The 72,089-nt window shown below is 42.0% G+C and overlaps 1 protein-coding gene across 1 annotated transcript; it reads right to left on the minus strand.

Moving 5' to 3' along the window:
- Window positions 1–17,414: 17,414 nt before the first annotated feature.
- Window positions 17,415–45,724, minus strand: UBXN2B (UBX domain protein 2B). Its single transcript, XM_073331094.2, has 9 exons — window positions 45,516–45,724; window positions 42,932–43,035; window positions 39,638–39,709; window positions 37,232–37,397; window positions 36,791–36,877; window positions 32,918–33,027; window positions 28,959–29,096; window positions 23,974–24,135; window positions 17,415–19,129 (listed from the first exon to the last, which is right to left on the minus strand). The coding sequence occupies exons 1-9, from the start codon at window positions 45,627–45,629 to the stop codon at window positions 18,967–18,969; spliced, it is 1,116 nt and encodes a 371-aa protein (XP_073187195.1). The 5' UTR covers window positions 45,630–45,724; the 3' UTR covers window positions 17,415–18,966.
- Between the last annotated feature and the right edge of the window lie 26,365 nt (window positions 45,725–72,089).

Below are 72,089 nucleotides of genomic sequence, written 5' to 3' on the forward strand. Positions count from 1 at the left end.
CCAGGACCTCCCCCGATTTCCATGAGTTTTCAGAGATAATGGCCAATGGCTCTGAAATCACATCAGCCAACTCCTTTGGCACTCTCGGATGCAGTGCATCTGGCCCCATGGACTTGTGCTCGTCCAGCTTTTCTAAATAGTCCTGAACCACTTCTTTCTCCACAGAGGGCTGGTCACCTCTGCCCCATACTGTGCTGCCCAGTGCAGTAGTCTGGGAGCTGACCTTGTTCGTGAAGACAGAGGCAAAAATAGCATTGAGTACATTAGCTTTTTCCCCCACATCCTCTGTCACTAGGTTGCCTCCCTCATTCAGTAAGGGGCCTACTCTTTCCTTGACCACCTTCTTGTTGCTAACATACCTGAAGAAACCCTTCTTGTTACTCTTAACATCTCTTGCTAGCTGCAACTCCAAGTGTGGTTTGGCCTTCCTGATTTTGCTCCTGCATGCCCAAGCAATATTTTTATACTCCTCCCTGATCATTTGTCCAATCTTCCACTTCTTTTAAGCTTCTTTTTTGTGTTTAAGATCAGCAAGGATTTCACTGTTAAGCCAAGCTGGTCGCCTGCCATATTTACTATTCTTTCTACACATCGGAATGCTTTGTTTCTGCAACCTCAATAAGGATTCTTTAAAATACAGCCAGCTCTCCTGGACTCCTTTCCCCTTCATGTTATTCTCCCAGGAGATCCCGCCCATCAGTTCCCGGAGGGAGTCAAAGTCTGCTTTTCTGAAGTCCAGGTCTATATTCTGCTGCTCTCCTTTCTTCCTTGTGTCAGGATCCTGAACTCCACCATCTCATGGTCACTGCCTCCCAGGTTCCCATCCACTTTTGCTTCCCCCTACTAATTCTTCCCGGTTTGTGAGCAGCAGGTCAAGAAGAGCTCTGCCCCGAGTTGGTTCCTCCAGCACTTGCACCAGGAAATTGTCCCCTACACTTTCCAAAAACTTCCTGGATTGTCTGTGCACTGCTGTATTGCTCTCCGAGCAGATATCAGGGTGATTGAAGTCGCCCATGAGAACTAGGGCTTGCAACCTAGTAACTTCTGTGAGTTGCCGGAAGAAAGCCTCGTCCACCTCATCCCTCTGGGCTGGTGGTCTACAGCAGACTCCCACAACGACATCACCCTTGTTGCTCACACTTCTAAACTTAATCCAGAGACTCTCAGGTTTTTCTGCAGTTTCATATTTGAGCTGTGAGCAGTCATACTGCTCCCTTACATACAATGCAACTCCCCCACCTTTTCTCCCCTGCCTGTCCTTCCTGAACAGTTTATATCCATCCATGACAGTACTCCAGTCATGTGAGTTATCCCACCAAGTCTCTGTTATTCCAACCACATCATAGTTCCTTGACTGTGCCAGGACTTCCAGTTCTCCCTGCTTGTTTCCCAGGCTTCTTGCATTTGTGTATAGGCACTTGAGATAACTCGCTGATCGTCCCTCTTTCTCAGTATGAGGCAGGAATCCTCCTCTCTTGCTCTCTCCTGCTCATACTTCCTCCTGGTATCCCACTTACCTCAGGGCTTTGGTCTCCTTCCCCGGTGAACCTAGTTTAAAGACCTCCTCACTAGGTTAGCCTGCCTGCTTGCGAAGATGCTCTTCTTCCCTCCTGCAGCACAAGGGGTTCTTCACCCCCATCTTCCCTTTCCCGGTCGTGCTGGGGCAGGGAGGAGAGAACAGTCTGACCCATTGTTCGCAGAAGGGGAGGGAGGAGGAAGGGGCAGAGCTTCCTGAAATGCTGGGCTCTTTCTGCTCTGTGAGAATAGTGTTGGCTGCTCCTTCTCCCCTCCCTGACACCTCCTCTCCACTCCTGAGGGGGGGATGACAGCTCTGCTTGATTCATGCCTTCCCCACCTCCCAGGCAAGAGCAGCCAATCAGAGGAGGTTTTGCCCAGGCAGGGCTGAAATACAACAAGCTGGAGCATTTTACATCACTGGGATATGTTGGCACCAGTGAGGGCCAAAACTCCATTACTCACAATGAAATTGTGCAGACTGGTACTACTGGAAGAGAGATCCCTCCCCTTAGGCTGAAGGTTTCTTGTACCCTTCCAAACCAAAATGATAATGAAGGAGTGAGGCCCCTCAAGGATTCAGATGGTTGGGGAAACTCAAATGGCAGAAAATCACTGGTTGTGAGGTTCTGTGGGGACAGGACTGGAACCTGGATCTGTGAGGTGCGGGATGGCTAATACCTGCACACCACTATCCAGCAGCCATGGTAAACCTGCACGTGTTACCACATAGATCCTGTGCAGATAAATACCACAGGAAGTACTACCTTGAAAGGCTGGATTGACAGCCCTGATTGGTCCAGGCATCCTATTTAAGCCCAGGAGGAGTTTTAGGAAGTGTCTGTGTAACAAGGCAAACTCCCTTGTCAGCTCTAGCAACAGGGCAGGCCTTACCATGAGGTGAACAGAGGCGGCCACCTCAGGTGCCAGACTGTGGGGGTGGGGGGCGCCTCTAGGACCCAGAGTGTAGAAAATTGTCTGCTGCTGGTGCATATGTATTCTCTCTGCTCTAGATGCACAGAGACGGTGGAGTGCTGTGCTGGAGGAAGGAGGGCCCAAGGACATAACAGGCAGGCAGGAGGAAAGGTGAGAGGGAATAACAGAAAGTAGCAGGAGCTGCAGGGAGAGAGAGGAGCAGGAGCCTCTTATGGACCTCTCTAGCACCCCCAGGAGCCTGGACTGATTAACACCAGCTTCTCAGGGAGCTTCCTGTTTCGTGCTGCTTCCCTGAACCAACTTGAGGAGAACAGGCAGTCAACTGAAGTAGTAGGAGCCAGTTAGGCCCTTAAGACGCTGATATCTTTCCTCACTCAGGCCCGGCTACAAGCCTGCTTATTTGTCCCCTTCAATTGAGTGTTGAGAGTCACTATAGCTGGCACAAAACAGCAGTCATGCGTGAAAGAAGAAAACGCCCCTCTGGGGCGGCATTCAGAGAAAGCAAGCAAGCAAAGGAAGCTTTTCTATCTAAGCAGGAAGGAGCTCTCCTGAGATACATAGACACAAATGTTCTGGCCCCAGTGAGGATGTGAGTGGTGAGGAGATGCCTGATCTTCCAGTTAGTCAGAGTGCAGGTGACCTGGCAGCTACTGCAACATCCATATCTCCATCTCAAAGGGATGTAACCATGCACATTCCTGAAGAAAAAAGTGTAGATCAGAGAAGAGTCTGGTGGAGGCGCAAGAAACAGCTGCTGCTGAGTTTAGTTCCTTAAGTCTAGATGATCCAGGACTGTGGACCCACTTGAGCAGTAGCCTGAGGGACTTCCTTGTACTGCATGGGCCACAGCAAGTGAAAAACTTCATGTTACCCAAAGACAATGAAAATAGAAGTTTCCATCCAACACATTACTGGTGTGAAATCCCCAATGGTGACAAAGTGGAGAGGCCATGGTTTATGTACTCAAAAACCACAGAATGCTGCATACTGTTTTTGTTGCAAACTCTTCCAGTCTAATGTTCCAGCCACATTGGGTTCTACAGGAACAAAGGACTGGAAAAATCTGGCTAGAAATCTGGCATGCCATGAGAACATTCCATAGGTGGAAAGAGCTTGAGATGAGACTAAGGTTAAAGGCCACTAGAGATGATCAGCATCAAGAGAAGATTGCATCAGAGTCTCTCTACTGGCAAAATGTTCGGAAAAGGCTCATTGGCACTGTGAGAATGCTTGCTACCCAAAACCTAGCACTGCATGGCACTTCAGATCAGCTGTGTGTGCCAAACAATGGAAATGTCCTTAAAACTGTGGAGCTGATGATGGAGTTTGATGCTGTACTCCAGAAGCATCTAAGAAGAGAGTCACCACCCAAGAAAAGTGCACACCCCACTACCTTGGAAAAACAATTCAAAATGAGATCATGCAGTTACTGGCAATAAAAGTCAAACAGAAGATTGTGGCAGATCTGAAGTCAGCAAGATATTACTCTGTTATTCTGGACTGCACACTGGACATCAGCCATACAGAACAAAATGACTTTAATGGTGCGTTTTGGAACAGAACCTAGTGAAAATGTCCCTGGAATGGTGACTGTCAGAGAGCATTTTCTAGACTTTAGTGACATTGATGATACTACGTGAGCTGGTATAACAAATGTGCTTCTTAAAAAGCTGGAAGATACGGGAATTGCGATAGCTGACATGAGAGGTCAGAGGTACGATAATGGTGCCAACATGAGAGGAAAGAACAAAGGAGTGCAGACACGGATCCGAGAGTTAAACCCTCGAACTCTTTTTGTCCCATGCAGTTCTCATTCATTGAACTTGGTGGTCAGTAATGTAGCATCAGCTTTTTGTGAGGCTGCTGAATTTTTTCACGTAATTCAAAGCATCTATGTATTTTTCTCTGCATCAACAAATTGATGGCAGATTTTGAAGCAACATCTGGTAACATCCTCTCTGACACTGAAACCACTGAGAACCACAGGATGGGAAAGTCGAGTGGAGGCGATAAAGCCTAACACACACACACACACACACACCCCAAATTGGGAAGATAGATGATGCCATAGTTGTCATTATGGAGGATAATGTTATGACAGGAACTGTTCATGGGAGAACAGTGGTAGAGGGAAATGGAATCACCAGAAACATACATAACTTCACATTTCTGTGTGGCTTAGTGTTGTGGCATGACATACTGTTTGAAATAAATGTTGTAAGCAAGAGACTCCAAGGTATTGACCTTGATAAATCTGGAGCAATGGAACAACTGGACAAAGCAAAGTCATACCTACAGTCTTACCGGTCAGATGAGGGATTTCAAAACGTTCTGAAGAGTGCACAGAAGTTGTCAGAGGAACTTCACACTGAAGCTATTTTCCCATCCATTCAGGAATACAAGAGTCACCCAAGAAGACGACATTTTGATTACGAGGCACAGGATAATCCCATAAGAGACCCCAAACAACAATTCAAAGTTGAATTCTTTAACCAGGTGCTAGCTTGTGCAATACAGTCAGTTGAAGAACGTTTCATGCAGCTCAAGGAACACAGCAGTATATTTGGGATGTTGTAGGATATTCCCAAACTCCTTCACTATACCTGAAGACGACCTACACCAGCAATGCAGGGCACTAGAGACAGTGCTGACACATGATGACATGCGCGATTTTGATGCGACTGATTTAGAAGATACATTTCAGCAGGATCAACTCCAAAGGCTGTTCTGGGGGAATATATGTGCACAGATAAGATGACCACCCTCTTTCCAAATGCTTTTGTTGCTCCACACATACTTCTAACACTTCCTGTAACAGTTGCCAGTGGAGAACGCAGCTTCTCCAAGCTGAAGTTAATAAAAACACATCTGCGCTCCACAATGACACAGGAGAGGCTGGTTGGCCTTGCAACCATCTCAATAGAGCATGAGCTGGCCCAGACTGTGGACCTTCAGCAGGAAGCAGTTCAAATCTTTGCAACCAAGAATGCATAGAAAGCACCACTTTGATATTCAAGCAGATAAAAATGCCAGTGTTTACTATGCAGACAAGAAAAGTTAACTTTCAAACGCCTAAACAGCAAATGTAAGTGTTACTTAAAATTTTTGAACAATGCATTTTTAGTTGTTAGTTCTCCTTTATTGGGGTAGGTAGCAGAGCAGTACCACGAGACGAGTAGAACAGGAAGAAGGCAGAATTGAGACCTTTTAAAGTTTTGGCCCAAGTGAAGGGACATGGGGGCGTCATTTGAGCTCCCCACCTCAGGTGCCAAAATGTTGTGGGCTGGCCCTGTGTAGCAATGGTCCTGCCTCTTGAATCACTCTTAGACTCCTGACCCCTTGTGCTGACTCCAGCTCTGATTCTTGGTTCCTGACTCCAGCTCTAATGCCTGGTTCCTGACTCCAGGTCTGACACTTGATTCTAACACCTGCTTCCCGACTTCAGATCTGTTTCCGGTTTCTTACTGCTACCACTCTGATCACTAGGTCTGACCTCCCAAGCTCCAGTAGTGACAGTGTGGATAGACCCACACCTAACCTCCCACACAGAAATGGCCCCAATTGGGGGAATGAAAGCAACAGGCTTCCCACTAACCAGGGTATTCCAAAGGGCAACAGAACTACAGGAGTGGGTTGCCCACCTCCAGGCTGAAAACCGTGCGCTGCAGGCTCAGGTGGCACAACTGTGGCTGAGAATCAGGGCCTTCGAAACAAGTGGCCTGCTTACACAAAGAAAACACTTCACTCTAGGCATGGATCATGATCCCATCTTCTGAAGAAGCAGCATACTCACCATGTTAGAACCATCCTAGAGAGATTGCAACAATGCAACCTGAATGTGAAGTTGGAGAAGTGCGTTTTTGACCAAACCTCCAAAGAATTCCTAGGGTTTATCCTACCTCCACAGAAAGTATTGAGATGGATCAGAAAAAGGTGGAGGCCATTCACAACTGGGCAATGCTGTAGTGCACCTGAGACCTCCAACACTTCTTTGGCTTCATCAATTTCTATCAGTGTTTTATCACAGACTTTGGGCAAATAGCACCTATGACCACCTTCCTCCATAAAAATGGAAGATTTATCGAGCCCCTGAAGCAAAACATTTTGCACAACTCAAACTTACCTTCATCACTGCCCTAGTACATCCACATGTGTGAGTTGATGCATCCAACATGGCAATTGAGGCAGTGCTCTCTCAGAGGCACGGTCCCCAACAGTTACTACACCCGTGCACCTACTACTCCAGGAGACTCACTGCCACAGAGCAAGATTATGAGATCTTGGATGCAGAACTCCAGGCAATAAAAGACGCTTTTGAAGAGTGGTGTCACTACCTCAAAGGAACCCCATGTCCAGAACAGGTCTATACTGACCACAAAAACCTTGACATCTACGCAAGGCCAAAGTACTGAACCAGAGACAACTCAGGTGGGTTACATTCTTCTCACACTTCAACTTTATCATTACCTATCTCCTGGGGGACAAAATGGTAAGGCCGAGGCACTATCCCAAAAGGGGGAATATCACGTAGGCCCAGAAAAAGCCTAGCCAGAAGCTGCCCTACATTGTCAATCCCCAATATTTCCTGAATACCATCATTCAGCAAGATCTAATCACCTTAAACTGTCTGGCCTCAAGGAAGGGGATATCTCCTGAAGAGCTAAGAGCAGGGGGAAAGGGACAACACTCTATGCAGGATAGGATAATATATGTGACTGGATGCATATATGTCCCATTGGGACTTCCCCGGACAGTGGTGATGCGTCTGTACCATGACACTCCAAGTGGAGCATTTTTGGTCATCTTAAAACCTATTGCTTAGCCTTCCATTTCTTCTGGTGGCCTCACATGCAAGCCACAAGCCATAATACAGACTTACATTGACTCCTGTGACTTGTGCATCCACTCCAAGACACAATACCACAAACTGCTTGGCCTTCTCCTGCCCCTAGAGACCCTGCCAAGGCCCTGGATGTCATCATTCATTGTCAAACTCCCTGAAACCAGTGGCCTCACAGTAATCCTGACTGTTGTGGACCAACTTACCAAGATGGCACACTTCATCCCCTGCATCCACCTACCTTTCTCTGAAGAAACAGCTCAGCATCCAGAGAAACATGTGATCTGCCTTCATGGGCTCCTGGACCATGTTACTTAGGACTGAGACCCACAGTTCATCTTATGCTTTCGGCATGAAACTTTCCTGCTCTTTGGAGTCTGCGTTTCCACCTCTTCAGCATACCACCCACAGACAGATGGCCAGGGTAAGCCAAATATTACAACAAATACCTACAATGCTTCATCATTTACCACCAGATCAACTGGTCTGTACTCCTGCCCTACATGGAATGCACATATAACACTGACCATAACTCCACTGGGCCAATATATATATATTTGGTGGCCAATTATGGGTTCCACCCAGCATTATGTGCTACTTCCCCAAACTTAGCAGCCACTGACTGGATTCAACAGATTTACCATGCCTCTTTGAGGAAGCAAACACAGCCTGCAAGTGATATGCAGACTGTTGCTGAAGGGAGAGACCAACACTTTCAGTAGTCCAAAGGTGTGCCTTGCCACAACACCTGTGCACAGATAGGCCATCCCGTAAACAAAACCACCAGTTCCTTGGGCCATGCTATCTGTCAACAGAAGGAAGAAGCTGTTCTAGATTTGATTTTCACAAATAGAGAGGAACTAGTTGAGAATTGGAAGGCAGCTTGGGTGAAAGTGATTTAAGGATGATTCTATGGAATGGTAGAAGGGAAAAGAGCAGAATAAAGATAATGGATTTCAAGAGGGCAGACTTCAGCAAACACAGGGACTTGGTAGGTAAGATTTTATGGGAAGCAAGTTTAAGAGGAAAAACAGTTTGAGAGAGCTGGAAGTTTTTCAAAGAGACATTATTAAGGGCACAAGAGCAAACTATCCCACTGCGTAGGAAAGCTAGGAAGTGTGGCAAGAGACCACTCTAGTGTAACCAAGAGATATTCAATGATCTGGAGTACTTTTCTTTTTGCGAATACAGACTAACACGGCTGTTACTCTGAAACCATTCAATGATCTGAAACTCAAAAAAAGAGCCCTACAAAAAAGTAGAAACTAGATCAAATTATAAAGGATGAATATAAACACCACAAGCATGTAGGGACAAAATTAGATAGGCCAAGGCACAAAAGAAGCTAAACTAGTTATAGACATATAGGGTAGCAAGCAAACATTCTACAAATACATTAGAAGCAAAAGGAAGACCAAGGTCAGGGTAGGCCCATTACTCAATGAGGAGGGAAAGACAATAACAGAAGTACTAAATGACGTTTTTGTTTCAGTTTTCACCAAAAAGGTTAGTGGTAATTGGATGTCTAACATAGTTAACGCCAGTGAAAATGAGGTGGATCAGGGCCAGATTTCCAGGTACAGTAGGCACGTGCCTAGGGATGCCAGTGTTCTAGGAGCACCTAAAAGTTAAAAGTGGGTTAAAAGTTTAATTTTTTATGGAAAACATGAAGATCAGCTATAGGCAGGAAGGGTGCTGAAGATGCTGTGCTTAGGGGCGCAAAAGGCATAAATACGCTCCTTGGTAGGATCTGAGGATAAAATAGGGAAAGAACAAGTTAAAAATTACTTAGACAAGTTAGATGTCTTCAAGTCGGCAGGACCTGGTGAAATACATCCTAGAATACTCAAGGAGCTGACTGAGGAGATATCGGAGCCATTAGTGATTATCTTCGAAAACTCATAGAAGATGGGAGAGATTCCAGAAGACTGAAAGAGAGACAATATATGCCCAGCTATAAAAAGGGGAATAAGGACAACCCAGGGAATTACAGACCAGTCAACTTAACTTCAGTACCCAGAAAGATAATGGAGCAAATAATCAAGCAATCCATTTTGCAAACACCTAGAAGATAATAAGGTGATAAGTAACAGTCAGCATGAATTTGTCAGGTTTGACATGATTTGTTCTTGACTAATTCATGCTGCCTGTTACTTATCACCTTATTATCTTCTAGGTGTTTACCCTGATAAGGCCTCAGCTGGAGTATTGTGTCCAGTTCTGGGCACAACATTTCAGGAAAGATGTGGACAAATTGGAAAAAGTCCAGAGGAGAGCAAAACAAATTATTAAAGTTCTAGAAAACATGACCTCTGAGGGAAGATTGAAAAAATTGGGTTTGTTTAGTCTGGAGAAGAAAAGACCAAGTGGGGACATAACAGTTTTCAAGGACATAACAGGTTGTTACAAGGAGGAGGGAGCAAAATTGTTCTTCTTAACCTCTGACGATAGGACAAGAAACAATGGACTTAAATTGCAGCAAGGGAGCTTTAGGTTGGACATTAGGAAAACCTCCTGTCATGGTAGTTAAGCACTGGAACAAATTGCCTAGAGAGATTGTGGAATTTCTGTCACTGGAGCTTTTTAAGAACAGGTTAGACAAACACCTGTCAGGAATCGCCTAGTTATTATGTAGTCCTACCTTGAGTGCAGGGGACTGGACTAGATAACCTATTGAGGTTCTTTCCAGTCCTACACGTCTCTGATTCTATGGTATCTCATTGACTGGTGAGGTTACAGCCCTGAAGAATGGTCCTGGGAACCAGCTGCCCATATCCAAACATCTGACCTTGTGGATGCCTTTCATAAAAACGACTCATACAAGCCTGGTTCAGCAGGGCTTTAGGGGTGCCCCTGAAAGGGGGAAGGGTGATGTGAGGTTCTAGAGGGAGAACCAGGGTCTGCGGGATGGCTCACCCCTCCATGTCGCTATCCAGTGGCCAAGGTAGGGTTGCATGCATTACCACATAGACCCTGTGGAGATAAACACCACAGGATGGACTGCCTCAGAAGGCTGGACTGACAGCTTCCCTTGTGGTCTCTCTTAGGTCCAGGCACTCTACTTAAGCCCAGGAGGAGTTCCAGGAATTGTCTGTACAACAAGGTGGACTCCCTGCCAAGCATAGCAATGGACCTGCCTCTTGGCTTGCTCTCAGACTCCTTGTTCCTGATTCCAGCTCGGAACAGATGCTGTTCCTGAGTTCTTACTGCCACTGCTCCAACCACTAGCCATGACTGCCCAAGCTCCACTTGTGTCAGTGCAGGGGGTGGGCTCACAGCTCTGATCCATTATGGGAAGGCCTGATTGCCAACTGCTTCTATGCTAACTCATGTCTCCCTTTTGGGTCTGTAAAAGCCCCCTCCTTATCTCTAATACCCACTGTAGCCTTTTGCAACCCACTTCACTTGGAGATGCCATTGGTTTTCATGCTGTTTGGACCAAGAATGAGTGAAGTGAGAGGGTTAGGTTCCAGGCACATCTTTTACTTTCTCTACCTCCCCTTAGTGGTTAAAAGACTTTGCTCTCTCTGGGGATGGATTATGTGAAACACCCACACAACAGTCACTTGTTTAAAAAGATTTATTAGATAAAGAGAAGCAGATCAAAATAAAAGAAATTATTCACATAATATACCACATCCCTTAGCTTCATTAAAAGAGAAGAAAGGAAAATAGAACATGAAAGCAGGTCCTATCTGTGACCCAACCCTGGTCAAAACTGAAAGCCTTGCATAGCTGATTCTGGAGAGAGAATCCCCCCCTAACCTAGACCAGTTTTCTCCAGCTAGATACACAGAATATAGGAGTTGGTGAGCAGTTGCATTGTCTAGGGGATGTGCCACTGAGGATCAGAGGACACTTTAATGGTGCTAATGGCGGTCTTTCAAATGCTTAACCACCAAACTCAAGTACAGCCTTGCGCAGTTCATTTGGTCTGGCTGTCTCCAGTTTATCCAGGCTCCATCACTTTTCCCTTGCTGTGAAGTATAAATTATTGATAGAACCCAGACGCTCCATCACACAGATGAACTCAAAGCAAAGCAAAATCAGCCTAAACAGCCAAATTTTGACTGTTTTTGAACCAAAGCCATAAATCAGCCCCAATGTGCATGACAACTAGCCAAACTTCAACAACACATGCACAAGCCTTGGCAAATCCTGCCCTACTTTAGAAACAAAACTCTAATCCAGTTTTATTTTGCCTGGTTGAGAGTTTTATTACAAAACCAGCATACTGTTTTGTTTGCCTTAAACAGAAATACAACATACATTCATACAGAATGCAGTACAAGAAACAGTATTACTGAATGGAATGTCATGTTATTATATGGGAAAGGTTATCTGTAAATACTCTGCATAAAAATAGATTTCAGTACTCGTAAAATACAATCTACTTCTCTATGATAGAGTTAGACCTCTATCGCAGCAACATTTAATGAGGGTTTAATTACTGTACTTTTCAGAGACTATTCAGTTAGAGTATCTGAGTTTGCAGCAGATGGGGCTTTAAGAACTCTACTCCATATGCCACAGTTCTAGGAAAAGTCCTAAAATGAAACTTGTTTGTAATTGGCCTTGGCCACTACTGAAGGTCATTTGGAAATCACTTACACCAGGTCACCTCTACCTGCTCTGCTTGCGCAGTAGATTGGGTAATAGCTGCCTGTATAGGCTTTAAGGCAAACAGACCTTGCCAGGTTGGCATTTTCTGAATTTTTATGGGCTGAGCTAAATGATCACTTCAGAAAAGAGTAAAAAAAAAAAAACAAATGAATAAGGCAAATGAACAAACATTCGGGTTTATTGGAGAGCATCACAGAGATAGCTCTTGGAGTATAATATACACTGTTGTTGGCTAATTTTGCTTGCCCATTAACAGCTACAGATGGAGAAACTAAATAAAAAATTTAGCAAACTGTATTGTTTAATAATTATATTTTATTAGCATCCAGAGGTCCCAATTAGAACAGCAGAGCCACTGTGCTAGCTAGTGTACAAACACATACAAAGACCTGTAGAAAGGACCAGGTCTTCAAGGATATCAATGGGAGTTAAGCACCTAAATAACTTTGAGGTGCTGGGCCATACAGGTGACAATCCAAGCTCCAAGTCCTGCAAACATGCCTGATTTATGCATGGAAGTGGTCCCATCCATTTTAATGGAACTACTCATGTATGTCAACTTTTGTGTGTGCATAAGTGTTTGCAGGATCAACATCTATGGAGACAGCATGAATATTGAGCCTGTTCAGCAAGTCAGGTATAGCTGAATATCCACCAGAAAATATTTGGCTGTATAACAAAAGAAATAGTCAGTGTGGAATGGAGAAAAGATTTGGAAAGTAAAACTTCTCTTGAAATATCTTATCTGTATTGTGTTCAAAATCCTCTCAAATTTGTTTCCTGACAAATGTGGCCACACCCATATTTTATATATGTATAAATAAAATATACAGATCTGACCAGCTATTTACTTACCTTTTTAATGTAGTCTACAAAGTTTTACAAGAAGGGATAAAACCAAGCAGAGCTTTCCTCATCACCTCTAAGGCTCAGATCTCAGAACAGGGTTTGCTTAGATCTGCAACAACGGAAATATAAGCACTATATCAGTAATATTAGTACTATATCAACAAAGCTCTTGCCCTGCTTACACACCAGTGGGGATCAAAGTCCAGATTTACCGGATTAACTAAAACAAAATTAAGTATCAGCTGTCAAGTGAGCTGTAACAGGGTGTAAAACCAGCACTGGATAGTCTGGAGTACAAAATGTATCTAACAGGGTATATTGCCATCCAACAATGCCAAAAATGCTTTTTAAATTAAATTTGAAAAATGTTTTGGGCAGCCATCCTTTAAAATAACTCAAAGGAGCTTCTTTCAGCCAAGGTTTTCCCTCGCGTATGTAGAGGGTCTGGTTGCTATAACAGGCAAGGTTGAGAAAGTGAGATTCTGCAGATGGGACCTAATCCTTGATAAAATTAAGATTGACTTTAGTTGGCATTATGTCAGACTCATAAAACAGGAGGAAAACTCCTGTTTACTTTTGTGGAAGTTGGATTGGGGCTGTAAACCCCTTTACCAGCAGAAGCTACATGACAAGATCATTTAACATTTTCAGCCCTTAAAAATTTAGCTTAATCGCCTTCCCATCATGAAGTTTCAGAATTTTGCTGAAAGCTACAGAAATACAGTTTTGTAAAACCTTTGGCACTGAGCAAATAAACTACTAAGTTATTGCTGTATTTCAAAGAGCTTTATGGTATATTTTAATTAGCCTGTCAACCTACTCCTCTGCTGTTCAGTTACTCATGTCTGGCTAAGGAACAGTATGCTTTTGTTGGGGACTGGCATGCTTAACTAGCCAATGGGAACAGGGTGGGAGTCTGCTGGACAGACTATATGGTCTGTAAAACTACGCAAATCGGACATCGTGGTGGCTCCAGCTAACTGAAGTGTTTATACGTCAGCTTCCTAGATTCATGAATAAGAGCTACATAAGCAATTACATTGACAAAACTCCCATTCTGCCCATCACCTGTATGTATACAACTGCTGCTGTAACATCCTTGCACTTGGCTGCCTCCTGTCCCCACCCTTTGTAAGCTGCTGTGACAGACCCAGACCAGTGGGGTACAAGAGTCTGGTAGAAGGCAAATATACTGGCCACTGAATGAATAATTTTCTCTAGTGCAGCCCGTTCTGGTCACTCAGGGAACAGAAATCAGGAACCTGCTAGAACCAATTAAGACAGGCAAGCTAATTAAGACACCTGGAGCCAATTAAGAAAATACTAGAATCAATTATGGCAGGCAGACTAATTTAACCTGGTTTAAAAAGGACCTCACATGGGGAGTGAGGAGTACAAGTGTGATCAGGCTTCAGGAGGAAGATCCTGCGGTGAGGATAAAGAAGGCGCTGGGGGGAGGCCGTGGGAAGTAGCCCAGGGAGTTGTAGCTGTCATGCAGCTGATACAGGAGATGTAGACAGCGGCTATCCACAGGGCCCTAGGCTGGAACCTGGTATAGAGGGTGGGCCTGGGTTCCCCCCAATTCCTGATCGGACACAGGAGTTGACTTGATCTGTGAGCAACATCAGAAGGGAAGGTCTAATTTGGAAAGGGATCTGGCCTGTCCCTGATCCACTAGGTAGGGCAACAGAGAGACTGAAGATTGTTCTCTATTTTCCCCCATGCTGGCCAGTGATGAGGTTAGCTGAGTGAACGGCAGGTTCAAGCCTCTAGCAGAAGCAGCCAAACTGAGGGCTGCTGTGAACCTCTGAGATGAGCAAATCTGCCAAAAAGCACAGGACCCACCAAGGCAGAGGAAGAACTTTGTCACACTGTATATAAAGAGCATGTACAGTGGCCTATTGTACAGCTGCATGGTTTCTACTTGCTGATCACAAGGTTCACTGAATAGCAGGCATGCTTGAGGGGAGACCAAATGTCTTTCAGAGCAAAAGTATGAAACTAATAATAAAGGGGGTTGGATTCCTTAGCAGCTTGGCACCTATGACTAGATGTTGCTGAGCACACTGCTAGCCAGTGTCTGGGCTGCACACATGATAGGGGCCAGGGTAAAGAGAATCAAGGTGTGGTGTGCAGGGGACTTCACAGATGTTTAGCAGTAAAATTTCCAAGTGTGCCCACACATTACCTGAATGTCCACGGGTAGACGATCCCACCCCCTACAGGTGTAAGCGGGGCCAAAAGAAAGCCCAAACACCCAGAATAGATATCCTCACTGGGAAATGCTTGTTGTAGCAGATTAAGTATTAGTGTCCTGCTCCAATAAACTCTTTGGAGAGAGAGAGAGAGAGAGAAAACACAGAGAGATGTGGTTGAATATTGTGGTTCAGATCTAAGATGCACAGTGGCCTGAAAGATGAGCCTCTACCCATATCACACTGAGATCAAGGAAGACCCTCAGAGGGTCTTAGACCTGGCTTTAGGGGTAAAAGCATCTCCTCCTATCCACCTTATTCTCCCCCTTGTCAGACTCCTTTCCTTTATTTACCTCCTAGCATACAGAAGTCCAAGCACAATGATGTGTTGCAATGCAACCTTGCTCCCTGATGCTGTACTCTCTATACCCACCCCCAAAGCACCAGTATGTGAGCTCCCCACCATTTTCACTCCTCCCCCACTTATTCTGATCCCTGCCTGACTCCACCACCTATCTCTATAGTATTTATAGCTACTCTCAGCTGCATGTCTGTGTGGATCCCTACTCCATGCACTGTCTGCTTTAAGTGTGTCAATACTGCAAAGCAGCCAGTGAGACACAGCTGCTTGAACACCTTAACCTGTGACCCTTTACTTAGTTATACTTCAGATACAATTTCAATAGAGAGTACATGGGATGAAACCCAGTGCCTTGGCAGCCCTTACCCAGGCCATTCTTGAACATCCATCATTACAGTACTCAACTTGCTGGGCACCCAGACAACTTAGTCAAGAGCAGCTACCTGCAGTGTAAATGTGCTGGCCAACCAACTCTAATTGTTATCCAGAGATAGCTGGCTAAATGGCTATTTATGCCCATACAAGCTTTTGAAAATGCAGGTGTTTAGTAAAGGTTCTGTGGCTTCCAGGTATGGCACACAGCTCCCATAGGGTGGGGGAAGATGATGTTATTCCCAAATACAGAAGTTTTTAAACTGACGCGTGGCCCTCCAAGGGGTGTGTAACAGGACACGCACCCCCTTGGCCAAGTGCATGAGTCTTCAGTGACTCAGCCCTCCAGCAGTCTCACACAGTTGGTCTGTGAAAGCAAAGCAAAATCCCTTCTGGGGTACAAGTCCTACAGGGATGTATCTCTGTGCTCTCTGTAACATCTCCCTCAAGTTGCCCAGCTCTGGGATAGAGCGGTACTAGTCGTGCTGCTGCTCTAGTTCCCTGGGCCACTTCTCCGCGCATCTTCACCTTTACCTCAGGGCCTCGTCCCGATGGAGTCCCAGCAACCCTCTCGGAGCTCCTCACTCTCACCAGCTTCTGGCAGCACTGCCTCATCCAAGGTCCTGCAGGTCCCTCAGCCAGCCAGCCACACACCATCCATGCTCCTCCAGCTCCAGCAAGGAACTGGCCTTACTCTAGTCCTGCAGCTCCTCTTATACTGACCTGCTGGGCTCTGATTGGCTGTGTCCCAAACAAACACTCTAGGCAGTTTCTGGGCCCTTTTCTGCAGTGGGGTGTGGCAGGGCTGTGAGGCCTTCAGCAGGGGGCCTCAGAGGGTCTGGTATACTCTGTCACAGGGGGGCATGGAGGAACATTTGGGGAGGAGGGTGTGAGTGGCAATGCCTACCTTGTGCAGTGGAGCATGGGGAGGGAGTACAATCTCTACCCCTTGACTTACCTCAGCAGGCCATCCAGCCTGTGGGTCAGGGCCACATCCGCTGTGGCCACACCCAGCACTGGCTCTGGCCCCAGAGACCATTGCATGCACCTTCCCCAACCCTGAAAACCTGAGGGGGGAGTGGCAGGTATTGGGTCTATTTTTGCCTGGGTTGGGGGGGCACAACCCCAAATTGTAACTCAAAGTGGGGGGGGGGGGCGGTGCGCTCAGCTCAAAAAGTTTAAAAAACGCTGCCTGAATACCTCCAAAGATATTAATAAATACAAATGCATGCTGTATTTTCTCTGAGCGCTTTAATCTTAAAGTAAAGACTTTTACCCAGATGTTACAAAGCTCTTACATCAGAAGGTCACTGGCTATTTAAAATAAAGAAAGGGTGACAACATGTAGTTAGTGATGTCTTAGATTCTCATTTTTCAGGGTTGTTCAATTTCTTTTATGTAACCACAGTTCCTTAGGCATTAAAACTGTTCAATTTGTTATTACCTGAGCACTGCTTATATTTTATTAGGTATGGACGTGAAGCTAATCCTTGATTCCAAACACGCCCAAACTTTGTAGTGGTTCAGATCCACATCAGAACTCTGACTCGGAAATCTATATTTTATTTACCAAGTATTTAAGTCTAGTATATTGTTTTAAACATATATTTCCTTCCTCCCTCACCCCAAATACACAACACTCACCATGCAAAACACACAAACAACTCGTTTGTCACAGCGTAAAAAATAAGAGAATATGAAAAAGTTGTCTGGGACATTTTTAACTTAAAATGTTTTCTTTATTGATTAGCACACACAATGTATTTGTGATTGTTTAAATCATGCAGATATTTGTCTTACAAAACATTTGACTTCCTAAATGGTTGCAAATGATTGAAAATTACTTATAGTTGGAAATGCCTACTCTGAGGTAAGAACTTAAAATAAATTCTACTGACCAAGGATGAGCGAAGTATAGTGAAATAAGTTTTCAAGTTTTTGGGAAATAATATTAAAGACAACATTCTATACATACTGGCACATGGGAGGCAGCCCATTCTCCTCATCTAAGATTTGATCCTCTCTTTTGACTCACGGTATGCAGATTTATAATATCTGTGGCTGTATAAATACAGGAACCCATTTTCTATTTCACGCTGTTTCTATCTGCATAGCAGAATGAAGGATTAAACTCTTTGAAAAGAATATACTTTCAAAGAATTGTCATGGTTTAATCACGCAGCTGCCAGTGAGAATAAAGAAAATTGCATAACTAAATTCCCATTGTACTACTTTGAAAATTTAACACTTTTAGACAAAATATCAAATATGAAGAGCTAAAGTCCAGGTGCAAAACTGCATGCACAACTGCACATCTTCTTTTGTGCATTCAAATGACTACATAAACAAGTCTTGTGTTTGTGCACACATGTTATCTGAACACCTAAATAACTGCTTGTGCATGGAATTATATATCTGCATAGGTCTCACTTGCACGCGTGTTTGAATGTGATCATCAAGCCAATTCTTTGGAAAATATGGAGCTTTGTTTGTCCATTAGTTGCTATTACTCTCTACCATTTCTATTTAAAGTAAATTCTTTCCAACATGAGAATTACACCTGGAGCACAAGTGAGAAAAATATTAAATATGAGTGAGAACAATATTAAATATATTCAGAAAAGGCTGAGATTTGTTTTTCTTTTGTTACTGATCCATTCATAGTGACGGTTATAGGATAATTTACAGGAAAAATATTTATAGGTTATTTTATGTAATTATACTGCACCAACAAAACACTACAAACAGAATATTTTAAAATCATATTAGGGCATGTAAACATGTCAACTTACAAAGAATACTTGAAAATCTATGTGCTAAGGGAGGTAAACATATCTCAGCCTACTGGGTTAAGTTTTCAAAAGGCTGTTTGTCAATGCAGCATAAAACATTTCCTTAGTGCAAGACTTACCAAGTGTGTAAAAAGACACTGACTCCCTGAAAAAACTCCTTTTCTCCCCTAAAAATATCTGAATAATAAAGTGATATCTGTGTTTCTCAAGTAGCTTATTAGTTCTTGCTGAGTTTTGGAACATACCCATTTATACAAGCTTAGTTTTAAAACTGTAAAAACATTTGGTGAGAAATCACTCTAAAATCTGATTCAAATATGCTATCGTTGGAACACAGAACAGAAATAAAAACAAAACTGATCTGTGCAAGTGAAAGAAGATGTTGATTTGATTCCCTCCCTCCGCACCACTGGAAGCATCCTTGTATGACAGTTTGGCACATTACCTATCCACAAAAGCTATATTGGACTGACAGGTGCAAGGTTACTTTAGTTGTTGAAGAATCACAGTGTTAAGTATATCTGCTTCTTGTAGTGTCAGACTTTCATCTGTTAGTTCTTTATTTGGAAATGTAGTCACAAGAACAAAGTCAGATGCTGCAAATGCAGGACGGGACTGGATAATAAAATCTCGAACATCCATAATCCTGTTGAAATAAATATGATATAAACACTGAAAATTACTAATGATTTAATTTATACAGGAATCAGCTGCCAACACCAATAAAGGCAAAAAATTTGAATACTGCAAATACAGCATGCACTATTTACAAATGCACTTTTGATTGTATACCTATATTTTGATTATATTCGCCAGATTAGGATGATAATCTAGGGATTCTTGCTTTCTGAATACAAGGACTGAAAAGAAGAGTAGATGTATGGTTTGTCTTATATAATAGAAAGTTACTCATCTTGTAAAATCTTGAGCTGTCTCCCTCTATAAGTGCTCCACTTCAGGTGTGCAGGTGCCTCTTGAGTCATTGATCAGAGATTTTCAGCTATCAGTGTCTGTTTAGCCTGTGCATTCGCCTATGCCTCCTTGTGCCAGACACCAAGGCTATATAGGTGTGTGCAGGCAAACTGGCCTCAGGTCCTTCTCTACCCAACTGTCCCCCAAGGAACAGTTTGAAGCACAGGGGAAGGAGGGCAGGTACTGGAGCACCCAAGGGGACACACATCTTGAAGACTGTAGTTACTGCACAAGTTGAATAACCTCCTCTTCTTCTTCGAGTAGTGTCCCTATCGGTGCTCCACTTCAGGTGATTTCTGGACAGTATCCCCAGAAGGAGGAGGGAACTTCAAAACAGAGTCCAGAACTGAAGATGATACTGTAGAACCTACTGATGTATCAGATCTGACCACATGGATAAGGAAATGAAGCTGGAATACAGGGTTGGTTCCACCACTGTTGATGACCAATACAATCCTCCCTGGGACTAGCCAAAAAGGAATTCCTGAAGGGGCAGGTTGGTGAACCCCTGACCAAGACAGAGGAGACTGATTGAAAGTCTCCCTCTTTCTTTTTTATGTCATCCCATCGGGTCGGGGGGCACCACTGAAAATGGTGGAGATTCCTACGGTGCCAAAGGACAGTAGCCCAGAGACTGGTGTCTCAGTACCGAAAGGCACTTAGTACCCATAAGAAGCAGGGACTCTGGTCCATCAGATAACGTAAGGTCCTTAGAGTGCTGGAATGCCTGTGATACTGAGAAGGGATCCAGTACTGAAGCAGTAGCCCAGGCCATGGTCACCAAAGCCAACGGTACTGATGATGATTACACTCCAGGTGAAGAAGGGGGTCATGCCAAATGTGCTGGCACTGATGGCTGGACAAAATGAATCAGTACCAATGGCTGGACTAAGGGGAGTAATGGCACTGCTGGCTGGGTCGGATGCATTGGTACTGACTGCTGGGCTGAACTCGACAGTGCCCCATGACTGCTCTCCTTGTGGGTAAAGGATACTGGCATCCTGCCAGAGCAGTGTCTTCTTTCCTTGGAGCTCCAGTGCTTCACAGCCCCACCAGTCCCCATAGAAGAGTCTTTGGCCTCAACAGTACCCTCGGAGACCGTAGACTTGGTGCGGAGACTTGGTCTTTTCTGGTGCTGGCTCCTTGGATTGAGAGTCTGCACTTCTCTTTTTGGGAGCCTTCCCAGAAGCCTCCAAAAATCTTCCCTTCCTTGGGGGAAGCTTGCCCCAGCGTGCTCTGGGTCTGTCTGAGGACAGGCATTCTGGAGGTGGGAGGTTTCTTGTGACCTGGTTCTGGCTGCAGGAGTGTTCTGTCATGAACAGTCTTAGCTTGGTCTCCCTGTTCTTCCTTGGCCTACACTTAAAGGTCAAGCAAAAGTTGCACTTCTGAGAGATATGGGACTCCCCCAAGCAATGAACACACTTAGAGTGGCCATTGTTTACAAGACTAGCCTCATTAGGAGAGGCAGCATTTGAAACCTGGGGAGCCAGGCATGTCCTGCCAGGAAAAATGAGTCTCCCAAAGGAAAAAAGGGTAAGGAGAACAAAGCAATCCCCCCTCACTATCCACAGAAACTAACTATAACTACTACTACTAGTAGTCTCTCCATAGTAGTCGTCCATCACTGATAATGATGACAATATTGTTACAATTCTCATCTATGGCCATGCATATGACTCTGAAGTCCAAACCCTGATGCAGAGTCGGCTGCACTGAGGGTGCAGGAAGTCCGTATCCATGATATTTGACGATGCAGCTCTATGGCATCTTTCATATGCAGCCTGGAAACAATTTGGTCAATCCTGCTCAAACCCATGGCATGCTAATCTTGTCAGAGACTACCAGTGAGTCCTGTTCTGAGCGGTTTGCTCAAGTTCTTTGAGATTGATCCCAGCCCACAACAGACCGCATTTCAAGTTATCTATGAAGCGCTCATACGGATAACACTTCTTTGTTTTGCCCTGTCTCAGCTCCCCATACAGGATCTGTTTTGGGAGGTGGTGGTCTTCCATTCTGATGACATGTCCAGTCCTAATTTGTGCTCTCAATAACATTTCCTCGATGCTGGTTGTGTTTGCTGTAACTATATACCACACTAACATTACCAACTGCTAAACTAAGTATCTTAACACTAAGGAAAAACAGAATGGCCAATGTAGATACACTAAGGCTCCGTCTCAGGCTGAAGTGCTTGAGAAAAAGCTAAGGGCAGTTTGCCTGTGCACCCATATATAACCTTGGTGTCCGGCACAAGGAGGCACAGGACGCATGCAAGAGCTGAATGGACACTGCTAGCTGAAAATCTCCAATCAAGGGCTCGAAAGGCACATGAGCACCTGAAGCGGAGCACCCATAGGGGACACATCTTGAAGAATGAAGGTTGTGGCACAGGAGTTCACTAGATAAACTCCTTTTATTTTTCAACGTAATTTACTCTTTCAGCAGTTTGAGTACTGAGAGTTGAGTAAAATCCAATACCCCACATGTAATGACAAAGCCAAGCTAAATTAACGCCAGTTCCTTAATCAGCTTCAATTCTGAGTGATCAGTGCTGTCCCTACTTCCCAGACATGGCCAAATCTGAATGAAAAAAGAGAAGCATTACACTGTACCCCTGTGGTGTAGCTAGGTATCGAAATTTGGGTGGGCCCCAAATTCTGATGGAAGGGCAATGTCTAATACCTGAGCTCCCACCTTCACGTTGCATGGTTCCAAAATAAAGCCCATTAATAAATTCACTTAAACTTGGCATTCACACAGACTCTGATTCTGGTGGGCCTGAGTGAGCTACGATCCATGTCTACACCAGATCCATGTCTACACCCTTGATGTACCCTGAAAGTCAGCAGACTAGCTCTGACAGAAAAATGGTGGTTGGGGACAGGAATGTGTTCCAAAACCAAAAAGTTTTCTGCTGAATACCCTATCAACCACCCACAATCTAAAAACTGTCAGCAAAAGTACTTCAGATGACATCATAAGTAGTGTCAACACACAGAACAAGAAGTCATCTTAAGACAGCCAAGATGCAAATTATACAGGGCTCGAGAACAAATTTAATGCTGCAAAATTGTTCCAGAGGAAAATAATAAGCCTGTGCAATCTTTGAAGAGTTAGTGTAAAATGTCCTCTTTAACCAATAATTAAGCAAGCAGACAGCAGCATCCTGCAGTAGCTGTAGTTCCTTACTGATCGTCTACCGTACACTGGGCTGTGAAGTGTATTCTATATTGACATTATCAGTGCTTGGATAACTATGACAACTATGTGAGAAAAGGGTCACTATTGCCTAACAAAATACATGGAAACAAGTGCTTCTGGCTATTGATGCTATCTGGGAACCTAGGAGCAGGTTGGAGTCCAGAATCCCCCTTCCCCTCCTGGATGGCAAAGTTCCTTCAAGACTGGAAATACTCCCTCAATAATGGGGAAAAGCAATATCCTGGGTCACACCTTGTATCAGTTTCCCCGCTTGAGCTGGTCAGGAATATTCAATGCAGTGGTTTGTCACAAAATACTGATTTGCCAAAACTTTTTGCAGGAACATGCCAGTTTAAACAAAAAACTTTTGCCAGGAATGGTTTCCTGGGTTGAGGATGGAATTTCTGGTCTAAATGAGAGAGACACCTTCCTCCTCCACCACCACCAGAATAGCCCACTGGTTAGGGCATTCAACTGGACGTGGGAGATCTAGGTATGAGTCTTGCTCTGACTGATTCAGACCAGGGACCTGAACGTAGCCTCCCACATCCCAGGTGCGTGCCCTATGCACCATGCATTGACTGTTCTGGAGTGTGTCTCTCTTCGGCTCTTTGCAACTACATAAAATGTCACTGTTTTGTCTATATGCAGAATGGGAGTGTTTTTGAAATCTCAAAAATTTTAACAGGACAGGAAATCTGTTTCCTGCACAGTTCTATTCCCAATCTATCAGCATCACCTTTATTTTAATTGGACTAAGCCTCAGCCACCTTGCTCTCAACCAAATACTAGGAAAGAAGGAAGGTTGTATTATTCAGGTCTGCTAAAATAAAGAGACTTAGCATTGCAAGTCCCTCTGCTCACTGATTGTACTACAGCTGAAACTGTCTCACTCTGCCCACCACAGTTCTCACATACATGTAGAGCAGGAAATGTGACAACAGTATAACTTTGCCAAACTCTGCACAAATGCACTCTTAGAATGGATAAGTAATTGCATAACACCACACATCAAGCAGCCAAACAGAAGTAATTCTCAAGGCTATATCCAAACTAACAGCCAGAATGATATGAGTATGGACGATGAAAGTTATATTAATTTTACAATTACCAAATGCCTGAATCTGATCACCTCCAAAAGTGTAATTCTACATCTAGCGTTCCTCTACCGCAAACATTCATAATTAATAAACTGCTTATACACTTTACCTTTGTTACCATCATTCTTGCCTTTTTATATGCCAGCTGCTATTTTAGTTCTTTTTTTATCTTACTGAAAGAAGTGTGGTTACTTGTATCTCTGTGGCATTAGTTTACCTGTGTGTTTGATTGAACCTTTGTATCAAACGGCTTCCATCCGCTAGCCTAATCTGAATTTTAGTTGTTGCAATGGAGTCATCAATCAGAACAGTTGCATTAAGAATGGATTTTTCCTCTTCTTCTGGGGAAGAAGGTGTACTGACAATTTCAGGTGTGAGGCTAAAGGATTGAAATATAGGTGTTACTGAAAGAATTAAACCACAACTGAAAAGATGTATTTTAGAACATTTCTTATCTTTTTTTTCTATCTGAAACCAGTATCATGCACTGTATGCTAATTGACCTGGGTATTGAAAACAGTGTCAAAGCTGTCTGCATTAATACATGGATAAGATTTTATAAACATGCACTTAGTTACACAAGAACATTTTCTCCATACATGAGGTTTCTTGTACATATTTTTTTATATACAGAACTATTTCACACAGGGATATAAATATTGTTTAAAAAGTTAATCGTTTAAACGATTAAAATTTTTTCACTTAAATGGTTAACCGATTAAAGGATCAGACTGGTGCGGCTGGGGCTGCTCCTGCCCTTGTGGCTGGGGCCAGCGGGTGGGCTGGTGTGGGGTTAACGGTTAAGGTGGATTAACCAGTAAGACTAATGCTTACAGGTTAACTAGTAAACATTTTACATCCCTAATTTAATGCACATCACTACGAAAGAGGGAAGGCTAATACAGTTGCATAATTTTATATATATGGACAGATGATTATAAAACAACCCACAGGTCGCAGGTTGCCCATCACTGGCTTACACTGAAAGCTCCAAATCAAAAACCCATGCAATTAATGGAACCAACTTTTGACACTTACACCCCACACACCTTACCTGCAAATGAAAGCTTTTTCAGCAAATTCATTTGAATATGTCAGTTAAGTGCAAAGAAGGAAGACTTGGAGAGTGAAAATCTGAACAGGAGTTTTGAAGCAACAACAACATGTAGCTATTGCCTGTTGTAATCAAACAAATCTGCTTATGTGATCTTAGATGTGTTATATATTTATTTTAACACAGTTAAAAATTAATTACCGTATATACTTGTTTATAAGCCGACCCCCCGCCAAATGGATATGTAAAAATAGTAAAAACTGCATGACCCTTTCATAAGCCGACCCTATATTTCAGGGGCTGGCAAACTTTGGCTCCCGGCCCGTCAGGTCGGGACCTTTTGTTCACTTGGGGCGCCTGCAGGCACAGAGCCCCTCACTCCCAGTGGCCGTGGTTTGCCGTTCCCAGCCAATGGGAGCTGTGGGAAGTGGTGCCACTTCCTGCAGCTCCCATTGGCTGGGAACGGGAAACCACGGCCACTGGGAGCTGAGGGGCTCTGTGCTTGCAGACGCCCCAAGTGAACAAAAGGTCCTGACCACCAGCAGCTTACCCTGACTGAACAATAACTGAACAAATGTGTCTTCACTTTCAAAATTACAATCACTTTCAAAATTACAGTCAACTGCGTGCCACTTCCCGCACCTCCCATTGTCTGGGAATGGCGAACTGTGGCCACAGGGAACTGAGGGGCGCCATGCCCGCAGGCTCTCCAGGTAAACAAAAGGACAATGTATTAGATAGTCAATTCAATGATTTCATAGAGTTTAAAATCACCACATTTTGGTGTAGACCCGTTTATAAGCCGACCGCTGCTCTTTGATGCGTCCTTTTTTACCAAAAATATTTGGCTTATGAACGAGTGTATATTGTAAGCTATTTCCAAAAAGGTATCAGAACTGCCTTGCTGACAAAATTAGTACACATTATATAACGTGGTGAGCATCAAGCAGTTGAGATGTTTACTATTCAACTGCTAGGCATTATTGAGTTAGTCTATAAGATTGCTCTGGAGCCTATGATTCTGTGTTACATAAAAGCTTGAGGACAGAATGTTACACGTATATTTTTTTCTGCTTCTTCTTGCTGAGTTACCTTGAATAGTTTTTTAAAGCCTTGTCTAAAAAGGTATAATATCTCAAGTCTGATTAGGGATGCAAGCTGACTGTCACATCTCAGATGCTCAGTCACTAGAACATATTTTGCAGTTGCACTATTATGTAACTGTTTAGAATTTTATCATCCACATATTCTTGCCCCCAGATACCAGATTAAGCAATTCAAAGGCAGGTGTCACATTCTTTAACATTATTGCTTATGTTTCAATGACTATTATCTATGTACTTCAGCTTTTTGTGGCAGCCTTTGAAGCTCTCACCAGGATTTCATTGGAATTCAGGTTTTAACATCATGCAATTTATTGTTCATATTCATTTTGTGTAAAATAAATCAAGCGGGATTCTCAAATTAATATCTCTTCTGTTTAAGGATACCGGACCTGTCAATTGTGTAGCTGGGAGTCTTATATTCAAAGGTGTCACCAGTTCATATACTATATCACAATATTTCTGCCACTGGCATTTCAGCCAATAGATACTTTAATTGCTGCCATACAGAAATCCTATCAAGAACTTGGTCAAGTATCAGACTATGAAAATGTTTATGGCTAAAAGCAGAAAATGACAGAGAAGGATGGGGGTTGGATGGTTCAGGGAATTAGTAATGGAATATACAGTTTGCTATTTATACTGAACGTCATTGGATTAAATACAGACCAAGTACTGACGGCTATAGGGTTGAATAAATTAGTGGTCTCAGTCAAATTCCTGTTGAACTGGTGCCTTCTTTAAAATCTCCAACAAAGTAGGCAAAGTTTTTGGCAGTCTCACGTGAGACAGCAAGGAATTAACAACGATCAAGACTTAAGTGTGAAGGACTATGTATAAAGAGTGGTCCTTCCAGATCAGGGTTGAGGCATATTGGCAAGGTTGCATGAGGAATCCTATACTACAGCTCTCGGCATTCTACCCATTCAAACAGTAAAATAAGGGCTACAATCTGGTTGGCAATCAATCCATTACTTTTAATCAGCTACATTTCCTTAATAAAGGAAGGACAGGTCTTTGTATATATTAATTTATCAAGTGTCTAGGTAAACTGATCTGGCAGATTGGAATGACATTCCACTATGAATGTCAAATTCCACTTCATGATTCTCTAGAAACAGTAATAAAGCAGCAAGTTTAAATTTGAATAGAATAATCTTAACATCCTGCATACATTTTTTTCCGATGATTATAAGCAGAACTGGTAGCACCACCCTTCGTTAAAGTTGCCCAAAAATGTTTCATTATTAGGATGACCATACATCCTGTTTTGGTGGGACAGTCCCCTTTTTAAGCCCTGTCCAGGATGTCCTGACATTTTTGGCAAAAGTGTGCATTTGTCACAAAAGCTAATGGGTCAAATGCACAGTTTTGCCAAAGCAGAGGAACGTGGCGGGGGAGGGGTGTGACGATGTCAGACCTTGGGCTGTCAGCCCTAGCCCTGAGTGGTGGGGCTAGGGTTTTCAATCCTGTGCTGGGGGCAAGGCTTGGGTGAGCCCCACACCGGGGGTGGTATGGGTGTGGGATGGTAGTGGTGTGGAGTGGTGGTGGAAGGCTTGCTACGTCAACCCTGGGCAGCGGGGCTCAGGCTTCAGCCCCAGCCCTGGGTGGCGGGGCTAGGTCTGTCAGCCCTGCTCTTGTGGGGAAAGGCTCGGGCAAGCCCCACATGGGAGATGGGGAGAGAGAGGGCCTTAGGCTTCAACCCCAGCCCTGGGCAGCAGGGCTCAGGCAAGCCCCATGCGGTGTCCTGTTTTCCCTTTGGGAAATATAGTCACCCTATCTATTATAAGACCCTGTTTTTAGTTGCCTATAACTTGGCCAAATGTTAAGCATTCAGGCTGAAATGTTCCATTCTGGGTGTCCATTTCAGGCTGAATTTTTTGTAAAATTTTAGCAAAAATGGTTGAGCCACATCTGAGAATAAAGATAAGGGTAAAATACATTGTTTTCCCAGTGTTAAAAAAATCTTACAACTTTGGCAACTCCATTCTTTGAAACAGGGACTTTAAATTCGGCAGGGGTATCACCCTGATTTCAAGGGTGCAGCTTCTGCTGTTCCCACAAAAACCCCCTAAATTTGACCAATTTATACAAAAAAACCCCCACAGTATGTGATCATGTAATTAAGCAGGGCTGCCCAGAGATGGGGGGGCGTGGAAGGGGCAGTTTGCCCCAGGGCCCCTGTTTCAGAGGGCTCACAAAATGACAGAGGGGCGGCTGAGCCAAATTTGAGTGAAGAAGTGTTGCAACATGGTGAACGGGATTGCAATGCTGCTCAGGTTTGATGCCTGCCATCAATAATGCAGGGAGCGAATTGCCCATCTCATCCAGGCCCAGAACCCATAGTCAAGGTTATTGGCATCTTTATGCCAGGCTTGAGGCAACCTGCCACGCTGACAGCCCAGAAGAAGGAGTAAGGTCAGGGATACTATTCCCGCTAGTGACAGGGCTAGAAGGGCTAGAGTTCAGGGAGAGGCAAGACCTGGCTACATGCAGAGAAGAGCATCCCCATTCCTGTGGGGAAGGCAGCAAACACACAGGCCTGGGGCTTCGCTGACCCCCTCCCCCTGTATCCTTTCCCCTCTTCCTAAACTTTCATTCCATGGTAATTTTTTTTTATTTGGATGGGGACATCAATTTCAGATTTTGAACTGGACCCCCAAAACCCTCTCTGCAGCCTTGAAGACTGTAAAATAAGGCATGCACACAATGGGACAGAATTACATTGCAAAGGCAACCTTAACTGGTCTTCTAACTTCTAAGTTTTGACATATTTGACCTGTGATATTTTGGATTAATAAAGTATTTGTTTTCATTCACTACATTCTTTGAACAAGATGGATCAGTAAACACTTCTGGTATTAACTGCCGTAAGTGGAAAGTGCACTGAGTTACCTTCTCCAGAAGTCTCCTATAGTGTTTGAAAACATTACAAAAACAAAATGCATCTTTTGCGGTCATCCTGAGTCCTACTCTTCTCTTTAATTGCAAATTACACATGCACATGACAGAAGAGAACATTAATTTGTTTACATTTTTTTTTACCTTCCAAGCTTTTGTCCTTCTCCACTGAAAGCTTTGAATTTCAATCTAGGCTTTACATATTCCTGTTCTTGGTGGTCTTCCATATCCAAGTTAACTTGGCCACCATGCACCAACCATTGAAGTTCCAAAGGAATCTCTCTTAAATGCAAAAATAAACCATTTTAGCTGTCTCCTTAAAGTACACAATAGAAATTCCGAATTACAGTACAGTAAAACATTTCAGTATGGATCCTACAAGAGCCTAAACAATATTTTAATAAAGAGTGGAAACTACTGCCCTATCTGTATCAAAATGCAGAGGAATCCAATTGCGCCTACTTCTTCTAGAAGCTAGAGTTAAAAATAAAGACTAATGGAATGTATAATTAATGTAGTTCATTATTAAGTCACAAGTTGAAATCTAGGGTGCACTGATAAAATTGTACACTCATTCATTGTAATAGCTACATTTTGCAAATGATGTTCAAGCAGATGAAGTTACTGGGGAGTTCTGTGTTTAAAAAAAAAGTGAGATGGAATATTGCCCATACTTAGATATTTTTAATATTTTGGTTGAGAATTTAAAAAATAATCCAGAGGAACAGAATTAGAAATGTCTAAAAATAGTTGCTGTAACTTTAAATTTATATTATAATTTTTCACTAATCAAACATTTTTAAAGTTTTCTCAAGTAATCTCTAATGCAGGCGTGGGGAAACTTTTTTCTATCAGGGGCCACTGACCCACAGAAAAAATCAGTCACGGGCCACACACAGCCCCACAAGCGGGGGGGGGGGAGAGGGCGGCGTGGAAGCTCAGGGCTTCCCCCACAGTAGCGGGAACCAGCTGGGGGCTTACCCTAGACCCCTGGGTGGAACTAGAAATGAGGGGTTCAGGGTGCAGCAGTGGGCTCCGGGCTGGGACAGGCGGTTGGGGTACGGGATGGGGTGAGGGTTCCGGCTGGGAATGCAGGCTCTGGGGTAGGGCTGGGGATGAGGAGTTTGGGGTGCAGGAGCGGGCTCAGGGCACGGGAAGGGGATTGGGGGTGCAGGTGGGGGTCTGAGAGGGAATTAGGGTGCAGGAGGGTTTCAAAAACTGGGGTGGGGGTTGGGGTGCAGGCTCTGGGAAGAAGTTTGGGTGTGGGAGGGGGCTGAGACCTGGGGGTTGGGGTGCGGGGTCTGGGAGGGAGTTAAGGTGTGGCAGGGGGCTCAGGGTGCAGGCTCCGGCCAGGTGGTGCTTACCTGCGGCAACTTTGGTTGGCTGCGCAGTGGGGCTAAGGCAGGCTACCTGTTTGCCCTGGCCCCGCACTGCTTCCGGAAGCGGCTGGCATGTGCAGCCCCTAGGTGAAGGGGCAACCAGGGAGCTCTGCACAGTGCATGCTGCCCATGCCTGCATCGCCGGGCCCGCAGCTCCCACTGGCCGTGGTTACTGGCCAATGGGAGCTGTGGAGCCAGTGCTGGGGGCATCATGCGCAGCTTCCCTGATTGCCCCTCCGCCTGGGAGCTGAGGGGAGAATGGGGGGTGGGAGGGGAGGGCGCAGAGGCTCAGGGCTTCTGGCCCACAGCACAGAGACTTGCTGTAAGCTGGATTAAATTAAGTAGTGGGCTGGAGGTTCCCTACCCCGGCTCTAATGGAATACATTTTTTTTGCCTGTCAATCACAGTCCTTAACAGGGATCTTACTCCAATTGAGGGGAGGAAAAAGGCCTTGAGAAATAATCAGCTGATTATTATATTGCAGTAGCACCCAGGGCCCTCAATTAGTAACATCGCCCCACTGTGCGAGGTGCTGTACAAATACAAAGACACAACCCTACCCTCAAGATCTTACAATCTCAAACAATCAATATGTAAAGGGTGGAGGGAAGAGGGATGAAATCTAATATATACATATACAATAAGAGGTATAACATGGATTTTGAAAACTGGACTTGCAGTCACTGGAGTAATTTCAAGTGTTCAAAATGTATTTCATTTTATAACTTATAACTTCAATATTCCTCCTCACAATAAAACTTGTAACCCTACATAAACAAAACTAAGCGTGTTGAGTAAATATTAGCAATACTATATTTTACTTTTGCATAGTGCCATTCAATTAAAAGAATCAGTCCTTTGCAAGTCTTCATACATTATTTATTTATTTTATATACCGCCAAAATGCATCCACCACTTCGGTAGAGCTCAGCTGTTTAAAAACTTATATCAACACTTTTCCTTCTATACTGTTAAGAAAATACTTTTGCTAAGATTGCCTAAGATAGCAAATCATGCTTTTCACATACATAGTGGACACTTCACAGGTATTAAAACTAGGGCTGTTCATTAATCTCAGTTAACTCACACGATTAACTAAAAAAAATTAATCATGATTAATGGCAGTTTTAATCTCACTGTTAAACAATAGAATAGCAATTGAAATTTATTAAATATTTTGGATGTTTTTCTACAGTTTTTCTAAGTGTATATTATTTTTTATTACAAATATTTGCACTGTAAAAATGATAAACAAAAGAAATAGTATTTTTCAATTCACCTTATCCAACTCTCTGATGCGGAAACTACAAAATCTGAACCACCAAAAAAGAAAATCAACCTTCTGCTTGTGGCATCTGACTCATATAATGAAAATGAACATGCATCGGTCCGCACTGCTTTGGATTCTTATTGAGCAGAGCCCATGTCTGCATGGACACATGTCCTCTGCAATGGTGGTTGAAGCATGAAGGGACATATGAATCTTTAGCACATCTGGCACATAAATATCTTGTGATGGCTACAACTGTGCCATGAAAAGGCCTATTATCACTTTCAGGTGACATTGTAAACAAGAAGTGGCCAGCATTATCTCCTGTAAATGTAAACAAACTTGTTTGTCTTAGCGATTGGCTGACCAAGAAGTAGGACTGAGTGGACTTGTAGGCTCTGAAGTGTTACATTGTTTTATTTATGAGTGCAGTTATGTAACAAAAAAAAATCTATATTTGTAAGTTGCACTTTCACAACAAAGATTGCACTACAGTACTTGTATTAGGTGAAGTGAAAAATACTATTTCTTTTGGTTTTTTTATAGTGCAAATACTTGTAATCGAAAATAAATATAAAGTGAGCTCTGTACACTTGTATTCTGTGTTGTAATTGAAATCAATATATTTGAAAATGTAGAAAACATCTAAAATATTTAAATAAAAATTGTATTCTATTATTGTTTAACAGTGCAATTAAATCGCACAACTAAAAAAAATTAATCGCTTGACAGCCCTAATTAAAACATTATTCATGTTAAGGAATAACTACACCTGTTTTGCTCAGCCCAGCATAATATGAATATTCAAACAGAAGGAGGCATTTGTTGCAGTGAATAAACCATGAATTATTTTGAATCACAGTTGGCACTTCTGAGCCTACTACTGCCCAGCAGGAACTAAAAGCATACCCCCTATGGAGATTATTTCTGTTTGAGCATATTCGCAGAAATACATTGCGTGGAGTGGCAATGTGTGTAGGCCCCTTGTTGCGTCAGAGGGCGCGCGCGCACGTGTGTGTGTATATGCAGATAATGCTAGCTAACATCTAGGCTTCAGAGGTGTCCTCAGTGCAGCTATAGCATAATAAATAGACAGTCTATGGAATAGTCCCATACCGCAGTCCTTCTCCCATCACAAAAAAAGTTTTCAAGATAGGAGGAAATTAAGAAAGCGTACAACATCAATCCTTATAAAATTGCAGGAGGCATAAATGCCTTTTGATCCATTGCAAAGAGGTCCCTATGACAATATACACTGTCTGTATCTCTGCAGTAACATTAATCAGCCTAATCTTGTTTCTGGTACAATGATTATTTAATGTTTCAGTACTCGGTTGCTTTACACTGCAAAAAGGTCATATACTTTAATATTCATCACTGTTTTATTACTATTTCCCTTCTCTCCAACCGATTGCTCTGATATAGTCAGCAAAGTAACCACCATTATAACTTACCCTCTTTTAACAGACTCAAGAAACTGAGCATTTGTTGGGTCTGTGTAAGATCTCAACTCTCCATCATCTAAACTGAAACCATTCCTCCATAGTTTAAGCAAAATTTGAACCTATTGAGCAAAGAAAGTATAATAAAAAACTAAATGAAAAAATTTCTAAGCAATTATCTGCTGATCTTTTTTGTTAGCTTTGTACATATTGGCAAACAGAGTACTGAATCTAAAACACACACACATTTTGGAGCAAAACATAGAAACATAAGACAGAAGGCAAAAGAAATAAAAATACTGTGTTAGTTTTTGTAGAGAGATTTTGGACTGTCATTTTTAGATTCCCCCCCCAAAAGTGATATAGACTTCTAGTAACATTGGCACTGTTGCTACAGTTGAAATTACAAATTCAATGGTACTGAGACCTCAGACAGATTGGCACCCTTGAACCTCACAATAAGCCTTGACTTTTAACAGTGACATAGCTAATAGATAAAATACAAGGTACACAGAAAATATATGCCAACAATAGTGTACTAGGCTTAACAGGTGATGCAACTGCTTTCAAAATAGTGAATACTGTTTTTGTTTAAAATTGATCTAGCACCCATAAACTTGCAGACTACTACTACTATTCTAATCACTTGTGGAATAAAGCGAGAGTTAGAATTAGTAATTCTGATAACTGGTTTTATCATTGTTATTTTTATTGTAACACCTAGGAGCCCCAAGTCATGGACTAGGACCCCTCTGTGATAGGCACTGTACAAACACAGAACAAAAATACACACCCTGCCTGCCCCCAAGACCTTACAATCTAAGTATAAGATAAGAGACAACAGATGGGTACAGACAGACTGACCGGGGAGTACAAGGAAACAATGAGACATATTGGTTAACATGATAGGTATGTATGTATTCTCAGCATACCCAGCAACATAACAATTGCCATATTTTCTGTAGGCTTCAGGGCAAAGGAGAATTTTAGAGGGATTCAAAATAGGATAATGAGTTTGTTTTGTTTTACAGGGAGCTTCTCCAAGGCACAATGGGTAGCATAAGAGAAAGCATGAAGGTACTTGTCTGCCAATTTAACAAGTGGGTGATGGAAGCTAGCATCATGGGCTTATTGGAGGTAGGAGTCAACCTTTCAATATGGAATGAGAGATGACAGGTAGGGAGGCAGATAATCATGAAAGGCCTTGAAAGTGCAGACAAGTAGCTTATATTTGATACAACAGAGAAGAAGGGAGCCAGTGAAGGGATACAAAGAGAAAGGTTATATGGTCAAAGTAACAAGCTAGGAAAATGATCTTTGCAGAAGCATTCTTAGTGGAAATAAGCAGGGCAAGACTGCATTTGTCAAGGCCAGAGAAAGGATGTTTCAGTAATCAAGATGCGATTACTTAAGCATTTATACAACACTAAACAATTATGCAATGTTTTATAAAACATAAAAGAAGACATTCCTGCTCAGAAGAGCTTGCATTCTAAAACAGACGAGGAAAAAATTCAGGAAAATGTCTGGGTGAGAGTGTGACTTACTGCCAGGGAAAGTTGGTAAGAACAATTCAGGGTAAACAGAAGAAATATGTGGAAGTCTGGATTTACAAGAAGCAGCAAGAGAGTGCTCACAAGTTTAGGAAAAGCATAAAAAATGAGGTATAGAGTAAGAAAAAGGAGAATGAGGGAGCAGCAGATACAGATGATTATAGCACAGAAAAGGAGCATGCAGGAGCATAGGAAGAAAGAAGAGTAGAGATAAGGATAGGGCAAAATTATGCAGAACCTTAAAGGCAAGGATGAAAAACCTGATGCAGTAAGAAAAGAATCCAGCAAAAGGGCTGAAGGGGACAATTATAATGGCAGAGTAGACACAGATAAAGATGACTTTAGCAATGATATTTTGGAAAGTTTGGAGGGAAGTAGAGGTGAGAATTCCAAAGACCACAGAGGAAGTGGTTGCAAGAAGGAAGAGGAAATATGACAAAAGCATAGACAAGGGTTTTAACAGTAGCTATAGCTGAACTTTGGTTTTTTAGGGTTTGCAAACACAGGACTTGTGCAGAAATCCAGGGTGTGAATGTAGAGCCCACTAGCCTACTGCACAGTAGCAGGCCATGTGGACCCTGCTACTTTGCACTAAAAGTTCTGTAGTGTGCTTTGATTTACTGCTGTTTCTTACAACCTGTTTCAAACAGCAGTATGTCAAAGCACACTACAGAACTGTTAGTATGCAGTAGCATGATCCACACAAGGATTTAGTGTGCAACAAGCTAGTGTGCTGTTCATTCACACACTGGTTTGCCACACACTAAGTTTCTATGTAGACAAGCCCTTAGAGAGGAAGAAGTGACAGAACTTAGCACTAGTTATGGTGGGGAAAGAGCAGAAGTCAAATATGGGAGGGTAGGGGAGTGGAAAATGGTGTTAGAGAAGAAAAGAAAATGAAGAAATTTTAGGAGAAAAGTTCAAGGTTGGAGAAAATGAGCTTGAGATAGCAGGAGGACATTCACATAAGTATATCAAACACAGTTGAAGAGGTGGACAGAGGGATGAAGATTAGAGAAAGAGAATTAGATTTGTAAAATTATTTCCATAGAGGTGTTAGCTGAAATCAAGTGGAGCTATCTTGAGCACAAAGGACAAAGAGGAGATGACCTAGCACAGGACCCTGAAAGGCACCAGAGAGAGAAAGATGCTTTAGTGTTAATTTAGTTTTACTGATGATATTATAGTGTAGTTTTACTCTGAAAAGTGACTATATAAAATGGCATCATCTTAGTTCACAATTCTATTCCCTGTGTATATTCAGGGTCATGTCTGCTCTCGTTGGTGGCAAAAGTAAGTTTGACTCTTCTTTACTCCTGTTAGCACTGCCGACCAAGCTCAGCTAAGATTCAATTACTGCTGATGTTTTTTCCATCTTGTGCATCAACTAAGTTGTTTATTAAGCTCCTATCAGTCACACCTATCCAAGTCTGATGAAAACAATGGCAATCAGGAAACAACTCTTCTATTCTATTCAATTTGTCATACTGATCTCAGCACTTTCACAGGTGTAGCTGAAGGCCCAATTTGGATGTTAGAACATTTATTATTGGTGATGATGCATGGTATGGAAAGAACCCTGTTTGACTCTCACTGTGCAAATAATATGAAAGGCTGACAGGAAAAGACACCTCTTTCTAACTATAAACTGACACAGAAATCACTGAGCTACAACAACACAGAACACTATGAAGCGGGAAGAGATTGAAGCTTCTTCTACAAAGTAGAACCATTCCGGTTGTTTTCTCTTCACCCTAAATAGGACTTAAAATTAGTCAAATATAATATTTATTTTCTTTCTACACGATATCAACTTTAGAAGGATCTTATTTAGCTAGGGAGTATTCCAGTAGCTTACTATCAATGACACTCAGTTTTCTATCTCACAGGGAATATAGACAACACACAAAATTACAAGTTATGAATTGTTGTGAGATGCTTAATAGGGCTGAATCAATACAACTAATTTCTACAGAGCCTTTAAATATTGTAGGCAACTCCTCACAAAATTAAGCTTTTAATTCCAAAGGAGCACTTTGCAACTCAGATTAGAGTCACAGAGCACTTACAGAAATACAACCCTTTTGCCAAACACCTCTTTCCTCTACCTGCAGAGCTTATGTACTTCATAATCTATGTATTTTTGTCCATGTAGACCCTTTGGCTTTAAGAAATTATTCTTAAAATGTACATTACATGGCTCTATAGCTATTCATTATAAACAAAACTATTGTTATATAAAAACATTATCTTGAAAACTTGGGCTTCAAACATTGCCAACCAGGGGTCAGAATGTGTAGCCCTATTTTCTGCTATTCAACATTTTACGTACATCTTGCCCATTCTGATTTTCTCCATATATATATTCAGAGCGCTTCCGTGATGAGTCACCCAATCTGTATCCACCACCTGAAAATGACTGATAAAATATTTAAAAAGAAAGTTAATTAAAAAAATTAAACAGCCAGAATAGATACATGAAACAAGTTACAAAAATATTTAATGGGGTGCAAGCATATAAATTAAAATGTGAACAAGCCTGCTTTTTTAGTTAACACAAACACATAATGTTCTAATTGATATGCCTTCTAATTAGCAAATTAGGTAGTTAGAAATTATAACCATGCAAAGCAGTCAGTGTACTATGAAATGTTAAGATTGGAAATTGAACATTTGCAAGCATTAGTAATATAATTCACGAGACAATAAGCCATTTAGGCAAAAATAACTATAATTCGTTTGGTTTTCACCAAACTATCTTTTTTATACTTACTTTAGCTTTACTAAAATCACCTGAGGCTCTTGCGGCTTCATCCAGTGGAACTGCCCCATGTTCTTTCGCCTCTTTGAAAAGTTCATCAACAATTTTACTGGGATTCTTATTATCAGAAGGCCCAACAATCTGTAGTCCGCTATATTCTGAGTCACCTGAGTAAAATCTTTAAACAATAATGTACATCAGTGACAATCCTTTTGAAGTAATTGATGGACACCCATTTTTCAATAAAAAAGCTCAGTAAACAAATGGAGCCAAATTCTGGCACAAGACCTCTTCACTTTGATCACAGAAGCATTCATCCAGTTCTGGCTTTTGCAATACACAAAGAAGCACTGCTCAAAGAATTGTTACAGTATTGGACCTCCAAAGGAATAGAGGTTCTCAGAGGTTAGGAACCATGGTCATATTTTATAGCGAACACAGTCCTGACATAGCTGTGGCTTTACATGCCTTATCTTGTGTGGATTCCCCCAGCTCCTGGAAAGAATAATCTCCACTGGGAGGTTCTGTGCATGAGACTATGGCTAGTCTGATCAAAATAAGGATGCACAATTAACATTGCCTTTGTAGAATTAACATACAACTGTTTGGGGGAACAACTAAAAATAGCACCAAAGTCAGATTTTAGGCTTAATGGTCAATTATGGTCACATTTCTAACAATATTAGTTCTTTTTTAACAACAATTAATTTATATTCTGAGGCACTTTAGAGTCTGCAGTAACTTCAGAGAAAACCACTGAATAAAAGAAACAGTAGTAAACATCTAGTTTATTTTCAAAATAGACTAATTTCTAGCCATTGCAGGAGATCCATTTCATAGGAGTGTATTATTTAGTAGTTTTATTATCTATAATCAGAAGTTATATACATGCCGGATAGTAAGATTAAAAGACTAGAAGTGCTTGGGGCTAATATGTGCTTAGACACCATGGTGATGGATGCTATCCAAATTTAGACAGATAGATATGACATACTGTCAAGCTGTAGCATCTTTAATGTCTGTTTGGTTTGATTTTAAACAGATAATAAAATGCTGAATGCTTCCTATTCTCTTTGGGCATACTATTTAAGTATAGGAGGCAAGGTGAGTTGATTCAGGATAAAACAAGTCAATCTGCTGCTGCTTACTAGAATAAAACTGATTCTGCTATCTCAACACTGATGTCTATAAACTAAGGGTGATGTGATGAAGCGGAGCTGGAGGTGATTGTTCTAACAAGTTAATAACTTATTGCTAGCAGTTTAAGGATTAAGTGTTACCTTTAATCTTAAATACAAGATTCACACAACTGAAGGTAACAAAGGAACAAAGTTAAGCTGTGAAACAGGAACACAAACACAGAGAAGAGTTGCAAGGAAAAGCGGGGAAAAGATTCATTAGAAAAGATTTTTTGAGTAATGGACAGAGTTAGATTATTCTAGAGGAAAATTACTCAATATGCACCTGTGTAAATCTGACTATGAACCAAAAACGAAACTATTAAATAAAAAGGTGCTTGAGTGGCTTACCAAACATAATGGACAGGAATGCAGATGTAAAAAATAAGCATATTTGGAAGAGCTACTAGCACGTTTTAATACCTCTACATCATATTCATTTCAGTTCCAGAAATAAAATCTAAGAAATATATAATTATTTACAAAATATGTAACATATAAATTTGATTTAATTCTAAAATTTATTTTCCTAAATTTGGCCTGGGCATTATGGATTATCAAGAGCAATACTTTGCCAGGGGAGAGGGAGGTTATAACAAATATTACATGTAAAACCAAAGAGATTAAGAATGGAAGCCTACAGTTCAGAAAGATTCAGATTATAGGTTGAATGTTGGACAAAGCATTTTATTTTAAATAGGAAAGGCTATCCTCCATACCTTGTGTTGCCATTTCCCTCTAATGAGTCACACAACAGCCCTTATGTTACCACTTAGAGCAGTGGTTCTCAGCTCTGATCTGCCGCTTGTTCAAGGAAAGCCCCTGGCGGGCTGAGCCAGTTTGTTTACCTGCTACGTCCGCAGGTTCAGCCAATTGCGGCTCCCACTGGCTGCGGTTCGCTGCTCCAGGCCAATGGCGGCTGCAGGAAGGGTGGCCAGCATATCCCTTGGCCCGCGCCACTTCCCGCAACCCCCATTGGTCTGAAGCAGCGAACCGCAGCCAGTGGGAGCCATGATTGGCCAAACCTGCAGACGCGGCAGGAAAACAAACCGGCCCGGCGCGCCAGGGGCTTTCCCTGAACAAGCCGTGGACCAGAGTTGAGAACCACTGACGTAGAGGAAAGACTAAGATCAACACCATTATGAAGAAAGAAAAAAAAAATGTATGAATGAAAAAAATAAAAACTAAATTAATATATTCATAATTGTTATAGATAAATAAGCTTCTGTTTTTACAGTACCTTTGGTTTTCTTTGTCATCACTCATGCTTCTTTCTGGTTTTCTCAAGCTTCTGAAGGAGTCAATTTTTAGACTGCCAACAAATATTTAAAAAAAATCATTTGATGATTACTGATATATACACTGCATCATATATCCATGGTGACAAGCACTTCACACTTTATGACTGTCTTTTTTTTTTTTAAGTATACAAAAAACTAAGAGAGAGAGCAAAAATAAGGTCTCTCAAAAGTTCTGACCTGATGGGTTCCAACAGCCATTCAGGCTCACTGTTTAAGCATTTTATAAAATAATTCTAAATCGTTGACACTCTGTAACAGCATATGTTCTTTTGACCACAGTAAATAGTTCCAAATATTTGCCATGTAGCAAGGAAAGAATGGAGGGCAGCTCATTTAGGACCATACAGCAATATCCTTATGCATGCTGAATGACAATTTACTTCAAAAGTGGCCTCACTGACATCAACAGGTAACATTCAGTGTGAATAAGGGTTGCAGAATCTGGCCCTTAACCTTCAATTATATTTAAAAACTGGTTTTGTAGTACAGTATCTCCTCGCTTAACGTTGTAGTTATGTTCCTGAAAAATGTGACTTTAAGCAAAACGATGTTAAGCAAATCCAATTTTCCCATAAGAATTAATGTAATTGGGGGGGTTAGGTTCCAGGGAAATTTTTTTCACCAAGCAAAAAACTATATATAAATAAATAAATAAAAATATATATAAAAACACACACACACACACACAAAATAAGTTTTAAAACAAACAATTTAATACTGTACACAGCAATGATGATTGTGAAGCTTGGTTGAAGTCGTGAAGTTAGAGGGTGGAAGAGGGTGGGATATTTCCCAGGGAATGTCTTACTGCTAAATGATGAACTAGCATTCGGCTGAGCCCTCAAGGGTTAACACATTTTTGTTAATGTAGCCTCACACTGTACAAGGCAGCATGAATGGAGGGAGGGGAGACAGCATGGCAGACAGAGACACACACCCTGTGTGTGTGGGGGAGAGAGAGAGAGAGAGAGAGAGAGATACGCATTGCCCCTTTAAGTATGCTGACACCATTCTAAGTACATTGCCTCAAAGATCAGGAAGTTGAGACAGCAGCTGCGGCCAGCCTCCTGAGCCCTGTCCCCATATAGAGAAGGGCTAAGCGGGGTGGGGTGGGGGGGCAGGAGTAGAGGGACACCCTGACATTAGTCCCCCTCTTCCCCCCTCCCATACACAGCAATCAGGAGGCTCCCGGGAGTAGCTCTAAGGCAGAGGGCAGGAGCAGCACATGGTGGGGGGGGGGGAGGGGGGGGAGAGAGGCAGGACAGCTGAACTGCCAGCAATTGGTAGCCTGCTGGGCGGCTGCTGCACAGGGAACTTAGGGGAGCGGGGAGCTGATATGAGGGCTGCTGGTCCACCCTGGTTCCAAGCCCCCACCAGCTAGCTGCAACGAGCTGCTCTTCCTGCAAGCAGTGGACAAAGCAGGCGGCTGCCAAACAACATTATAAGGAAGCATTGTGCAACTTTAAACGAGCATGTTCCCTAATTGATCAGCAACGTAACAACGTTTACCGGGACAAGTTTAAGTGAGGAGTTACTGTACTTGAACCTGCAATCGGACCAACCAGCATTACTATTATTTATTTGTATTACCAAAGTGCTAGGTACCCCAGTCATGGACCCGGACCCCATTGTGATAGGTGCTGTACACAGACCAAAAAGACAGTCACTGGTCCCAAAGAGCTTACAAGCAGTAGTTTCCCCAATCCTTACTGTTCATTATATGAATTCAAAAATATTCTTAAAGCCAACATTGCAAAAGTTTACAGTAAACATTTAGAATGAATTTAAAAGATACTTTGTAATAGGGAATCAGAACCACTGCACTAGCTTCAGATCCATGGGATAGGTCCACCACTGGTGCAAACTGTCCTAGCTCCACTGACTTCAGTGGTACATTGACAATTGATGTAGACTACAATCTATCCAAATTAGGAATTATTTAACATTGTGTAGTTAAGGGGGCATCTTTTCTTTCCAAAAATGATTCATCTGAGTCATGGTATATGATTGCCAATAGAGAGTCAGAGTTTGCCAACATATACCATTCTGAAGTATTCAAGATACAGTACCAACCTATTCCCTACTTGAAACAGGAAGTAAGTATAACAACTTTGTGGTATGTATTGGCAAGCAGATTTTTAATAGTGATATCCATAGATGGTTAACCATCCTATATTGGCGATCTCAACCAGAAACAATTATTATTGTCCCCCAAGTATCCGACCCTGGGGTGAATTTCATCTTTCCAGAGATCCATGTGCACAAATGGATTGGAGGTTGTCCAGTCGTGGAGATGTCCACTGGTATACACCCATTTTTTAAAAAATGAGATTCACATTGACACATCTGTGTGGATGGGGTCTTTTTGGAAAGCCACAAAAGCCTTGTGTTTGGTTCATCATGCCCCAGTCACTTGCCACATATAGATCATTTTAAAAACAAAACACATCTTACTGTTCAGTTGTTTTGTACTTGATTAATTTAAACTTGGCAAGATTTTTTAGAAGATTATTTGAGAGTGCTATAATGAGTCTCCATATATTCTGTTATGTGTACCCTAAGTACTTAAAGCAAATTCTTGTTGGCTGCATGCACCTAAACATGCCAGAAAAACAGAGAAATATATTCAATTTCTCTACCACACAGAGGTTGTCCACCCAAGTTCTTTGTTCCCATGAAGAATCTTAGAGGATATTTGCCAAATCTCCTATGGTAGATGCTGCTGAGGGATAATTTTGGATAGGGCTTAATGGTCACGGATCATAGTCCTCATGTTGACATAAGCACTGTGGTTTCCTGACCCAAAAGAGACACCTATGCATAGTCCTCCATGTGAATTGCTCCTGCTCCTAACAGTTGTTCCCCTTAAAAAAGAAAACAGGTCATATGTCCAAATCTGTGCGACAGCATAACTACTTCTGCATTTAACTTTGAGTCTTTTTCCAGCATCTAACAGAAACATATAGTGGTTGGGACCAGCTGCAGAATGAAGACTACTCAATAAATAAATATATGCTACAAATACTTCCTAAGGAAGCAGAGTGGGCATAGTATTATAGGGACACCCATTTTTCTCTTCTGTGTTGTTACAGTTTTTTAAATAAGCATTGGAATATAATACTTCTTTGAGCTCAAATTTCTGAATGTTGTGACAAAAGCAGGGTTAGTAAACTGAAACAGATATTACAGATGTCAAATAAATTACAAATCCTAATGTACAAATCACTTCTTACCTCTGAACAGGTAGTCTTGGGTTACCAACCACTGTAGCTGGTGGTCTGTCAGAATGGGATAACTTGCTTTTAACTTCATCTTCATATAACCCAGCCAAAGCCAACTACATACAATACCAGACTTTTTAGAAAAATCGATAAGACTAGAGATATAAACTATACAAAGAACAAGAAAATAAATATTGTATTCATTGTTTTAGAAGCCCAGGTTCCTTATTGATTTAGAAACACGAGTGACATTATTCAGATACTCATAAATATTTGTCTGGATACTTGTACTCTGAAATAAACACACTTGTATTTATTTACATATTAAAATAAACACAAGTCTGAATTACCCCATTAAATATGTAATAAGGCTACATTAGCACAGAATGACTAGACTTTTATACAGAAGCATCTGTTCAGAATACATAGAAAGCACTCACATTACTTGTAAAAGGTTAAGACAAAGATATTCTATGTTCATGTGAAGCAATAAGCCACATTACTTTCAATAAGGTTGTTAGAGAACACAACAGTAATAGCTTTTGATTTATATTTTTCAGTTTCTACATAACAGGTTTATAACCAGGACAGAATGTACTAATATTAAGATCCCAATTTAGCAAAGCACCTTAGCATGTGTTAACACTGACTTCAACAAGTGTTTAAAGGCTTACACCCAAGCGTAATAATCTGTATTAGAAAGGCTTTTCCCAAGGATAGTCCTAGATGCTGCCATTTCTCTGGCAGATTCAGCTTTAAAAACAGTATGCGAAGGTATACCAAATACGACATTTTTAGTAGCTTGATTTCTATTGTCTTTAACAATGTTGTACTTTGGTTCTGAGACAAAAATTTTAGTATTTTAAAAAACATTAAATTTTTTGTCTCAAAACCAGAGTTCTAAAATTTGATTCTACTGTTCCCTGGAGTGATATTAACATTTCACCACATGGTGCTGCAGGGCTGTAATTCTACTATGGTTTGGCTTACAAAACAACAAACATTAAAATAATGAGAGCCCTCTGCAAGACAAACTGTTTTAGAATCACAGTATTTAATACTGTAATAAGTGTTGTCATGAGATGCTTGTTATCCAGGAAAGTAAACTAGTTGAAGAATTGAGGCTATTAAGAAAATTGTACAGAGTAGTTAGACTGCAATAGAACTTTTAAAAGACATCCAGTGTCTCAAACTTAATATGCATTCTACAGATTTGTGCTAGTTAAAAAGGGAACTTTTATTTCAGATACATTTAACACCATGAAAGACCATCTACTCAAAAAGCCTGCTTAACTACAAGTCCGATCTTCAACAGTTGGAAACCTGAAGATGAATGTAACTACTGTATGCTTCAGTTAAAAATGTTATTCTCAATAGACTCATAGGCTTTATCAACAATAATTAACGTGCAAACCTAATATTAGTAAGTAGAAAGGAAAAATGGTAAGGACTGGTCAGCAAAGTACTGGCCTTGTGTGTAATGTAAACAAAAACAGTAACACTGCCTAGAGTTTCATGTTTCTTTTAGTTAAGTAATAGCTAAGGGTAGGTCCACACTTGTGTATTGTGTAGAGTAGACACAGCACGCCCAATCAGCAAGGGTATAAAATAGTAGTATAGACAATGAGGCATGGTTGAGTAGAGCAGAAGGCCCTACATGCCTGAATGTTAAAGTATATACCCTACACAGCTCTTTACATGCCCAAGCTCTTTACATACCAGTAGATCTCTGCTGGAGACTTTCATTTCCACAGCGAGTGTGGACATCACCTGCCCTTCATTGCGGCATGCAGCTACATGCAGTGGCATTGGAACTATTTTTATTGTGGGGGTGCTGAAAGCCATTGAACAAAACGGTATACCCTGTATATGATGGAAACCACTTCAAGCCAGGGGTTGCTAGTACACCCGCAGCACCAGGACCCCTGGCTACACCTACCCTTCATGCTGCTGCAAGCATGGTCAAGCATAGACATGGTTTTAAAGAATTTTATTTGGAAGCCTTTCATAGTTTTAAAGTTGGTGGGGAAAATGAATGCTGAAAAAGAAATGGTTACAGCTGAGAAGATTTTATATCCTTTCTTTGCAGGAAGCTAGAAATGGGAGCCAAACTCTCTCCAGGCTGGAGCACCTCTCCATTGCTCCAGTGTTTGAAAGCCAGGCTCATCGGTGCAACAAGAAGGTTTTGGGATTAAGCAGCTTTATTCTGGCCCTGCAAACAAGAGCGGGCAGCCTCATCGGGCCGGGCTATTAAGTCCTGAAAAATGTGGGTCTCGTGAGAGAAGGGGTGTGACACAAAGCCGCCTGGCGGATCACCCCACGCCCTATGGCACGTTACGGCCCCGTGGGGAGGAGCACGGCGGCGGAGGGCCCAGGGGCAGGGTGCCAGGTGTGTGCATGGAAAGGGAAGGCAGCAGCCCCGCGCCAGCGCTCAGCTCCCAGTGCCCCGCTCCGCCGGGAGATACAGCCCGCCGGGCAGCGCCCTCCGCGCGCCTCCCACCGCAGAGACTGGCCTTGCCCAGCCCCGCCCAGCAGCCCGGGGCAGCCTCCGGGCTCTTGTTCGTCGTTCCCGGGTACCGCCCCGGCCCTCCCGTACCTGTAAGTCCCGGGCCGTGGGTGGCCGGGCAGTAGCCCGGGGCCCTTTGTCCCGCCGCGGCCCGTCAACCGCCGCCTCTTCCCGCTGCCCCGCGGCTTCCCCGCCGTCCGCCATCTTCAGCAGCACGGAGGGAGCCGCGGCCCGGCTCCGAGCGGCGCCCTGCGGACCTGGAGGGAAGCGCCGCAGAGCGCTTCCGTCGCCAGGCTGCCATGGCAACGGGAGGAGCGGGACTGGACCAGTCCACGAGCCCTAGCCCCGCCCCCTCCGCAAACGTGTGATTGCGCGCGTGCCTGCTCCCCTCGGTGTGTGCGCGTGCACACACATATGCCCCCCCACCCCCACCCCGGCCCCCATGTGTGCAGGGCCCAGCGTGCCGCTTTGTATGATTGCCCAGCTTCCTGTTGTGGGCATGCATAGGCCTAGGTGCTGGGGGTGCTGCTACACCTCTTGGCTTGAAGTGGTTTCCATTACATACAAGGTTTACAGTTTGGTTCAGTCACAGTGTTTTCCCCAGGAATTGAAATTAGGGGTGGGTGTTTGAATTTACAAGGGAGCAGGGTCAGGGCCAATGAGGGGTGAGACTATGGGCTGTATGGCACCATAGTAAAAACTGAAAAAATGTTTCATGACCATTTTATTAGATTTAACTCATGTTTTAAAATCATCACACAAATTAAAGTTGGCTACTCAAGCCTTCTAGGAAGCACTAGATCTACATCCTTCTTGGTTTCTTGTTATAATTTTGCACAACTCTGTTAATAAACTTCTTGAATACAATGCGTTCATCTTTGGTGGCTTCTCGTGTGTCTGGTACTTTCATTCCTTCAACTGATATTCTTATTAGTTTATTCATATGATCAGGCAGGAGGCAACTTCTTTCAGAACACAAAATTCTATTCAATGATGAACAAGAACGCTCAACTGTTGTGACTGAGAGTAGCAAGAGATGAATTCCTACTTCTTTCAGCCCAGGAAACATAGCACAAAGATCGGGTCGAGCCACTAATGATGATAAAAAAGAAGTTGAAGTCAAATCTTCATTCATTCATCGTATGATATTCCACTCTGTGTTCAAATTCTCTGTTCTGTCCTGAGCATGGCAGCCCCATTGCTGGTAGTGCCTCATTCCACTCAGCTGTCGGTGTTTTATAGGACAGGGATCTGTAAAAGCTACGTAGAGGTTGAGTAGAATCTAGAAATCACTCTTGTAGATTTGTAACAATCAAGTCTGTGTACTTTTTCAGTTGTCTTGACAAACACTTCTTGTCCGCTTCACTTAAGGATTCAATATAAATGCCTTCATTAGTCACCTTCTGGACTGAAGTCTTTGCTGCTTCCAGCACTTTTTCAAGGGCTAGCTCTCTGATTGATCCAAATATAGCTTCTATTTCTGGACAAAGTTCTACTACTGTTGTAGCAGATGCCTGGATGCATTGTTTAATGACCCAAGTGGTTCAAGTGGTAGACTTAGAGAGAGAGAATAGCAATGATCTTCTCTGAATGTAGTAGCAAAAGTAATCCCTCAGCCTCACTACTTAGATCCATCCCATCTTGGTAGATACTTTCCAAAGCCGGTAATAATGGCTGGAGTAATTTTAAGACAACAGCCAAGGATCACTCATGAGAAAGCCAGAGGGTTTTCCCAGGTTGGACTAATTTGAACTTTAGTCCCAGTGTAACTTCTATATTTTCCAAGATATTCAGTCTTTTTGGACTCTTGCTGAAAAAAGAATATACTGAAGACATTAAATTTATAGCTTTTTAAATGTCTTTTGAAGTGTAGTACTTGTGGCACCTTAGAGACTAACCAATTTATTTGAGCATAAGCTTTCGTGAGCTACATCCAATGAACTGAGCTGTAGCTCACGAAAGCTTATGCTCAAATAAATTGGTTAGTCTCTAAGGTGCCACAAGTCCTCCTTTTCTTTTTGCGAATACAGACTAACACAGCTGTTACTCTGAAACCTTTTGAAGAGTATGCAGCTCGTACTAGTCCTAGTTGGAGTAGATGGCCTCTGCAGCGTGTATAGGAGAAATTAGGGTTATACTTTTCTCTGAGCAAAGCTTGTGCTCCACCATGTCTTCCAGAGAAGTTTGCAGCTCCATCAAATGCATAAGCAGCCATCTGTTTGGGATCCAATGGACAAGCATTTAACTCTTCTAAGATGTGGGTTGTCACAGGTGCAGCCAATGTGTCTTCTATAACTTGAACATCTAGAAATGCATCTAGTGGCCTACCACTGACATCAAGATAACGTACACAATGACTTAATACTTGATGCCCATTTGCATTGGTGCATTCATCAGCCATGTATGCTATCAGGGTTCCTTCCACACCCTGAACTTTAGGGTACCGATGCGGGGACCTGCATGAAAGACCCCCTAAGCTTATTCTTACCAGCTTAGGTTAAAAGCTTCCCCAAGGTATAAGCTTTGTTTTGTCCTTGGACAGTATGCTGCTACCAGCAAGCATTTTAAATAAAGAACAGGGAAAGAGACCACTTGGAGACGTCTTCCCCAAAAATATCCCCCCATGCCCTACACCCCCTTTCCTGGGGAAGGCTTGATAATAATCCTCACCAATTTGTACAAGTGAACACAGACCCAAACCCTTTGATCTTAAGAACAATGAAAAAGCAATCAGGTTCTTAAAAGAAGAATTTTAATTAAAGAAAAGGTAAAAGGATCACCTCTGTAAAATCAGGATGGTAAAGACCTTACAAGACAATCAGATTCAAACCATAGAGAATCCCTCTAGCCAAAACCTTAAGTTACAAAAAGACACAAAAACAGGAATATACGTTCCATCCAGCACAGCTTATGTTACCAGCCATTAAACAAAAGGAAATCTAACGCATTTTCTAGCTAGATTACTTACTAACTTAACAGGAGTTGGAAGGCTGCATTCCTGATCTGTTCCCGGCAAAAGCAACACACAGACAGACAGAACCCTTTGTTCCTCCATGCTCCAGATTTGAAAGTATCTTGTCCCCTCATTGGTCATTTTGGGTCAGGTGCCAACGAGGTTACCTTAGCTTCTTAACCCTTTACAGGTGAAAGTGTTTTGCCTCTGGTCAGGAGGAATTTTATAGCACTGTATACAGAAAGGTGGTTACCCTTCTCTTTATATTTATGATGTATGCAAATTTTTGGAACTTGGTAAAAGAATTCTTCACTTTTTCAACTGTTGAGTCTTTCACTGTTGCACCGCATGCTTCTAGCCATCAGTTCAGTTTCTTGCAGAAAGATAGTGAGCATTTGATGGTCTTGTTCAGAACCAGTGTTCAACTTTAGGATGAACCAGTGACAATGCACTTAACATTGGCCTCCAGTTTGTAGTGTGTGGTATCTCTTGCTTAAATAGAAAGTATGATGCCACAGCCATGTTTGTTCTCATGAACTGTGTTGTGTCTCCAGCATTCTTAACAGCCTCATTAAGTACTTCTAAAATTGGCTTTGAAAGTGGGGTTATAAGGCTTTCTGCATGTTGATGCAGTCCAGAGGCATGGTGTTTTGCAGCCTTTTCACATAAAGGGTTAAGAAGCTAAGGTAACCTCGCTGGCACCTGACCCAAAATGACCAATGAAGGGACAAGATACTTTCAAATCTGGAGCGGGGAGGAACAAAGGATTCTGTCTGTCTGTGTGTTCCTTTTGCCAGGAACAGATCAGGAATGCAGCCTTCCAACTCCTGTTAAGTTAGTAAGTAATCTAGCTAGAAAATGCGTTAGATTTCCTTTTGTTTAATGGCTGGTAAAATAAGCTGTGCTGGATGGAATGTATATTCCTGTCAGCATTGGCTTTGCTGATCAGTCTGACAAACCAAGCTCCTCCACTTTTACCAATTATAGCATTGGAAAGTTTTCTTTCTTCATCAGCTTTTTTGCAAGGGTGCACCAGTAGCCATCTTTTGTAACTTCAATAAATGGGAACACTTTGACTGACAAACATCAGGCCTACTAGGAAACATATTTATATAAGTTTCCATTCCCAGTCACAAATCTAGCATTCTGGAGCAAAGTCACTAAAATATAGTCCAACAAACAAATATTTATTTAACGTACCCCTCACTTTTCCCTCCACTGCACCCCACTCACCGGTGTTGTCCTTGGTTAGTGGAGACTCAGAGTTCAGAGGTGCTTTCACATGAGTTTACCTCCCAGGTGGGGGGCAAGAAGGCACCTTGCTCATTCCTCCAGCTGCTCACTGTTCACTCTGGCCACTGTTGTTCGTTGTGCCACCGTTCACTCCATCGCTCTGTTGCCAATGGCCCTGCACCATCACCTTCTGCTGCCACCTGCCACTGTGACCTCTGCGAGTTGGTCTCTTGAGGGTCCACCCAACTATCAGTGATTTCAGTTGAGCTCTCAGTGGGGGAGCCTCGCTGCTTGTGCAAGCTGGGCCGTCTCTTCCACAGAAACAGTGTCCCACAGTAGGTCTAAGTACTTTGACCTGATAATCAGTAATTTCAGCTGTAGTTGTCACTTAACAAAACAAAAGACTATCTATGGAGCCTAATCAGATCTGTCTTTAAACAGCGGAGAGGGGCAGGTCAAATAGTACTTGTGACTCAGGCAGACCATCAAGCAAAACACCTGTCCCCACCCTCTCTCTTGATGCCCTCAATCAGCACAGGCTAAGTACACTTCTACTGCCCTTTACTCATACAATATGAATAACATTTCATTTCCCCCCCACCCCATTCAAGTGATTTGTAACCCAACCCCAGCCAAAATTTATCACTTGGGCAACACAGCCCTGTTTGCTGGATACCTAAGTAGATTAGGTGTGAATGTAAATATAATCTGGTCCTGAAGCCTTTCTGCCCAGCCTCCAGCTCATCACTAGCTGTCAGGGAGAGCTCATTTAGACTTTGTTACAAATCATAATTTGAAATTATTAGGTTGGCCAACATTGCCAAAATGAATGCACTGACATTGTCAAAAAAAACCAACAGCTGTATAAGGAAACTAGTCTATGTCCATACTTTTCAAATCAATTATACTTTTTCAGATACACATTTTATCATACACTGTATATGCTTTTAAAGTGTGTATTAATATTTCCATTTCAATTCAAATTTCCAAAAAATCACTAAATTGGCAACACTGCATGTAATTAGTTCACAAAACTGAGGTGGGGGTCTAGGGAAATCGCTGGTTCAGGGGCTCTCAGCAGCCCCACTATACAAATTGTTCCAGCACCTGTGTGCATATGCCCACCTGCCCATGTATGTGCACTCACTCCTGTGTGTGTGCCCACAGGCACCCATGTATGTGTCTGCCTACTCATGTGTATGTTTCTGCCTGTCCCCATGTATGTCTGCACATGTCTGCCGCTGTGTGGGCCTGGGTGTGCTTCCTGCCCCCCAGACTGCATGGGTGTGTGCACCTGCCTACCACTGTGTGTGTATACATCTGCCCACCCCACGGGTGTGTGACTGCCTGCTCCATGTGTGTGTGTGCTCGAGTGTTAGAGTTGCCAGGTATCCGGTTATTGACTGGAACACCCGGTCAAAAGGGGACCCTGGCAGCTCCGTCAGTACCACTGACCAGGCCATTAAAAGTCCGGTCAGCGGCACAGCAGAACTAAGGCAGGCTCCCTGCCTGCTCTGGCTCCGCGTGGCTCCCAGAAGCAGCCGGCATTTCCCTGCAGCCCCTAGGCCAGAGGTGGGCAAACTACAGCCCGCAGGCCACATCCGGCCCGTGGGACTGTCCTGCCCGGCCCCTAAGCTCACGGCCGGGGAGGCTAGCCCCCGGCCCCTCCCCTGCTGTCCCTCCTCCCCCGCACTCTCAGCTTGCCGCGCGGGTAGCACGGCTTGCGCCCGCCCACCTCCCAGGCTTTCCAATAAGCCTGTCCTGCCACTCTGAGCGGCCTGATAAGGGGAAGGGGGGTTGGATAAGGGGCAGGAGGTCCCGGGGGGCAAGTCAGGGGACAGGGGGTGGTTGGATGGGGTGGAGTTTCGGGGGTCAGGGGCTGTCAGGAGACAGGGAGCGGGGGGAGGGGGGAGGGGGGGGTTGAATAGGGGGTGGGGTCCCGGGGGGTTGGAGGGTCCTGGGTGGGGGCGGTCAGGGGACACAGACACTAATTAGGTCAGCATTAACTTGTATGGCTTCCCATCCTACTTAGAGAAACTCCCTAGCAAAGCATAGTTGGGTGAACATCAGGAGGAAGGGAAGACATAGGGGACTAAAAAAGGCAGTGGGGGCGGGAACAAACCTATTCTCTCAAACCCACAGAGGAAAACTGATAAGGGAACTTGGCAATCGGAAATGTACACCATTTCTAGTCTTTCATGTGGGAACGATGTATGTAAGGGACAACGTGGCTCTTTATTTCCAAACTCCCCATGGAAGTTTGTGCCATGAGGCTTGAAAGATTATTAAAATACAGTTAATATGTATTTTTAAAAGTATGGAAAGACAGCACATGAAATTGTTCTGATTGTCATTCTGAAACAAACCATTTTAAAGATCTTCCGTAAATTGTGTTGGGATTTATTAAACACTCTTGTAAAAATTTCCTGTTTATGGATGGGCCAATACTCCTTTTAATTGTTTTGATTTCCTTTTATTGATTTCATTTTATGTATAAATGTGTATATTCACATGCGTGTGCACTATGGAAGTTTTTGGGGGGCTGATCATGCATTCCCTGCACACCCAACATTTCTGTTGATTCCAAAAGTTGTGAAAGGAATGTAAGATTAGACTCGTGGAGTGTTTGTGAGCTACAGCCTGTGAACTCTCTTGGTGGTTTGTAAATCTGACAATCTTTGAAGAAACTTTCAGTTATAGTCCCAAACACAAATCCATTTACTTTTTTCATTCTTAACTTTACCTTCCTTATTTTTGCAGCTCTGCTGTCTCCAAGATTCCTAATAATTTCAGGGATAATAATGCATGTCTAGGCACAGTAAGATCAGGCCCTCTGTGCACTGCAGCATCCCCTCCTGTGAGCAGAGGGTACAAGAACCTGGAAGGATTCCCGCTGGGAAGGTGTGAAAAGGGGCACACCACCTACATGACATCAGTTCCCTTGATCCCTTTGCCTGACCCAGCAGAAGCCCATCAGTGAGTGCTCTATAGAGTTATGGTTTCATACTGTGGGAATAGGAGGCTGGGGTTTATCCTTCAACTAATGTGGGCTTGGAGTCAACTGGAGTCTTTCCATCAACTTCAGGCTCTGGATCAGACCCTGAGTGAATAAAGTAATGCAGGCAAGGTCAAAATTCACTTCCCCCCATCTCTAAGAAAGGTTCTGGAGGCAGCGACCAGGAGAATATTCCCTTGTAGTGTGGCTTCCTCAGAAGCTATGTTGCCATAGGGCTTGAGATAGAGAAGGTAAAAGGAGGTCCTGTATGCCCTGTGTCTTTGTCATTCTCAGAGAATAAACCCTGATTTTGGGGCCCGAACACCTTGGCACTTCTTGGAGGCTAGAATGGGAGGGAACATGTGCCTCCCACCCCAGCAGAAGAATTACAAGGAAACTGTGTTAGAGTGGCATTTCTTGTACTCTAAATTGATATAGGCCATGTGGTGAAGATAGGCCTCAGCACCCAGCACTAGTGGCATGTGAGTCAGCTGACCCGTTTTAGGGAACATAGGAGCTGGAATTAGGGGTGCTGGGGGTGCAGGAGCACCCCCTGGCTTGAAGTGGTTTCCATCATATACAGGGATTACAATTTGGTTCAATAGCTCTCAGCACCCCCGCTATACAAATTGTCCAAGGACTCCTGTTAGAGAACCGTGGGCTTAAGCATCTACATTGTATTTTAACCCTATGTTAAGACTTTTCTAGCTCATGCTCAAACCTAGGGCTCTAGAATCCACACTGCAGTGCACAGACCCAAGTCAAATTAACCAAGTTATGATTTGATAAATATGATTATCCTGTTTATATGCATGTATCATTTCTCTATCTAAAGTTATGAATATTGTCCATGGACTTGTATCTTATACATGTGTTGTATTCCAGGGTAACTCCCATAAGATAAGATTTACATCAAGGCTAGACAACTGTGTTGATGGCTCATTAAGGACATTTCACTCTAAGACAGAAGAAACTCATCCTGGCCAGTAGCCTTCCTGCAGACACCTCAGCAGTCTATTGCATCACTGTTGCAAACTTGATATAGGGCCTTTGCAATTATTTCTATGTATATGATCTAGTAAACATTATTAACTCTCTTATTCTTTTCTTTCATTATTAAACCTTTAATTTTTAGTTCGACTATGTCTATACTACACAGCTTTTAGTGACATGGTTGTATCGCCACAGCCCTGCCGCTAAAAGTTGTGTAGCATAGCCACTGTTTGTTGACTCTCCTGCCAACAAAAAACTTCTACTTCCAATGAGCGGCGTTTGCATTGTCAACAGGAGAGCGCTCCAACAACGCACTGTTCACACTGGCACTTGTCGCGGCAAAATTTTTGTCTTTCGGGGTTTTTTTTTTTAACACTTCTGAAAGACAAAAATTTTATTGTTCAATTGCCAGTGTAGACATAGCCTTACTAAAGGATTGGCATCAATGTGATTATTGGGTAAGATCTGAGTTATATATTGACCTGGCTATGTGGCTGATTTTCTGGGATTAGAAGAATTCTATTTTTGATTAAATTGGTTTTCAGTAACTACTCATCTTAGAGCCCAGTGTCTGAGTGGTGAGAGAAGGGTTGAAATGCCTAAGAAGACTGTGTCTTTAACTTCTTTTTAACCAGTGTGGTTCACAGAAATTTACTTTTGTTACTGGCTTGGCATAATCTAATGAGATAATCACCAGTCTGAGGTGAGTCTGCCCTATTTCTCAGCAGTTTGTCCTGAATTTGGCATCCTCAGCTGTGACCCACTGAGAAATGGTGACAATCGAGTCAAAATACCACATCCCAGAGACCCTAGCACCAACTGCCCACCTATGCCTGAAATGCAGCTGCGAAACCCTAGGACCGTGGTGCTCCGTGGAAAAACTTTACTGCTTGCCCTGGATGTTATCAGGAAGTAGCTTGCTTTGCAAAAGGCTTGTTCGGTTCACTCTCCATTGCAAATCCAGAAGACTCTCTGACAGTGTGCTTGCAGATCGGTGATCAGAAGAGAATGGGTTAATGTTGACCTGAGCTTCTGTTGTTTGCAAAGGAATGGGCGGCTTCTGTTTTCACTAGAATAGATTGCAGATTGTTGGATAAAGAGGACTAAGAAAGTTGTCCTACAGAATTGTGGGATACTCCTGGGACCTGAGTCAAGTGGGGCTGTGTCTACAGTGCAAAGTAATAAGGACTTGGACTGTGGATCCGGCTTAACTCGAGCTTGGACCCTCCAGCCCTGAGATCTGAGCCCTGGGTTAGCATAGTTACAGTGTTAACGCAAAGGGAGTTAGGCTTGAGCCTGGGCTCAAGCATGGGCTTATGTTGCAGTGTAGACGTACCCATTGACTTCAGTAGGGCTTCCATGCAACAAATTCAGCATCAGGGTCATAGTCTTTTGTCAATCACAAAGCCATTTTTGTTTTCATGATGGTTTGCACTGTTCTTTGGTTTTCTGCAAGTGTTCCAAAGACTGAGCAGTCTTTGTGCTGGTCATATTTGCCCACATTATTGAAAATACATTTAATAATGTAAGTTCAGCTGTGGAATATATAAATGAAATGTAGTTGACCTTTACTTGACAAGACTTGTGTGTCTGCAAAGTTTTCTAACATGAAATAGAAACAGCAGAACAAAATGAAGGATAAAGAAGAGAGAACAGAAAAAAAAACAACCCCTAGAACTATCAATGTTGTTAAAACCCTCACAGAACTGAACTGGTTGTAGCAGCAATGGACAGGGTCAAGGAGAATATTTAATGCCTTTGAAATGAAGGCATAGTCCATTTGAACTCCACTCTGCCTCATCTATGCACCTGACTGAGTAGAAGTACACCAAGGGTTCAAGAATACCCAAAAGAGAACAGATGCACAGAGAATAGATGAATCATTCCACAGACAATCCATTGCTGCAAAAGAAGTAAGGAAAATGTTTCTTTTTGATAAATATTGTAAAGGTATTTTTTAATGATTACATTCTTACAGATTTTGTAGATGCTTTCAAAAATCATGGGACAAAGTTAATCTTAGTTGGGCTATTCCTTTTTTCTGCTCTGCTACCCAGCTCCCTCTCCTCCTCAGGGCAGCTACCAGCGGAGAGAAACTTGGGCAGGCATGGAGAAGGATTAGGGAGGTGAGGTGAGGGTTGGAGGTGGACTAGGCTCCACAGGCTACAGAAGAGGTTTGGAAAGTAGGCTGCAGGAAGGAAGCAGCAGCATCTTAGAAGAGCAAGAAAGGCACGTTTAAGATGCTGGCAGTTAGTTTACAACAGCACTCCTACCAATGCTACCACCAATGGAGCTGCAATGATGGAAACATTTAACACAAGGCTAGTGTAGTCACAATCTGCATCAGACTATGCAGAAGACTCTATGCACAGGTGCTAAGTGCCAGGGCTTTGACTCTTTACTGTTTTTTAAGCAGAACTTATCAGGCCAGACGCAGCTACTAAGATGATTACATTCTACCTAGAGAGAAAATGCCATTTTTATCATATCTGAGTAACAGGCTTTTTTTTCTAGGAACATTGATATTTTTCCATCAGGTTTATTTGTATATGTTCGTTTTCTTTTTAATATAGCATGCTACGAATATCCTCCTTTAAATATGTGGTAAAAGGAGAGCAGCGGGAAAATTACATGATGATAGGCAAAACCCTGCTTGTCTAACTCCCTTGAATAGTCTAATTGAAATCAAGTAGGTGTAAAGCAAACAGGACTTGGATTAATATATGTAATATAATATATCTTCTGTGACCCACACTTGACAATATCTATGAAGCAATAGTCCCACAGCTTTAAAAAAATTCAGTTTTCTAAAATGAATGGGTACAGTGTTTTTATAGATATTCTTAATAACTATGGCCTCAGTCATGCACAGCCCATGGGACTACTCACAATGTGTAAAATGACCATTAATCTAATTCTGCTTAGACTGTACTTTAGAGATGCTGAATTAGACTACATGGAAAAGAATTAAAGTTGTGTAAAAGCTCTGACTCTGAAAAAGATTTGGGGGTCCTGGTGGATAATCAGCTGAACATGAGCTCCCAATGTGCCACTGTGGCCTAAAAAGTTAATGCGATCCTGGGATGCATAACCAGGGGAATCGCAAGTAGCAGTAGAGAGAGGTTATTTTGCCTCTGTATTTGGCACTGGTGCGACCACTACTAGAACACTGTCCAGTTCTGATGCCCACAATTCAGGAACGATGTTGATAAATAGGAGAGAGTTCAGAGAAAAGCCATGAGAACAATTAAAGGATTAGAAAACATGCCTTATAGTGATAGACTCAAGGAGCTCAATCTAACAAAGAGAAGGTTAAGGGGTGACTTGTTTACAGTCTATACCTATCTACATGGGAAACAAATATTTGATTATTTACTCTTCAGTCTTGCAGAGAAAGATATAACATGATCCAATGGCTGGAAGTTGAAGCTAGACAAATTTAGACTAGAAATAAGGCATACATTTTTAACAGTGAGAGTTACTAACCTTTGGAATAATTTACCAAGGGTTTTGGCAGATTTTCCATCACTGACAATTTTTTAAATCAAGATTGGATGTTTTTCTAAAAGATCTGCTCTAAGAATTATTTTGAGGAAGTTCTATGGTCTGTCATACAGGAAGTCAGACTAAATGATCATAGTGGTCCCTTCTGGCCTTGGAATCTACGAAAAACAAAGAGTCAGGCTCTGGAGCTTTTGTTCAAGTTTCAATGTGAATTTTGCCTAAGTCAGCCTTTCAGGATTTGGCCTACTCATTTCTTCTAAACTTCATAGAATAATTTGTGCAGAAAATCATTTGTTTTATGAGATCTGCATACAGTTCAGAGCAGGAGTGCTGGAACTACGGGTGCTGGGGATGTGGCAGCACCTCTGGTTTGAAGCGTTTTCCAGCATATACAGGGTTTAGTTTTGTTCAGTGGCTTTCAGCACCCACACTATAAAAATTGTTCCAGCACCACTTGTTCAGAATTAAGAAAACAACAGTCATTGGTTTGTCTTTCACTAAATTCTTCTTATAATGCAAATAAATGGCAAAAGGAAAATAATCTTACTACAAAAGAGAAAAATGTTGGTGATGTGATTTACCACTAGGTGGCACTCATATAACAGTAAGTAGTAACTGTGAAGGGAATATTTGAAAACTTTGTTCCCAGCTATTACCTTTTCTACACCACTGTTTACTATTTAATATTACTATCATTTCATATTTGTATTGCCATAGTGCCTAGGAGTCTAGTCAGCAACCAGGGCATCACTAGGCGCTGTACAAACACAGAACAAAAAGAAAAGTGTTTTGTTCCTCCACTATTTCCGGTTACAGGGCAGTTACATGCCACATAGGACTCTTGGGGATTTCCAGGAGTCTCGTTAACATTCTATCAATAAATTGAAGATCAGGTGTAGAGGATTTACCTATCTCTCATAGAGCTGATCCTATATGGATACCATATCAGATGCAGAAAGACCTCATCTCGAGAACTGCCAGTTACACCAATTGGCAGGCACTTTATAAAATAATACCCAGTGGGATATTCCTCCATCAAGGTATCTTACCCGCCACTTCAAATTAAGAGTTGAACGCTGTGCTATATTTTTAATGTACTCCATATATTTTTTTCAAGGCAAAGTAAATTTCCAGCTTTTAACGTAAGCATCTCATCTACTTCCTTGGTTACGGAAAGCATTTTTGTTTAACTTGGAAAACAAGTGTACATATTCTCCAGTCTTGCTCCCCTATTCATCAGACCAAGGGCTTTATCCCAGGTAAAGGGAGAATAATTTGGGGGGAACCCCTTGCTGAAATATTGATAGCAAGTCACAGCCAAAGCTGATTTCTTCCTTGATTTGCTAGTAGCAATCATACTGAATTCATCCCTTTTGAGATTAATTTGCAGGTACGGTTTTATCATGTGCCCCCGGCTGCTTTATTTTTATGGTGTTGCTAAGTCTTATGACTTTAGCAAACAATATTTGGCCATTTTCTTAAACCTCCAGCTTCTGGAGTCACGTGAATACCTGAAAATCTCAACTCTCAGTTTTTTTAAAAGCTTTCTAGACTTTGTGGTGATGGAAAAATGTTTGAAAACATGGCCCATGTGCACCCTAATACTAATACTTAATAATATAAAACCAACAATCCAGAACACAAGTAAAAAGAATCCCAAATATATTTTAAATTTAAATTTCATGATTTTAAGCTAATATTATGATTTGGGGAGTCAGGAGATGGGTGACTCATGAGGTTGCCTGCTTGGGATTAACCATTCTGCTTTCAGGAGTTCAAAGAGTTGTGGCTTTTAGATCTGGAAACACTTGCTCTGAGAGTCTTTTTTGTTCTTTCTGTTTCTTTTATCTCTCTTATACCTATTTTTTCCCAGGGCAGATTTGAGTTGAAGTTGGGGCAGGGGGGAGGGGTGCGGGAAGAAGTGGGAAAGGAGCTGGGAAGTGCATGAGATGGTCTTTCTCCATTCACTTGCACATCCAACTTTTACCTCATTGTATGGCCTAGAGTATGATTTTCTGCAGGGGTTTTGTCAATGGCGCCTCTTCTCCATCCCCATTTCCCTGAGCAGTGTTAGCCCTGTTCCTTCTTCCCTGGCTGCTGTCTGTGCTGCAAGAAGCATGGCAGCAACTGGTAGGAAGAGCAGTGGGACAGGAACCCAATGACAAGAGGCAGGTGTTGGCTGCTCCTCAGCAGCCATAACAGTATCCCCATGATACTTAAAAACAAACTGTAGGAATGCACAGCTGCAAATCTCCTACTGTTAATGTGACTTTATCGGGTTCTGCCATCAGTGGGGTCGAGTAACATGAGTAACCTCTCACAACCTGCTACCTGAGATTTGGTTGGCACAAACCATTATGGTGAGGCACATCAGAAAAACACCCCTGAAGAAATGATCATCAAGCAGACCAGGTGAGTCTCTGTATTGCTCGGCCCAGGGAGAAATTGTGGCCTTAGCAGAGCAGAGAATCCAGTATAGCTGTGCCTGGGCCCTGACCCTTACTTCTCTCTGTCATTGCACTGAAATGGTGTTTTAATGTGTTTTTTAAGATTTCCCATTGACACCTGCAAAGTTCAGACCCAAGTAAAATATTACTGCCATTCTGAGGAAATGTTTTGACATATTTCAAATCCAACTGCCCTCCAAGTTATGTATGTCCCACCTCCAGTTTTGTGGAACTGAATTTCAGACTGTCTGCTAGGAAATGAATATTCTTGTCAGATAAGCCAAAGGTTAACTTTTTGTAATCTAGCCAGGGGGAGAACTCAGCATTCACATTCCAAGAAAGGACTATGACAGAGATATGTGTTCATCCCACTCTTATAAATAAATAAATAAATAAATAAATAAAGGCAGTAAATCCATTCAATCAGTCATACACGGTTACAGTAGCGAAGGGTTGCTGGCTGACCCTACAGTTCAGATAAGCGGTATTAACAGAATGCAGACTATCCGTTAGGATTAGTGGAAGAGTCAAGATGTGCATTCCCAATTTCATGTTTGTGCGGCTGAGTAGCTTCTTACAATTTACATAGTGTTGCTAGCTTAGCCTGATTTCAGAAAACAGGTGCTGATTGCTGTGAGTTTCTTCTGGTACTTTTACAACAAATGCTGATTTCTCGCTCTCCCTGAACTGTTTTGCATCTACATGTAAATTCTGTACAATGGGATCTGTTCTCCAGCCACTCCTAGAGTACTAAGCATTGCTTTTTATTTTCTACTGAGTCCCTACATTATGAGATGCTAACCACAGACAAGGTTCTTCCTGGGCCAAGCATGCAGATGCAGTGAGGAGCTGAAGGGTTCACTTACAGAGAAAGACATGGCTCTGAGAATGGCTTCATACACTGCTGTGTCTGTCAAAGTTTCCTTGAGCCAGTGGCTCACTGGGCTGTGGATGAGACTCCCAAATAGCCATGTGTGTGGTCTATGGTTGTATACACACATGTGGCTTGAATTTTCATTTGCTTTGTGCACTGTTCACGAGTCTCATGTTGATTATTATTGGTGGTATTACATGACTGTAGTTCCCTACTCTCATCAGCGTCAAATCTATGCAGGTAGATATGCTACTAGCAAGAATGTATTTGGCTATTAGTGGGAATGGGGTTCTTTTACATGTCTTCTCCAAGGTCTGTGGAATTGCACCCAATGTTTTTGATTTATTGCTCAGTTGCTCCACTAGTCAGCTGGTATTGGCCACGGAGGGAAAATATGATTGAATCTTGGCACTTACAGACAAGTCATAATTGGTTTAGTAGAGTTGGAAGGTAGGCTGTGTAATGTAGCTCAGTTTGCCAAGGAAATAGGTTCTAATGAGGAAACAATAACAAAATAAAAAGAGATCTTTGATCAACAGAATGATCACTTCTCATGTGATAAAAGTGGGACAGCGTCTTCATGAACCAGTTACATTTTACTATATTTGTGTCAGGAAACTAATTAATCCATTTCATCTTATGCTAAAAGAAATAGGGAAAGAACATACTAAATTAGCCAACAGATAATTGCTAAATTAATTAATTAATAATGATCCTGCCTATTTGTAGCACCATTTGGCACTTTTCTCATGACTAGGGATATTAAACCACATTCTGCCTATCCAAACGGCTCCTGGATTTTCAGTGTCATAGGTATTTTCACCTCCGGCCCTAAGCTTTTGTATAGTATTGCGCTGTGTTGCAGAACTGCTAGTGGGCTGCCTTTTGGTGGTGGATGAAAAGATCACTGTGTAGAATTATATAGCACTTGAAGGGCTTGTCTACATGGGAAAGTTATGTTGATATAAATTAAGGTGTGAATTTAAAGAGAAATAATACCACGGGATAATGCTGCATGTGAACACTCTTATTCTGGTGTAAGAGTGCCTTTTTTTGGTTTAGCTTATGTCACTTTGGAACAGATTTAAATGAAACCAAAAATACCCACTCTTATTTTGGAACAAGCGAGTCCACATGGGAGTTATATAGGTATAACAATATTGGTTTAACTGTATTAGAAATATACTGATATAACTGGTAAAACTGTCCTGTGTAGACAAGCCCTCCATTTTCAAAGTGCTTTCAGAGTCTTGAGGATGTAAAGTTCTCTATACATTTATTATAAAATTCTTAGTTATTATGCTTATTATTTTCCCCTGGAAAGCAAGCATGTTTGAAATAGAGATGGAGCCAAACCAAAACCCTGAATTGGAACATAATACCTTTGGGAAAGTTCAAATCCAGAGAGAAATATCATATCTTTTTGAAACAGATAAAACAAGTTTCACATTGTTTACTTTTCAGAGGCTGTCCAGCCGAAACCTTAAAAACTGAGGTCCTGTCTGCGCTGCATAGACATAAAGGAGTCCATGGTTTGTTTTGTTGGATTGGGAATATGCCCCCATTGTCTTTGGCCTGAATTTCCCTTTTCTTCCCAATTTTGTGCAGGACCTCAGATGATTGCCTCCCTCTGTTGTAGAGGGTGCATTTGAATGCGTCTGTAAAGGATCTTTTTTAACCTGGTTTAAGACATTGCAAAATTATTAGGCATGTGAATCTGCTGCTGTTGCTGCTGTCCCAAAGTTGGTGATCTAGCAATTGTGAGGGAGTTGTTTCTGTATCACTGTTTCTGACTAAGAAACAATCATCATAAATTCCATTTGCAGTTGTATGCTAGTGATACGCTTATTCTTTTCCTTGGACAGTTGATCTATCTTTGGTATTTATATGGCCCCCCATTACTGTACTATCTGAGCACTTCACAGTCTTTAATGTGTTTAGATTCATGTCATCCTTGGCAGTTTGGAGGTACTATCACCCCATTTTACAGATGGGGACTGAAGCACAGAGATTTTTTTAAAGTATTTAGGCATCTAAAGATGTAGATAGGCACCACCATAGAGGGACTTTGAAAAGTGCCTAGGCACCTTAGCTTAAATATCTTAAAAACCTGGCCCTAAGTATTTTGTCCAAGTCACACAAGAAGTCTGTGGTAGTCATCCAAATCCTGGGCTACTGTCCTTTGAAAAAGTTCAGATCCAGAAACAAACTTCATATCCGTCATAAATAGTTAAAATGAGTTTACTACAAGCAATGCTGACATAGTATAAGTAGATCTGGTTTCAGCCAGGTGAGAAAAACAGAAGACAAAACAGCTAAATTTCTATTAAACCAGAATATCACTTTGCATCTAGCAATCTGAAATTAAATATCACGTTTCTAATTTGGTTGGATTTTACTTTCATCTGTAGTCTCTATAGTTAAAATACTTGTTGGAATTCGGCTTTTGTTTTGAGCAACCAGAATGAGGTTGCTTCTGAGTAGCAGTCAGAAGCTTAAATAATGGAGTGTGTGTGTTTTGTTTAAACTGAACTCTAACGTTAACCTTATGTTACACAATTAGGTTAAAAATTAAGAGAAGAGTGGAAAGTAAATTACATCCCTCCTTTGGCTCTGTGGGGCATGGCTATATACCTCATAAGTAAAATAAATCTAGAATTAAAGTTTATTAACAAACCAATGTAATAAGGCTGAATAAATTAAGCTGTCAGATGCCAGTCATTACATATTCTTCTGTGATGCATGGCAGCTGGAGACAAAGACTGTGAATATTATGCTAATATTATTTAGTCTACTCAGTATCCATGACATCGTATCCTGGTGAGTCTAGGCTACAACAAAATTATTCCTCATAGGGAAGAGAAAGAAATAAGGTTAATGAAATTGCATTTTAGGATTATGGCGAAGTAAAACACATCTCTGACTAGAGTACAGAATAGTATTTGGGATATTCATGAGCTATTCTGTGGGCTCTCTGATTCACATTAGCATGTGTAACATAGAATCGCCCTGTCAAAGGACACTTATTCTGTTTAACAATATAAAAAGGGATTTACTGTGATTGTTGGATTATAGAGTCCAACTACTTAGATAGATTTTTGGATTGTGCACAATGTAAAAATTACAGTAAAGGCCTAATTTTTAAACAGCCTCCAGAAATATAGCTGTCATTTGAAAATATTGCCCTAAAGGTATGAGTAAAGCCTGGAAATTTAGCATTAAAAGTGGACTTTTCATTTCAATTTGCCTTGTTATTCTGTGGTGTTTTAAGGGGCTTCTGATTTCACTCAAGACAAACTTTCCATTTCCAATCAGGATCTATTTATCTTAAAATAAATGAATGGATCTAGATCAGTGGTCCCCAACCTTTCTGTGAGAATAGCATATTCCTATTCCCAGATGACTGTGGCGGGTGCCAAACACCCCGCTGCTGAAATGCCGCTGAGAAGCGGCAACGGCAAGACGCGGGCGCACACAACTGACCCGGCGGGCGCCATTGCGCCCGCAGGCACCATGTTGGGGACCCCTGATCTAGACCAAAAATCTATGCATTGTTTCTATTATAGGGCCTGATTCTGTCACCTGTACTGAAGCTGAGTAGTACCTTACAATCAATGGAACTACTGAGCCCCATAGGGCAGGGACCATCTTTTTGTTCTGTATTTTTACTGCACCCAGCTGTCCTGGTCTATGACTCGGCCTCCCATGTCTCAACAGCCCATGAAAGTGAGCCTCCCAGCCCAGGTAGACAGATTTGGGCTAGCAGGACTCACGTTAGTGCTCTAAAAATAGCTATCTAGGTAGTTCTTTGATGTTGCAACTCGTGCTCTGAAGCTGAGGGCTTGGGAGGCTTCACAGCCTGATCTCCAGCCCAAGCCTTAACTTCCAAGTGCTGTCTACACAGCTAATGTTAGAGCACCAGCATGAGCCTTGCTAACAGGAGTCTGTTGACCTAAGCTGAGAGGCTTGCTGCCATGGGCTGTGTAAACATATCCTTAGGTACTATGGTAATACAAATAACAATACTCCAAGAGTAACATACTACTCTGAAAGTATGAGTGGGCCCATAGTTAATTTACATATTTAAATTTTTTTGTATACTACACACAGTCTTAACTGCAGGATAACAACTGTGTTCCTTCTAGTAAGCCTTGAATCCTAGTATTACTGGATGTTGAGTCTTCCTAATGTACCATATAGTGTATAGTAACAGCTAAAGATATTGATACCAGAGGACTTAGTGACCCATCGTTGGTCTATGTTTAAAAGATAAACATTGTTATGATACTAGCTACTTTAACTATTTTTTAGAAAAGGATAAAGCTTTTAATTTATCATAGTAAATTTGACATTTAGTCTAGTATTAGCTAACTAGTACAATAATACTATTATCAGTAATGTAGAGTCTACAGTATGGATGTACACGTGAGGCTGATGGTCTGGTAATAGTGTAATGTGCTATTATGTGGGGTTTCTGAGTGTGAACTAGTATTATGTGGTCCTTCACTCTTAGGTCAATACCAAGGGCCAAGAACATTGCAGAAAGTAAACAGAAGAGAACCTCACAATTCTTGATAGCCACCTTTCAGACCCTTTCAGGAATGGTGTTGATATTTTCCCAAAAGGTCTATGGCCAGCTCTCGTTAGATAGAAAAGCTGGGGCAGATCCTCAGCTAGTATAAATTTTAATAGCTCAAATAGAACTATGGCAATTTAACCTTATTAAGGATCTGCCTAAGGATACAAGGTATGACACAAAAAATACAGACGGTTTGGTAGAGTGAAAGTGAATAGTCGAAGGGGAGGGCAGGAGGGAAGAGTGGAAATCCTCGGGATTCTGAAAAGGTATACATGTCACTAAGAGAAAGCATGGACGTTTAGTAAATGGTCAAGGAAAAAAAGGAAACATACAAGTGAACTCATGCTCATCTCTGCAATAACATATCTGATGCCTAGACAGGTTCTGAATTGAATTATGTAACTAATTACAATGACATTTTTCATGGCCTTGGTGTGTACCTTAGACGCTAGATTAGGATTCAGTTTGATGTGGATGTTTTTCCTGACAGAAAATAGAATTTTCTAGATGAGTGGCCAGAGACCTATAAGTTAACTAGAATGGCAGTGGGATGATGGTTCTGTTGTAGCATAAAGTATAAGGAATCAGTTGAAAGGGATAAAAATCCAGTTTGGGGATGAGGTGAACCATTAATTGTTTCAATTAGATAAAACTATAGAAGACAACAGATCACATCTGGAGCTGTGAAGTGCAATGAATTAATTTATACATGATGTATTAATATTTCTGATCAGACCAGCACCGATTATCCTCAATTTGCTTTGCTGATCAAAGTATTTTAAGTATAATAAATAGAGGGTCAGAGGATTTAACCAAATTTCTAGAAAGCAGTTTCACACCACATTTTAGCAAATGGAAATTTGGATAGCCTCCCTTCCCCCTTCACCCCCAAAAGGATCTAAAATATTTAATCCTTGTTATCAACAATACATCTAAATATATTATTTAATTAAGTTTAACTTCAGAAATGAATAGAGCAAAATTAGAGCTAGCTAAATGAGACCAGTTAAAATTTAGCATATGGAGAAAAAAGGGTTCATTTAAAATAACTTAGTTTGCAGAATACTATATATACTCAGTGCATTACTCATGACTATGCCTAATCAATACTTGCTGATTTTAACAGTCAGTTTCAGAATGTTATCTGGGGAGTGGGAAAAAAATCTCCAAATTTCATTTTTTAAATTGGACATCCACTGCACTTCCAAAGGATGGAAGATTTGGGAACATGAAAACAGACTGTGATTTATTTACCACTAGGCCAATTATATACTGATTAAAAGAAAAATTCCAGGATGCGTTGGACATGGCAGAAGGGAATAATGAATGGAACCTATCTGCCTAGAAGTGCTTCTGTGCAAGACTCAGACTAGCAGATTATGCCTTTAGCCAGATACTGTAGATGGATTTCAGAATTCAAAATAGGATTTGCAAAAAGAGCTCAGCCTTTACCTAGCTCTGCTCCCATTGAGATTGCAGATAGAATTTCCACTGGTTTCAATAGCGGCAGATTTGTCCAATGCTAAATGCTTTTGAAAATCCCACCTTTAAAGTCTTTAAACACTCACCTAATAACATTTTTTTTAAAATCAACTATGCCATAAAACAAACTGAAACCCCCCACAGTGTGGTTGAAGCTTGCATCTCTCCCTGGAAGAAAATGCCTCTGCAGAACTCCAGCATCTGTGTTAAGATTGCTATTTAACTCAGGCCACAACAACTTGATAAGCCTCACATAGCAATATAAGACTTTACAAATGCTTACTGAACAGGAAGATGTCAAAAACAAAGCAATATGATTTGTTTGCCAGGCAGATGGGAAAGACGTTCAGCATAACAGCAATCTCAACCCAAGGCCATTTAATTTAATGAGAGAATCTCCTAGCTCTTATGCAAGTACTCCTACAGGAGAGCCTGGGGAGCAACAGGTCAGCTTATCAACCAGTGTTGACCATACTCTTGCATTTGTGTAACTGTGCATGTTGTCTTCTGTTTAATCTCTGCCGATACTTTTGTTCCTATGTTGCTGCTGTTCGTAGCCAAATGATGCTATTCTCTATTGCTTTTCAGCCTGGACTAAATTCTACCAGTTACAGACCCTATGTCCCTCTTTCTTAATGTAATACTGTCAAAAATGTTAGTCATCTGTTTACAGTGCTGACAACTCTATGTTGTTGATTTACAATTCTGGCACAATTTCTGTATTGGTATGGGTGGTCCTGACTCCAGTAGAACCATCCTATTCCACTGCATGAGAATGGCAGGGGTAGCTTGAAAGTGGACCTTTGGTATTGAATCCCAAATAGGTTATGCAAAGGTACAACAGGGAGGAGAGGATGTTCTAGGCATTGCTTGGGGTGTGTTGGGGAAAGGTATACAACAGGGTGACAGATTCGGGGACCTTGCAGAAGGATACATGGCTCTTCTGTTGAGTAACCTAATGTCAGGTGCTTGTACAGTTAATAGAGACATAGAGGTATTTTTGCTCAATTACTCCAAGGTTTGATCAGTTTTGTCTAGCTAACACTGATTTAGGGCAAATAACAGGGACTGAAGTATCTGTCTGAAGCAGAAGGAATGGGGTGGGGAGAAAGGGGAGGATGGACAGACAGAGTTTGCAGCTAGGAACAGCTAAGGTGAAGGAGATAGGTTAGGCTGACATGTATGTTTGGTGGCTGTTGTAGGAGTAACCAAAAGAGTCACACTCCAGAAGGGGCTAAGTCTGGACTAGGTGCAGTGACTGGGATTTTCAAAGGCGTCTAAGATAGTTCAGTTCCCAAATCCCATCAACATTCACTGTGAGCGGGGTTCCCCTCCTTCCTTTGAAAATCCCAACCATTCTTTTAGATGAAGGATGGAAATATGCCCTGCTTACAATATAAATAATGGTTTGGAAAACAAATCCAGTGAGACCTTGTGACAGAGTGGGCTTGTCCACACTTAAAACGCTGCAGCAGTGCACCACTGCAGTGAACGGCTCTACCGTTTTTGCCGCCCCAAGCAGCATGCCGAATTGCCGCTACCATGAGCAGCTGAACAGATAGAAAGTTGCCACCGAATTGCCGCTGCCTCAAGCGGCTCAAGATAGAAGTTGCTGCTGATTTGCTGCCGCAGGCGGCTGAAGAGAGAGGCTGCCTGCCGCAGAATTGCCACGCCACGGAAACGCCCTAACGGCACACGGACTGCCGCCCCTTGCAGATTGCCGCCCGAAGCACCTGCTTGGAACGCTGGAGCCTGGCAGGGAGCTGGCCCTGGCAGTGAAGACACTATCTGCGTCGATAGGAGGGGTTCTCCTGTTGGTGTAAGTACTCCACCTCCCTGAGAGGTACTAACTAGGTTGACAGGAGTATTCTTCCATCAACCTAGCACTGCCTCCACCAGGGGTTAGGTCAGTTTGACTGCATCGCTCAGGGGAATGAATTTTTCACACACCTGAGCGACATAGTTATACCGACCTAATTTCCTTGTGTAGACCAGGCCTAAGGCAGACTTGTCCCCACATGGGTCAAACCGATGAGATAATAGATTAAGTACCAGGTGACTGACCAACTAAGAAGGTGATACAGCTGAGGACAGCTAAAAGAGAGACAGGAAGAGGCAGAAGACAGAGGGTGAAGTCTGGAAGGAAGGGCTAATGGAGCCTGGTGTCTCCGAGAGGTGAGAACTATCACCCCATATCTGCAGAGAAGGTAAAAGCCTTATGCTGTGGGGAACAAGCACTTGTATAGCATGTCTTTTGTTTATCTTGCCCTGGAAGTGTGCGAGGACTGTTCGCAGAGAGAAATCAAGGGTGAGGGAACCCTGCCCAGTGACAGACCTTAACTGATCTGTTGATATGTGTGACTGGGATTTTTTTCATTTAATTCCAGTTTATAATCTTGGGGCCAATTCTTGCCTTTGAGGCCAATTAGGTCGTAAGCCAGTGCTGCATTTGGCCTGGAACTTTGTCAACATTTTATTTTATATATTTAGCATTAAGTCTGATAGTTTTTATTAAATTAGAAGTTTTGGTCAAGAGCAGGAATAACTGGAATTTTACCCAAACTGATGTTTGTTTCTTTTCTTTACTTAAATATTAATATTCACATTCACCAAAGGCAGAAAAGCATTAAAATATACAGCAGTCTATTCTGTTCTGTTCCAAGAATATGTCAAACAGTTAGATATTGAACAGGCTTGTGTGCAATAGAGCAGACTTAACTGAGATGACTAAAGAAAATGTTATCATTAGTTCAGTGGGCAAACTGCATTAGGAGACAGAAAACAGTGTGTGGAAGCCAGTAGTATTAAGTCATTACTTACTGGTCATAATCACGTTGCAAGCCACATCCAAAAATATCAATACTGCTGCTGAAGGTAGAACTGACAAAAAATGAAAATACAGTGTAAGAGGGAGAAAATGAAGTGGCAGACATTTCTGCCCATTCCCTTCCCCCCACACTAAAACTAGAAGTCTGAAAGGTCTGGATGAAGGAAATTATTATCTGGCTCTTCCCTTACCTGTATACATGGAGTATTGAGGAGTGAATTTAGGGATGGAAATGAATCATGATGGTTTTTGACACAAAGTGGTTGTCATAATGTTTTCCAAAAGATTCTAAGTATATAGAGAAAATGTGGTTCTCCTATGCCATTGTGCAGTAACTGTGTCAAATTATAACTTTTTAATGGCGACCACTTGTGCGATACCAGTATCTATATATTTCCACCAGCAACAAAACTTGAGAACTCAGAACCAATGCACGTAATCTCCTGTCTTAATTCCAATGTAGTGTTCCATAAAATGTATTGTACAGCAGTAAGCACACTGTTGATGCTTAGAAAAACATAAGAATGTAGTCATTAGTCAGTGAACTATATGTATTTGAAATATTGTGCATGTGCCCAGGTACTGAATATGTGAATTTTGTAAATTTAAAATGCATACAGAACTCACTTGCAGAAAAATCATTGAGTTACTGAATGGCATCTAGTTTACAAAGAGACATTGTATATCATCAAATAAATACCATGAATAGATATCATAGAGCTACCGTCTAAGGTTTATCTAATTGTCTTGAGATCAGTGTAAGTTTACATACACACAATCTAGTGTTTCCTCTTTTCCAATAAATCCTACCCTACCAACGAACAAAGTAACAAAATAGACAAAGGCAAGTGGACATCCTAGGGCAGATCCTCAGATGATATAAATTGTCATAGCTCCATTGAAGTCAGTGGATCTATGACAACTTACCCCAAGGGAGGAGTTACTCCCATGTATGTAGTTTAGTGTGAGCCATCCCACACAAATCTCATCACTAAATAAGCTCGTGTCAAAGGATACCAATGGTATTACAAAGGCCCTGATTCTGCCAAGAGAACTGCATAGGCAGATCTCTGTGCCTAAGTGAAGGACTATTTCCAGCTTGAGGCCAATTTTACCTTAAATCTCATCAGAGGCCTAAAGGGTATGAACAACCTTATAGTGTACCATCGGCAACATCATCTCTATGTAGCTTTTCCCAGGGAGTAGGAGAGCACCTTATTGCACCCTTTAAAACAGCTTTCACTCACATCAGAAAAATATTTTTATACAGTATTTATAATATGTGTTGTTCAGGGTAAATCTTTGGAGAAGTGAAAAATAATTCCCATGCATCACTTTAAAACATACATTTACAAGTGTGTTAATATTGTAGCTTCTTTTTGCAAATACATTTGTATAGGCATTTCCATTGCTGTAAGATGGACTGAATTCATCTGTGGTGTATATCCACTGAAGTAAATGCAACATCAGGGATAAATTTGGCATATTTACAAACTAGAATCCAAATGAGAGACACTGTTAATCCTTACAGACAAAAGGCGGTGGTTTCCTTAGCAATGAGAATGACTTGAAAGCTCCCAGAAGAGTTTCTTTCTTCTTTCTGGTGGTTTTCTTCCAGTAAATTCATTTGTTTACCTACTTGCATCAAGAATCAGATACTTAATGTCTAGTTTGAATTGATATTGTGAACTGATGTGGAGAAAATGGATTAACTGTTTGTTCTTATTGCTAAACCTCTAGTAAACTCCAGCAGGTTCACCTCTGTCTACATTTAGAAACATTAATGAATTTTTAATGTTAATATTCAATTCCTTCTTGATGCTAATGGTACAGATTTGCAGCTATAGTAACTGTCACAGCGTTGAAATAATCACTGTGGACTGGTATCCTTTAGAATGATTTCTGTTCTAACATTGGTGGGTCACATGAATGAGTTTCATTGTAAACACCACAAGCCTTAAATTTAGCACTAGGGGGACAGTAGGCAGCCAGCCAACATCTTTTGATTACAAATTTATTTCTGGATCCTTTATCTGGAAGCTCTTTATAATAATCCACACCAAGTAAAAAGAATAGAGATACAAAATATTTGGGATCTGATTCTTAAAGCCCCTTTACAGCACTTTGGCAGGGTGAAAGGGCTTTAACCCCATTTTACTCTGAAAGAATGGTATAAAAAGCCCTTCATGTAAAGAGAATCAGGCCATCTGAGTATGACCAGTGATAGGTAGAATTATAATGTCATTTTGATGGGCCACGCATGTCTTTTTCTAATGCTGCCTCCTCCCTATCTTTACATTCTCTGCACTAAGTTCTACATTAGCTAAGTAGCGGAAATTCACAGTACTGCTGTGTCCCCTCTTGTGCGAAAACACCAATGTTTAACCAAATTCACCCTCAGATAGTGAAGTTACATTGGGATTAGTTTGCTTATTATTTTAAATAGGAGTTGAATTGATATATATCAGTTTGTGTGGAAAGAAGCAGTAATGTTTTGTTCTCCAGTTCTCTTCTCGAAAGCCCTATGATCTATGGTTTAACTGACAGCAGTCCTCAAACTTCATTGCACCATGACCCCCTTCTGACAACAAATATTATTACATGACCCCAGGAGGGGGGCCGAAGCCTGAGCCTGCGCTAGCCCCACCGCCCCGGGCAGCGGGACCAAAGCTGAAGCCCAAGGACTTCAGTCCTGGGTGTGGGGGCCTATAACCTGTGTCTTGCTGCCCAGGGCTGAAGCTGAAGAAGCCCTCAGCATGGGCAGTGGATGAACCATG

This window comes from Lepidochelys kempii, chromosome 2 (genome assembly GCF_965140285.1).
Source record: "Lepidochelys kempii isolate rLepKem1 chromosome 2, rLepKem1.hap1, whole genome shotgun sequence".
NCBI classification, from domain to species: domain Eukaryota; kingdom Metazoa; phylum Chordata; order Testudines; family Cheloniidae; genus Lepidochelys; species Lepidochelys kempii.

Bases quoted from the DNA above. Each gene is read 5' to 3' on its own strand.
- UBXN2B (XM_073331094.2), bottom strand. From the start codon at position 45,629: ATGGCGGACGGCGGGGAAGCCGCGGGGCAGCGGGAAGAGGCGGCGGTT. The intron at 24,136-28,958 runs GTAAAAAAAAAT...TCAATCCTTTAG, and splicing joins GAAGGACAAAAGCTTGGAAG to CCTCACACCTGAAATTGTCA. The intron at 19,130-23,973 runs GTAAACTAATGC...TTATTTCAACAG, and splicing joins AGGTTCAATCAAACACACAG to GATTATGGATGTTCGAGATT.